General features: G+C 38.3%; 1 protein-coding gene across 2 annotated transcripts; it reads left to right on the forward strand.

The window, feature by feature from the left end:
* The first annotated feature begins 11,009 nt into the window (after positions 1 to 11,009).
* LPL (lipoprotein lipase) lies at positions 11,010 to 40,609 on the forward strand. 2 transcript variants are annotated; one of them, XM_077152686.1, is made up of 10 exons: positions 11,010 to 11,289; positions 18,971 to 19,140; positions 23,270 to 23,449; positions 24,922 to 25,033; positions 25,771 to 26,004; positions 27,197 to 27,439; positions 29,344 to 29,464; positions 30,717 to 30,899; positions 33,012 to 33,116; positions 34,785 to 34,950. In XM_077152686.1, exons 1-10 carry the CDS (start codon positions 11,202 to 11,204, stop codon positions 34,807 to 34,809), a joined length of 1,461 nt encoding a protein of 486 aa, XP_077008801.1. In that variant the 5' UTR covers positions 11,010 to 11,201; the 3' UTR covers positions 34,810 to 34,950. The 2 variants fall into 2 exon arrangements, with proteins under 2 accessions (XP_077008801.1, XP_077008802.1); XM_077152687.1 differs by lacking the exon at positions 34,785 to 34,950 and adding an exon at positions 35,248 to 40,609 and having other exon boundaries at positions 11,011 to 11,289.
* Positions 40,610 to 72,089: the final 31,480 nt, after the last annotated feature.

Consider the following 72,089-nt stretch of genomic DNA (forward strand, 5'->3'; position numbering starts at 1 on the left):
ACAAATTTTCCTCCACTTCCATGTATCTATTTACATTAAAAAGGATTCTCAGTGCCTACACATATTAAAACTGAAAATAAGAACAAACCTGATAATAAATTCTGCATCATCATAGCAACAATTAGCTTTCAACCATACGTATGTGAATTAATTTCAAGAGGCCCATCCAAGGCCAGCAGACAGACTTCTCGTCTGCCACGCGGGAGACCCGGGTTCGATTTCCGGTGCCTGCCCATATAAAACAAGACAAAACAAAAAACTGTCTTTATCAGGCCATGGTGGCTTAGTGACAGAGTTCTCACCTGCCATGCCAAAGACCTGGGTTCAATTCTTGGTATTGGCCCATGCAAAAATAAATAAATAAATAAATAAATAAAAAGAGGCCCATCCATGTCATTGAAGGTTTATTTTCCAACAAAATTTAATTAAACTCTTTCCCCAAAAGTACACTCTGAGTCCAGATGAATTCACTAGTGAATTCTATCAAACATTTAAGAAAGAAATAGCATGATTTTCACACAAACTTTTTAAAAACTATGGAGATGGAGAGACTCCTTCCCAAATCATTCTATGAGACATGAATTACCCTGATAGCAAAACCTGAAAAACACATGATGAGTAAACAAAATTACAGAGGAATATTTACTCACAAACATAAACTCAGAAATTCTTAACAAGTTACCTAATCAAACCTAGCAACGTATAAAAAGGAATTCATCATGACCGAGGTTTATCCCATGAATCCAAGGTTGGCTCAACATTTGAAATTCAATCAATATAATTCATCACAATAAAAGAATAAAAGAGAAGTTATTTGATCATTTTACTATAAGCAAAAAAAAAACAACAACAAGCATTTGAAAAAAATTTAGCATTCATTCATGATAAAATATCAACTCAGTAGGAATAGGAAGAAACTATCAATAGGACAAAAGGCATCTAAGATAAACCTATGATAAAATCATACTTAATGATGAATATTGAAAACTTTCCTCCTAAGATCAGAAACAACATACAGATGGCAATTTGCAATGCTTCTATTCAACATTTTCAGGAAGTTGTAGCCAGTGATATAAAGAACCAAACAGAAATAAAAGATACAAAGATTTGAAAGGGAAAAATATTATTGCCTTTAATGGGAGATGCTGTAATCATTTACAAAAAACATCTTGAGGAATTTCCAAAGGATTTAGCAAGAACACAGGATAAAGGGTCAATACATACAAAAAATCTATTTAATTTCTATATATCAGGGACAATTGGAAAATAAAATTTTGAGTATCACTTGTAGCGTAAAAAAACAAAATAGAAATATTTTCAATGTTTAAGACTTCTACATTGAAAATTAAAAACAAGTAGGGAGAACTTTCAAAAAAATAAATGAATGTAAAGATAAATCATTTTCATGGATTAGATGGCTCGATACTGTTAAGACATCAGTTCTCCCTAAATTGATGTTTAAACTCAATGCCATCCAAATCAAAATCTCAATAGGCTTTTTTTTTGGCGGTAATAGACAAGGCCATTCTAGTACTTATAAGGAAATGCAAAGGACCTGAAAAGCCAAAGCAATTTCATAAAAGAAAAAGAAGTTGGAGGATTTAAACAACCTTATGTCAAGACTTATTACAATGTTACAGTAAGGATAATATAGTAGTGGCTTAAGAAAAGACAAACTTTAATGAAGCAGGAAAAAGAGTCTAGTCATATCTGGTCAGCTGACTTTCAACAAGGATGCCAAGGTATTTCAATAAGAAAAAAAAAGAATAGTTTTTTTTAAAAAAAAATAAACTATGTAAAACAACTTAAGAAAGCTTGACCATTCTCTCACAAGAATTAGGGATTTTAGACTGAAATGGAAATCTAAAATGATAAAGCTTTTGGAATAACATATTATTCCAAATAATAATATGTTATTATTCCATAGCTTTTGGAATAATACATTGTAACCTTGAAGTAGACAAAGAATTCTTCAGGAAAAAGTAAAAGAAAAAAAAGCTGGACTTCATAAAAATTAAAACCCTTTGCTCTTCAGAAAGGATGATTGTGAAAATAAAAGGGCCAATCACAGACTGACAGAAATGACTTGCAGTACCTATACCTTACAAAAGACATATCCAGAATATGTGAACTTCTTCAACTTGAGAATAAAATGATAAACCACACAATGTAAAAATAGGCAAAAATATTTGAGCAGGTGTTTCACAAAAGAAGACATACCAATGAGCAATATGCATGTGAAAAATTGTTGACATTGATCACCAGAGAAATGCAGACTAAAACTATGAGCTCTCCCTGCATCCACTAGAGTGGCTAAAATGGAAAAGACAGGCAATACCAAGTGTTGCATAGGATGTGGAGCAACTGGAATTATCATTCCATGCTTGTGGGAATGCTGAATGGCACAACCATTTTGGAAAAGTATGGTTTCCATTCCAAAAGTATGGCAGTTTCTTATAAAGTTAAACAGACAACTCTCCTATAACCTAGGTATTCTACTCCTCCGTATTTACCCAAGAGAAATGAAAATACACGAATAGAAAAAGATTTCTACAAAAATGTTCAAGAAAGCTTTAAATATGATAGCCCAAAACTGAAAGCAACCCAAATGCCTATCAACAGGTGAATAAGCAAAATGTGTAATATTTGTGTAATTAAAGATTACTCAGTGATAACAAGGAGGGAACCACTAAGATACAAAACCTTTCAAAAGCTGGAGGTCTGGGCCTCTTCCTTGCTGCTATGAACCTGCCCCTAGGGATCAGTTTGACCCCAATTATCTCAGATATGCTGGGAAGGAATATCCTGTTCACCCAAGCACAGTAAATCCACAGTATATTGGAGCTGGCTCATATTGGATCTCTAAAGCCGATTGTTAAATCTTGCAGGAATTTTGCAAGCAAGTTGCTGGCATTTGCAGCTTGAAATAAGCCATTGAAGGAGTGTTTATACCATAGAAATCAGCAAACACCACAAAGGAGGCCTTCCCTGCCCCCCCTAAGGAGAGCTGGTTGTTAAACATTTGTCAGCACATTATTGGTTCTTATACTATAAAAATCTAGATTAAAAGCCAGTGGTATAGGTTTTCAAAATAAAGACATTTTAGAAAAAACAACGAACAAACAAAAAACCATGGTTCCTAACTAGAAGTGATTTTAACCTGCAGGTGACATTTGGCAATGTCCAGAGATATTTTTGGTGTGTCTGTGAGGGTGGGGGGCGTTGAACTTGTCAGGGATGGGAGTGCTGAGTCACTACTGGCGTTTAGTAAGTAGAGGCCAGGGATGCGCTGAACATCCTATGCAAATTCACACAACAAAGAAGTGTCCAGCCCCAAACTTGAACAGGGCCAAGGTTGAGAAACACTAGTGTAAAAGTTGGAAAAACAAAGCTTTCTAATAGGCCATCCCCATTAAGAGGAAAATAGATTTCCAGGGTGCGCAGCATCCCAGGCTATCCTGATAATTACTCTCTCCTTCCCCATAAAAAGCTCATGTGAGCACTTGATGCCATTGCTAAAGCTCTTATTAGACATTCACTTTGCAGGTGTCTCAGACCTGAACAGTCACTCTTACATTGCTGTGCTCTGTCTTCTTCTCTACAAAGTTCTAATGAGAAGTGCTTTCCCTGGAACTTTTCACTGACGCTGCCTCGGCTGAAGTATGAGGTGGAAAAGCCTCCCTCACTCAGGCAGGACTGAGCTAAGGAGACTGCCTAGTTACTCCTGGCCAGATGAACAGATAAATTGGGTTTGAGTTCTTTAGAGAAAGTCCTTAATAATTTAGGCTCAAGGTCCTGGCAGATTTCTGCCCCTCTTACACTGCTGTTAGGTAACAAGTCAACTGGGTTGAAATTCTGTAATGTGAAATGGTCCAGCGAGCACGTCCAGGGTGGATGGAGTTTGTGCATTAAGTCTGGAAAAGTGTCAGTCAAGTCCCCAGGTCCTGAAAGGAAATGTGGTGATTAAGGCGTGAAGTCAGAGAGTCGAGCTTTTAGTCATAATCCTAAAGATCAGTTTGCAGTTGGGTGGTTCTTTGAAAGTCAAGGCCAGACCCAGGCAAATTTTCAATTCCTAGTGAAACCTGTTCATATGTGACGCAGTGTATTATCACGAGTATATTTTCAATGATCTTGTATCATTGAAATGATTCTTGAATGAAAGGTATTAGAGTTGATACTAGACAACATACAAAATAATTTTTTATAAAACCGAACTCTAACATTCCCAGTGGTGGAAAATAATTCACAAAAATTCATAAAAATGGCAACTAGTTTTGCATTAAATTATCAATTCAGGTGGGAGAAAATACTCATCCATGTAGTTGTATCAGTCTCTATAATGTATCTGTCATACAATAAAAGTAAACAATACTACTACCATAAAGTCACAAATATTAATGACAATGTACGCTTAGCTCTGGATGCTCTTGATTTGGTTCTGACTTCTTATATTTGCATTAGTTCACTTATGAATAATATCATAGTACCACGCTCACTTATATATAAATTTCTTTAAGACTTCAAAAGTTTCAATTTATCCTTTTAATTCTGGCTCTTATATTTAACTACTTTACCAAGGAAAATAGAAAATGAGAAGCTTTTGGAATAAATGTAACTACTTTATAGTATATACTGTTCCACTTTTCAAACTTTTCCGTCCTCCCTCCCTCCCTTTCTTCCTCCCTCCCTCTGTCTTTCCCTCCCTTCCTTCTTTCTTTCCTTCCTTTATGGGGTCACAATCTCATGCAATAGAAAGATGGTAAATAATACAATTGCAGCACAAGGAGTAGTGACAAACTCTCAAAGGGAAGTCTGGAAAACGCCATGGAGGAGACAGTACCCCAGATCCTCAAAGAAGAAAACAAAGATTTAATGAATTGCTATGGCTCAGCAATTCCACTCCTAAGTATGTTCACAAGAGAACTGGAAACATTTCCACACAAAAACTTGTACATACGAATGTTTAAAGCAACATTATTCATAATAGCCAAAAGGTGGGACAAACTGATAAGTGGATAAATAAAACGTGGCATATATCCATACAATGGAATATTTGGCAATAAAAGGGAATAATGTTTTGCCATGTCCTTCAGCACAGATGAACCTTGGAAATGCGCTAAGTGAAAGAAGCTAGTTACAAAAAAGCTCATATGGTATGATTCCATTCACAGAAATGTTCAGAGTAGGCAAATCCACTGAGATAGAAAGACACCTATGCCTGGGGTAGAGAGGAAAGGGGAGTGACAGCTAATGGATTGGGGAGTTTCTTTGGTGTTGATGAAAATGTTCTAAATCCAGGGATGGTTGCACAACTCTGTGAACGCACTACAACCATTGAATTGTAAACTTTAAGTGGGTAAATTGTATGGAAAGAGATTCATATCTTAGTAAAATTATGCCTCTGCACTGAGATTTAATATAAACATTAATGGATTAATATACGTAAATTCTTAGAATAATGCCAGATACATAATAAGTGCTATATGAGGTTAGCTGTTTTTATTACTAGATAAAATGCAAAATAAATTATGAAAGACCATATTCACTTGCTAGATTGGTAAAGATTTTTTTAAAAAGGTCAGTAAATATGTGGTAATGATCAAGATGTTTAGAATCACTCGCTCTTAAACACTGTAGGTGGGAATGCAAATTAGCACAGTTTTTTTTTGTAGTGTAAGTTGGGTTTGCTTATAGAAATGATAAATATTCATACCTTTTGATTCAATAATTTCAAAGACTTGACCTTTGTTCACTACTGCATGGCTTGTTTTGTCAAAAGACCTAAATGGGACCATGGTGGCTGAGCGGCAAGAACGCTTGCCTGCCATGCCAGAGGACCCAGGTTTGATTCCCAGTGCCTGCCCATGTAAAAAAAAAAAAAAAAGACCTAAATGACTATTAATAGGGGTCTGGTTTAATAAATGACAGTGTACCATACAATGGAATATTACATGGAAATTAAAAGAAAAAACAAAAGGGACTCTTCTGGTATGAGCTCATCTCTAAGACATATTGATAGGAAAAACTTGCAGAACAGTGCTTATGGCAACCTACTGTAAAAAATATGTATGTGTGCATGAATATCCACACATTTACAAATACAGCTATGCTTTATATGCATTGACTTTTCTGGAAGCATACACACAAAGGGAAAAGTAGCTGCTTCTGGAAATGGGATTAGAGGTCAGAGAAAGACTTTAATTTAGTTTTGCACTGCTTGGACATTTGGGGCGTGGGGAGGTAGATCAAAAGTCTATTCATTTTTTAACTAAAGAGTTAAATGGAAGACAAAAAAAGATATATGAGGCCAGCAAAATGTTCCCATCAAATAATATGGCCCTCCATTTCCCTACACCCAGATTTGGCTTAACTAGAATAGACCGCAAGGAAGATGTTTGGGAGGAAATGTGTAGGTGTGTGCGTATTTTTGTAGGTCTTTAGCTGAAGTTTTATAATTAATAAACCTAGTGGAATTTTAAAAGAAAAACTTTACAGAATCCTGCTTTCTCCCCATTTCTCACTGGGTCATCTTTCACTCAGTGCTATTAACTTATCCAACAATATTGACAAAGAATTGTCTAGCTCCCCAGCACTGTGAGATGCTGTGGGGAGTACCACTGGGGTATCTTCCTTCAAGTTACTTATATCTTAATGAATGAAATGAGAAATGATCAAATAACTATATATAAAGTCAATTCTGTTTCAAGCCTTTTAAGCCAGTATTTTTGAGATGCTGCAGTATCACCAGAAGATCAGCAGGGGGCACCTCAAACACATCCTCTGCGAATGTGAGCCCATCCACACACACACACACACACACACACAAATCGGTTTCTCGACTATTCAATTCATTAAATAGGTCACACAAAAAGTCTTTTTTTTAAATCTCCTACACGAACTTAAGTTTTTTTGTTCTGTGTTTTGGTATCTATTTATGAACAAATGTGGGTTATAAATCCATTGGGCTATGGGACATTCTTTTAGATTTTGTAGACTGTTTTCTAGTAAAGGCCTGCTTCCCTCTTCCCCTTGGCCTTGCTGCAGTTCCACTGTGTCTGTCTGTCTGGTATGTTTTGTCTTTCCCATTTACCATATAGCCCTGTGCCATGCAAATGCATTGACTTTTATTTTCTTTCCTCTTTTTGAAAATTATTTTTTATTGTTCATAACTTTATTCAAAAAAATTTTAGTGCTGATATCGAAATGCGATTTCTCTGTTTATTTTTCTTTGTTTTTTTTGTGGAAGGGGATCAAGGAAGAGGATTAATATTCTCAACTCAAGAAGACGAAAATTCTTAAAATGTGTCTGAATTATTTCAGGCCATACCTTGAAAATTTGAAGCAGTTATCCCCACATTCCATATACCCCCCAAAAGTCAAAAGGTGCTCTTGAAACTCAAGCCTAATGGGGAGAGGGGTTAGTAGGAAATTGGCTAAATGCAATAACTATTTGTGCTTTCCTTGTTCTGGGACACCCAACTTTGCCAAGGGAGAGCTGTATTGTCTGAATTTCTTCTTCCCTGAACTAATCTACTTGGAATTACTGCAAAAAAAAAAAAAAGCTTTGTTGGGTAATGGATAAAAGAAGGGCTCTGCAGACCAGCACCTCCACTCATCTGGGTCAGCTCCAGCTTCAGATACTAGATGGTTCTGCCTTCAACCCAGAGCTGCCAGCCTCAGCCCTGCCGTCAGAGCACCGGCTGTTTACAGATCTGCCTTCTGCTCCTCCCTGTGCAGAATTTAATGTTGGGCTGTGGGTAGGTTGTAGTGGAAAAGCCCTTTATGACAGTTTTAGTAAATATCTTGTTTGTTGTTGTCGTTTTAGAAAACATTTTTCTCTTACCCTTCTGGTTTTTTTTTTTCATAGATTTTACATACTATTTAAATTTATGGTTTCATATTCTTCAATTTTCTTTATATTAGCTGTGCTTTTTATTCTACATCAAATATAATTCTTTGTGATGAAGACCAGATTCACTTCAGTACTGACACTTTTGGGGCCCACTTGTCATAGAGTTTAGCAAAAAAAAAAAAAGCCACAAAATTAAAAATCAGTACTAAAATATGCTTGTACAAAAACCATCTGCCTCCCAGCCTTTTTTGATTTGCAATTACAGTAACATTAAAATATAGCACAGCAACTATATTTTCCTTCTCTCCTGGGATTGCCAAAGAAAAAAACACTTTGAGATTTGTGGTTATTGTTGTTTAATCTTTTCTGAGCTTCATCTCCCTTTATCTATACAATGGGGGGTATTATTCACTTCAGAGTGGTTTTTGTAATGATTAAATGCAGAATGAAATGAAAAGGGCCCATAATCGTGCGTGAAAAATAGCAGGTCCTCAATCAAAATGAATATTTAGAGGACTGAGAGATGACAGATAAATATATCAATAGATAGACTGACGGAAAGAATTAGATGATAGATAGATAGTACCTCCCACATGCGGAGTTTCCAGTGTGTACACACGTTTAATTTTTCACTTACATCATTTCTAACTTACACCGCAGCGAGGTCCTGCTTTAAGGATACTTGCTTAGTTAGACATTTATAAAAAAGCTTAGCTTTTAAAAGTTTTTGAAGCGTCAAGTTTTGTAAGCCTGCTACAAAGGAAATGTCCTAATGGAAAAGTTAAGCCCCAAGTTACCCGTGACCAAATAACCTTGCTGAAGCTTGGAAGAGGCCCTTCTCTAAAGCACTTGCCGTCCTTCTGACAGATCATGTGAACTTCTGGGGGAGCACGCGGGCGTCTGCTCGCCCCCCCCCCCCAGTAGCCAATCAAGAGAGGGCCTTGCCGTCACACCCACCTGCCCATCGCTTGCTTCCAGGAGCGCACCCAGCCTGGTTGCTTCTCTGCAAGGCTGAGCGGCTCTGGGTTAATTCTTCCTGGAAATCTCTGCAGCTCTAACGGGTATGCACAGTTAGAGCACAGGTCACTCTAAAACTATCTCCATTTTTTTTTTTTAAAGCTCCGCCGACTCTGAGTTGGTTTAATTTTGTTAACTGTTAACTTGGGAAATCATTCTTAAAATACATTATAAGCACCAGACTTCCCTTTATTGATTACATAAAATCCCCCCTTGAAGTTTCTGAAAAGCACAGGAGTGCAGATTCGTTTGGTTGTCCTAGCAAATGATATGTGTGCATGAAAGTGTTTGCATTTTCTATTCCATATGAAATGGTATGCATTTGTGCATTTGGATTTATACGTCCTTTGTACCACGAGCACATTCAGTGCAACCGTACTTATCGTACGTCCTTTTTAAAATTAGAATTTACTATGCAAATTTTTTCGAGGACTGTCATAGTTATTTGTGCCCTGCATGGTTTGTTCTGCCGCTTGAAAGTTCTTCTGAGGTCTTTCATTCTTGGCAGGTTCCAAGATTCTTCTACATGCCTCATAGGATGAAATGAGTGTGCACGACATATTGTTTAAGAGCTGCAATGCCAGATGATACACTGTGCTGCAGCACTGAACATGTCAGTTTAAAGACAGAACACTATTCTACAGAATAATAATTCTTCATTTATTTGGGTGTATCAGGTTTTATTTTTTGAGAGAAACTCAAAATATGAGACTAATTAAAATTGTATGGTCTTTCTGTCTTCTCACCTACAAATACACATTGTGTGTGTGTGTGTGTGTGTGTGTGTGTGTGTAGGGATGTGTAGAAAGAAGCATTAAAGATATTTAAATCCAGTATGACAGATTGGGGATTCTAATTTTTCAGCTATAAACTGGGGAGTGGGGGGTAGAGTTCATTGTCCTTCCTGACTAATGTCAGTCCTTTACATTTAAAAGTATATTTGAGGTGGTGCAAGGGTGGTTCAGTGGCAGAATTTCCGCCTGCCATGTGGGACACGCAGGTTTGGTTCCCGAACCCTGCACTTCCCCCTCCCCCCACAAAAAAGTATATTTGGAAGTATTTTGAGCATTTCAGCAGAAAATCACATTATCCAATCTGATTTTATTTTTCTTATTTTACTTGGATATCTTAGTATACTTTCTTAAAAAGCTTTATTGATATAATTTATACACCATAAATTTCACCCAATTAACATGCACAATTCAATGGTTTTCAATTTTTTGCAGAGTTTATCACCATAAACCAATTTCAGAATACTTCATCACTTCCCCCAAAAGCCTTATGCCTATTAGCAGGCACTCTATATGCCCCCCCCTCACTCATCCCTCATGCCCTGACAACCACTGATGTACTTTATGTCTATATATTTGCCTATTTCAGACATTTCACATCCATATAATTCTACAATCTTTGTCTATTGTGAACAGTTTCTTTCACTCAGCATAGCTCAATACACTTTTAAATTATTGGAACCAGGCACTTTGCATCTGAGGATCAGATGATGCATCCTTGCATTCCTTGATGAGTTTGAGGATTGGTTATAATTTACAAGAGGCAAAAAACAAAAACTAGTTAAATAGGCTTTTCTCAACCACGTTAAACAGATAACTTGGCAGTGTTAAAAAAATATTAGATTGTGCAAGCACAGCTGCATAGCAATGTGTGTCCATAGGTCCCTAAAGTAACATTGTGACCGAGAGGATTCTGGAAAAAAAAGAAAAAGAAAACAAATTGTGCAAGTTAACAAACAGGATCCACTAAATGAATGGATTGAAGTATTGACCAAATGTAGTTTAACAGCCTAACTTCCTCTCCTTCGAAAACTGGTGAACAGGCAGAAGTATAATATTTAACATAAATCGATAAAAACCTGTGCTGGATGCTTCTGTACAGGGCTCTGGAGCGCCAGACTCCTAAGGGAAAGCTAACAGGAACCCAAAGGAAAGCAAACTTTCCCTGCTGCCCTTTCCCCCTCTTCTCGCTGGCAAAGACGATCCTCATTACAGTTTGCTCAAATATCTGGAAGTGGATTTAGGGCCCACCCCACCCCCCAACTTATGCTTTTATAGCCAATAGGTGATGAGGTTTATTTGCATATTTCCAGTCACATAAACAGCCCTGTAATGGGAACAGTGTCAGACTCGATTCCTCCTCCTCCTCCTCCTCCCCAGAGGAAACCTGCCACTTCTAGCTGCCCAGCCTTTCCCTTTAAAGGGAGACTTGCCCCGCGCGAAACCGCCGCTCCAGCCCTCTCCCTCCTGCGGCTCAGCCCGCCAGTCGGTCGGTCCGCGCCAGCCCGCGCGGCGCAGCTCCTACAGAGGACGCCGCGGAGATGGAGAGCAAAGCCCTGCTCCTGGTGGCCCTGGGCGTGTGGCTCCAGAGTCTGATCGCCTCCCGCGGCGGGGTGGCCGCCGCCGACAGTAAGTTTTGCAGGCACTCTCCCCTCCACCTGCAGATGCGTCTCCGTGACCACTTCCACGCCCTCTGAAGATGGGAAAGAAGATGTTAAAAGGAGCTGGGGATGCGCACCGGGGACTCCCTCTGCGGGAGGGAACCCAAGAAGGGCCACGGACGTGGGGTCGGGAAAAACAGGGAAGGAATTCTCCCTCGGATCTCTACGGGGTCGGCTCCGAGTTCCCGCTTTCTCTTTCTGGCGGGTTCCCGCGCGGTGCGCTCCGCTGGCTCGGCGTTCAGGGACTGGCGGGCAGAGGCGGGGGAGGGCCCGGGGGTGTGACGGGTGGGACCCGGGAGGGGAAAGGCCAGGATGGCGTGACCCGCAGCACTCCCCGTGCCGGGGGCGGGGGGAGAGGGCTGGGATAAAAGGCACGCAGCCCAAGGTGACCCCGGCTTGGCGGAGGCGGCAGCTCAGACACCGCCAGTGGCAGGCGAACGGAAAGTGCCACCCTCTCTTGGAGGAGCCGGCCTGGGGAGGGTGGAAGGAGCTGTCGCTAGTTTGGAAGCACAGGGTACCAGTGATCTCTAGCAACCTTTGCGCTCCCGAGGGGTAGTGGGGACGCGGGGCGCGGTGTTCTGGTCATGCCGCGTCGGGTATGCGTTAGGACGCCGGGGAAAGTCTCCAGATCCACTCTTGCACGCTCTGCTTTTCTTAGAGGAGAGTTGACCCTCCTGAAAACGTGGCAGTGACCAGCAGCGTTGGGGGATGTCAGCAGCGACTTGGGGGCTGCACAGGTTATTCCCGTCTGCATAAGTTTTTCTAGCCGAGGCCAGCGCCACGCGCCCAGTGCGGCGGTGCAACCGCGCACACGTCGGGCCTCCGGGCGCCGCAGGGAGGCACTGGGCGATCTGGAGCTGGAGTGCCGCCAGCTAGCGAGTGAGGGCATTTGAGGCGAGGTGCAATTTCCTTTATTGCAGGAAAAAGAAGCGCCCAGCCCGCCATAGAGTCAGTCTGCATAACTTGAACCTTGGTTCCCGTAAAATACAACAGCAACTAAAGAGGCAATTGAAGCAAATTTTCTTTTTCCTTTGATGCGATTCCACTTAGGGTGGTGTAGATGGATGTGCTTTCAGGCGGCACGTCCAAAGCGGCTCAAGTTATAGTCGAGTTTGTCCATGACTTTGCAAGCTGAAAGCTTATTTTACTTTGGCATTGAGCTGTGAAAGAGATTTTTTGTTAGATTAAAAAAAAATGTAATCCCATTAATTGCTGAATGGGATGGAAAGATTTACAATGATCTTTTCTGTCAGATCAGTTTAAGAACACTAGGTCAGTTAGAAAGTCTTAAGTATCTTGATATTGAATTCCCCTCGATAGTGTTTAACACTGGCCAAGATGATGGTAGAATGAACTCCAAATTCTTATTTCCTAAAGTTTACCATAGTACAATGTTATTTTTACCAGAAGCTTCACATGAGCATGTGTCATCCACATTTTAGGATTTGTTATCCTCTCTTCTAGGTTCACAATCCTAAATTCTTGGGCAAGTGAGTGTCACCTCTCTGGGTTTAGCCTCCTTAACTCAAAAATGAGGCATTCGAACTATACTGAACATTCTCTAAGGCCCCCCTAATTCTTAACTTTTTATTAAAATGGACACGTTAATTAAAGTGATTTTAACCAACATGTGCTTTCCCTGGCTGATAATGCATGAAGGAAGAAATCATTGCTAACTTGAAATTTCTTCCTCTCATCCCCCACCCCCAACTCAACCTCCACCCCACAACCATTTATGCCTCTCCCACCAGAGAAGGCAGTTTTCCTCCCCTTTTCCAACAAATGAAATCATTCAGGAAGTTGAGAATTTCAGGATGGGAAAGGCACAGGTGTGGAGAAATGGTAGGTAGCATCTCCATTGGACCCTTACTTGATTCATTCATTCTCTATTTCTTTCCCAGAAGAAGATGAGGATATGAGGCCCTTCCCTCGAGCTCTCTGCTCTGGGAGCCACCACAATCTCTCTGCATCCCCAGATGGAAACTTGAATTGCTGGGAGAGGGACACCTGGGTACATGCTCAGTCGCTGTGGTCCTATTTGGCCACAGTGAATTTCTCAGGCCAACATCTGAGTTAAACATGATGGGTGATGAGAACATAATAGCAGATGTCACTTTTCTCATAAAGTTGAGCTCAGCAAGCAGGGGCGTGACTAATTAATAGCTGTACTGAAAAGTGGGAGTCAGGCACGGGGGAAGAGTTGCAAGGGAAATTTTTCACTTTTAAGCAGTGTTATTTTTAGCCCAGACTTCTATTTTTTTTGCTTCATGTATGAGAAAAAAAATGGGCTATATAGTTTACTGCCTCTATTATGTCGATTGTTCCAGAAAATGCCTTGAAACATACAATATGTTACCACTGGTTTCCTTTCTCACGAACACCTGTTCCCACCTCATATTCCCCTGCATTCAATGTGAAGCTGTTCTAGCAATCAAAATGATTACTGGGTGGGCCACGGTGGCTCAGCAGGCAAGAATGCTTGCCTGCCATGCCAGAGGACCCGGGTTCGATTCCTGATGCCTGCCCATGTTAAAAAAAAAAAAATGATTACTGATGCTGACTTTAGATCACACAGTGTAAGAAAATTATTCAAGCCATAAGTATCAAGCTTTTAGGTCTGAATGAAAATACTGTTGCAGAATTTACTCAATGCATTTCCCAACTTTTATGGCAACAAATATTCAGGTGTAAAACTTTTGTAAATTTCAGGCTAGTTGTATTCACTTTCTATAGTTTGTCACCTGAGTGAACTAAACAATTTTTATCAACAGAGACTTTTTAAGTCTCTGGGAATGAATCTTTGTCAAAAGTAGCTTTAATCACACTCTCTCTTTGCAAAACTTGGAGGCTCTGTTAGTTTCTGAAGGGGAAATATGATAGAACACCCAAGCTCACTCAGAGACTAGGTTTGAGATTTGTTGTTGAAGAGTCTTTGTTCACCTAATTATAAATTTGTACATTGCTGGCTGTGGCCATTTAAAACATGTCTGTGTGCTTGACACCATTTGGGTTTTCAATAAATGTCAGATATGATTAGAGAGGGAAATAAACATTTACTAGGAAAGAAAAAATGGATTCACCTTAGTTTAAGAGAGAGAGAGAGAGATGGGGGCAGAGTTGGGGATACATATTTAAATATGTGCCACTTATTTCTTTGCTCTTCACAATCTATTCTCTCAGAAAGTTCAAAATTTATATCAGATAATTTTGTAATTTAGACTCTTTAAATGAATAAAAGAAAATGGCCCCACTACTATTTGGCAGTGAAATAGAACAAAGAAGCCCAAACTGGTATGGCTACACTCTAATTTAGAAATATTATTCTGGCTCGGGTTAATTTTGAGTTTAATATATACGTTTGCAGAAGCTTTAAAATAGTATGAAAACTTGGACTTTTTGGATGGGTGGTGGTGAATACAGGTGAATGGATTTGAATCGAGAGCTTCTCAACAGCCCTCCACTCAAGCATATAACTGTCTTGAAATCAGTGATGTACTTTTGAAAAAAATGTTGGTTTTCAGAGTCAATTTAGATGAAAAATAGCATGATGCTTAGCGTCTACATTTCAATGAACAGAATATACTCCATATCTTTTACCCAGATTCCCGCAAGTAAAACAACTATTACACACATATCATCGGCTCTGATTGTGTTTAGTTTGAGGCAGTTGGATGCTTCCGTTTGCCCTCTTTATCAATGAGAAGAAAGTCATTTCAGATTAACAGTTTGAGAATTTTGTATTTCAATTTTTTAATTCTTGATTTAAATATGCCTACGTATCACTCAATCAAAATATTTATTAACCAATTCACAGTACCCTTTTGAGCAGTGATAGCTTCCACTTGTTTTTTCACACTCAGTGGTCTAAATTAACTGGGCAATTGTAACACACATATCCAAGCCTGTTTTTTTTAAACCTTTCTTTTCAGTAGGGTGGAAGTTTATTCCGAATATTAGAGAAAATTTGGCATCAAATGAATTCATATGTGAAATATAGAATTTATTTTTACTCCTCATTTAGTGGAACAAATACTTTTCTCTGTAAAAATGAAAAGTAAATAAGCTTGTTAGATACTTCAAGAGCATTAATTCACTGTCTATATTGGAATATCTGTAAAGACCAGCAATTCATTCAGAAAATTTATTGATTTTTTTTCCCTCGTCAAACAAGTCAATTCAGCAGTTCAGCTTGTTGTGCTTTTTGGCATCCTGCAGACCCTGCCTGAGTCGATAACTAGGACCGCTGGTCTCAGAAAGCAAATGACGTACTGACGAAGTCTTTGATCCATGTGTCTGTGTGTGTGTGTGTGTGTGTGAATCTGAGGGGGAAAGTGGAAATTTCAAAGAGGATTACATTGTAGTGGAGCTCTTGTACCTACTAACTTCATATGAATGAATATCTTAATCATCTGATCACTCAGAACTGCTTTTAGAACATTCGCTGTTTCTTTCCTGGAATCTCACTGCTTCTCCTTTTCTAGCAGCAATGATGTCCCCTCCATAAATTTACCTGTCTCTTAGGCTTCTTAGCCTAATTCATCTCTGTGATTATCCACGTTAATATAAATTCCTTATCTTTGTTTACACACTCAGCTCTTTAGCTATCTAGTTAAGGACTATTTAAAAATTGCATAGCCAGGAAATGCATGAACTTGTAACTTGCCTGGGAACAAAAAATCTCCCCTTTGTGCTACGGACACATCTCATGGGACCTGGTTGGCATGGTGAGTGCTGATGTGCCAAGTCACGTTCAGGGTGGAGACCCTTAAGGAGGCACCTTTCTTTTCCTTCTCCAGTCTAGAATTTTTCCAGGCTTGAATTTCTAAGGGGAACTGGTAAAAGATAATCTAGTTGGGTAAGTGGAGAGTCTCTAATGTTTTTCCATGTATGAAAAGCAATAGTTTCCTTAATAACAGTTCAAACCAGTTTATCTGCCAACCAGGAGCAATCCCTGCTGTGTACTGGGACGACCAAGCACGCTGACTAACCAACAGCCAGGGTCTGTCTTTTCCCCTATTTTTACATGGCCTAAGCCAGATGCTCAAGGGCTGTCGGTAGAGGTTCTGGGAAGCATATTAATCTTTAGGGTGCTGAGACATCCTTGAGGTGTTGCAATACCGGTAGTGCAAAAATTCCAATCAGTACACCAAAGGGAAAGAAAGATTGACTAAGAGCCAATAAAATCTATGATTTTGTAGATAAGACTGACATAGAATTGATTCAATTCCATAGCTCATAGAGTGCCATTCTTTTCCTTTAAAAGGGCTTCATTATGTTTTCTGTGACTGAAAATGAGAAACAATTTCCTTGAAAAGTGAAATTAAACACTCCAAATACAAATTTACTTGAGAATTTATAGAGTTCTCTTTATAAGCCATAGACTTAACATAAAATGTCAGTTATGGGAAATTGGAGCCCTCAGTGAGCCATACCTATAATCTGATACAGGATTCATGAGTCAAATTGATTTTATTTTTTTTCGTGGAACCGTACGCACCAAGCCAACCTTAGTGTTTTCAAACAATATACGTGGTCATTTCAAAACCAACAGCAGTGTCAGGGCCATGACATTGCATAGCCCTAGGGGAAAAGTGAGCACAAGTGAGTGGAGTTCACTAGGTGTGCAGTGCAGTTGTCCGCTGTATTGGTTCGGCACATATGTGGTGGGTGAAACTGTTTGCCAGGTTGTTCAGATTGCCTCTGATTTCAAAAGATTGATAATCGAACATGTTAAAATAAGGTTGTTAGAAAGTGTGAGTTATTTGTGGTGATGAGATATGGGAGAGAGTGAAACTAATCTAGTTTTCAACTTTCTAAAGTACTTTCTGGCAGTAGAAGAACTTCTTGGGCACAGAAAGCAAAATCAAATTTAAAATCTGCAATATGCATTTCCATTATAAGATATGCAACAAGGTCACTGGAATATTTTCCAACTGGGAGGGAAAAGGAGACCTACAATCAAATAAGAGAACATGCACATTCTGAGGGATATAGTCCAAGGGCAGTTTTACTATTGGAAATGAAAAGAGCTTTAAAGATCAATATTTTAACCCATCTCTTCTTTGAAGAAATGATCTTAGAGTGTTGAGTTACTGTAACAAAACTCATTTCTTTCTAAATCAAATCACAAAAATATTATCTCCTCCATTTCAGGGACTGGAGGGTTTTTATTTTGTTTTGTTTTGTGTTTTGCTTTGTTTTTGGGTTATCAGCTTGTTGCATATAACAAACCAGTTGAGAAGGAAACATCACAGTGTTCAAGGGACTTGGGAAAATAATTATTAAAAGGGAAAGTGTTGGCTGGCCCTGAGCTAACTGTATCAGAAGCATGATTGGAGTGCCCACACTTTCATTACCGCTCCTGTCATGCTATTCTTATTCTCAGTTTGCCTTTTGCAACGCTATTCTAAAATTACAAATTTTTGAAGTTTGAATTATGAGAAGAGAGAAAATTTTACATTAAAAAATTATAAGTATTCCCAAGCAACTTCAGTTACTTATCTCCTGAAATTTTTGAATTTTGAACAATAACAAAATCTAAAAATCTGTAAGTTATTGACTTCTTATAGTAAATAGGTAGGTTTGGTTGTGTTTGCTCTTTTTACTCAGCAAGGAATTAAATAATTTTCCTTAATACAACTTCCCTTTGACTATGCTTTGCTTTGTGAAGAGTCTGATTTTATTTGTAGTATAATTTACTTCAAGTGTTCCCTGTGATATTATATGTACCATTTACAAATACCCGGTGAAGATTTATCAATGCTTAGATTTATGCAAAAGACAGACTAAAAGTTTGCCTTTCTCTGTTTACCCAATTTGGGATTAACTATGAATAATCAAAATGGACTCTTTCTAAAGACAGCTTTGCTGTAGTGTTTTAAGTTTTGACTTTGTGCAGAAGGCTATAATTATAGAAGGGGGGGAGAAAACTTGAAGAAAGAATTAACCATAGCTCATACATTGTACAGTTATTTCTGAGTAACTCACTAAACAATTGTCTGAAACATTGTTTTGAACTGGTACATTTTGCCATGGCAATTTATACAAAAGCTTCCTCAGGCTTCCACATTCTTTTAACACTAATATATTTACGTATATATTTTAATTACAAGAGTGAAAGGAAATAATCTTTTTCCAAACAAGCCTAATGGTATAATATTATGGGAGAATGTTCCTTTGATGTAATCAAAGACCTCAAGAGTGTAAAATAATAAATAAGATGAAGGGGACCATGTCAACCAGAGTCGGGAGCCAGTGTTCTCTAGGAGAACAAGCTTTGAGCTGGAACCGGGAGACCTGGGTTCTGGTCCCCACTCTCTTTTCTACTACTAGCAACATAACTTCAGTCAGGTCACTTAGAGTCATGCCTTGAGAGAAGATTGAATTAACTTAGGGATGCCCAAAGAGTAGGTGAGTTACTAGAAATTAAACACACACACACACACTGAAGGCAAGAAAAGGCTTGAAGACAGTCTCTGCCAACTGTGGTCATGTCTGCAGCATCAGTTCTCTTGCAGTCCACTTCCATTTTTTTCGCACTTCAGAAACAAAAATCTCATCGGTGGTGATTGCTTGTGAACCTAAAATATAACCTTTGAGCAAAAAGAAACAATTCCCCGACTAACCTCTTATTCATTTTTCCTTTTCAGGAATTTTAGGAGGAAGAGATTTTAGTGACATTGAAAGTAAATTTGCCCTAAGGACCCCGGAAGAGACAGTTGAGGACACTTGCCACCTCATTCCTGGAGTGACAGAATCTGTGGCTAACTGCCACTTCAACCACAGCAGTAAAACCTTTGTGGTGATCCATGGCTGGACGGTAAGAGAAGCGCTTCAGGAAGGAGGGAATTGGGCTTTTCCCGGTGGTTGGGAATCCAATGGTGGATCTCGGCATCTTGTACTTCTGCTTGCTCTCCAGTGGCTTTGCTTTTGAGAATAAAAGCAGCTCAGGTTTGGGGTGGGGAACTAAAGGCACAGGTACTTCCTGTGAAGTACTTCCCCTAGACAGAGCCAGCCTTCTTTAGAACATGGGTCCTTTGAGCCAGCTCTTCTTGTGAGGTGGGGAAAGGAGGCTCAGCTTAACACAGAGCGGAACATGGCTTCACATTGTGGGAAACCACAGGAAACCCAGCACGAGCCTGATTCATTCAGTAAATTGCTAAGACACCTGAAACAATGAGAAGAGGGCTGGAGGGAGGTGAGGAGGCTTGGGTTCCAGCTCTGACTTTGCCACTTGCCAGTTCTGTGATATGGATCAAGTCACTTCCCATGTCTGGGTCTCAGTTTACTCCGGTAGAGGGAAGAGGTTGGACGAGACATCTTTAATGTTCTTCCATTTCTAACATTTTCAGATTGTAAACCTTAGGGAACACTTCTAAAGATGTGTGCTGGTCAGAAAAACACAATACAGAATGATTGTTAAAGGTGAAAACTGGCTTGTTTACTTTAAAAAATATTGATAAAGTAGTTCTCTCTAAATATGCCTAATAATCACTTTACATGATACAGTTCTTGTTTAATTATTTGTTTGTCTAAAAAATTTTTAACTTCTAGTGGGAGAATTTCATTGTTTATTTTAAAGGACCTATATAAAATTGATTGTTAAAGATAATTATTTTTCCATTATAACAGAACTCATGAATTTGGTAGATACTAAATTCTAATGCGATAAATTAGCTAATGAATGATATATATGTTGTTCTAATTCCTTTTTCTACACATAGCTTAAGTGCCTTTGTTATTGACAGCATAGGACAGTTGCTATAATTTTTATGGTGATGAAGGCAATTACTAACAGAATTCTGAAACATGTTTATTTTAATAAAACGCACCAACTTACCAGAGTTAACATAGTGAATTATTTATCTTGTGATAAAACACCTAATTCCTAAACATAAATATTTTTATATTTTAGGAGATTTTAAATAAGAAAAATAAACAGGTATTTTTAGGAGCAGTTTATATAGCAAGAAAACTTGGCTTTTAACTTTTCAAAAAAGTTTAAACTTAAATACATGTGTACTCCAGGGAATAAATTGAATATCCCAGGCATCTCAATCATGTTATCCCTGAGAGAATTATATACTTTAAGAATACTTTAGGAATTTTTAAAAAAAACATTTCCTTCCCTCATACCAGATGACCCAAAGAACCCAACGTCAGTAGATAGCACCAATTTCAATCACTGCCCTACTTAGCCCACTTGTATCCTTCATACCATGTGTTCTGATATTTGACTGCCTGCTAAGTCACTGGCCATGGGTCAAGGTTTTCATTGTACAGACTTGGTCAGTCTTGGCAATAACTGAGCCAGATATGCTGATCTCAGCCTCTTCCCTGGGGGGTCAAGACAGGCCACCTGGTGCAGGTGGCAGTGAGGGCTTCAGTTCAGCTGTGTGTCTGAGAATCAAAGATGTTTTTTAAAAATGGGTACTGCTTGAGGGACGTGCAGAAGAAAAACTTAGGAAATAGGGCCTTCTCTGAGTGGAGGAAAGTGGGTATTTGGGTGTCCCTCCACCCCCTTTAGTTTGGGTTTATGTATACCACTATTGCACTTGGATTAAAAAAAAGAAAGTTTTAAATTAGTGATTAGGCAGTTGATAAAAGTAGGAATCACTGTAGGAGTAAGTTGGGTAACTTGCCTTTGTAAATACGGCCTAATTTGGAAAACTCAATAGTACAGAAAATGTTATAACTGGGGCCTAGAGCAAACGAATGTTTCCTGTCTTATCTGAGGAAAGAAGGTTGGTAAATCTAGGATACAGACTAAGGAACTGAAGAGATTTTCCAACTCTGTTATGGGAGAAGGAAAAGAAGACCTAGCACGTGACATGCATATGGCATATCCCAGAAAGCAGTGTAGACACAGCTATACTGGAGCTTGGCCCTTTGGTGGATTTCACAGATTGGTGGTTTAAGAACAAGGTTCTCATTTTAAAGCAGAACATCCTCTGCCCTAGCTGACGTGAGTAGCCAATGGCACTGCATTCTGAAGAAATGACATTAGTCCTCTCCAGAGGCAGCTGCAAAGGGTGGTGAGCCTACCATGAGGGGTGGAGAAGGGAGGGCAGAAGCAGTTCCTCAAGCTTTTGCTCTAGGTGGACATGTCCTTTGGTTCTCTCCCAGACCCAGGCTGCACCTGGCCCTGAAACACCCTTGCTGAGACATGGCCAAAGGAGCTTGGAATAAGTTCTTAATGGACTGACATCGCCCTCTTACGTTTTTTTAACCTTTGTTTTCTCTCCGTGCTTGAAATCGCTGAAAAGCAGGCATTCATTCATTGCAAGTAGGTTGAGAATCAGAATGGTCATAAGCAGAAATTGATGAGATGGAAGGTAACTTCAAGATCATCTGAATCCAACCTTCTTTCCGTAGGTGGCCTGGAAAGGTGAAAGCAGTGCCTATATTCATAGAAATAATTAGTGGAAGAGCTAGGACTTGACTCAAGGGCCTCTGAGTTTCAGGTTTGCTTTTTTTCTACCTCAAGGCACAGCAACTTGTGCAGTTTGTTATGTCAGAAGTGAAGCTAGAGCTTGTGCTTTGATAGTTTTAGCCTAAAAAACAAAATACTAGAATAAAAGCAAAATTCTACAAGAACCCACCCACATAAGCTCACAGTTCCAAGTACAGTTCCTTGGTTTGGAAATCCAAGGCTCCCATGTTCCTATTGGAATAACACTAAGAAGTATCTAGTTTTTACAGGGCTCCCCTTAAAAGCTACTTTCAACATGAATTTTGGAATCTTTTTTGTCTATTTGGTATGTAGTTGAGTAGCATTTACTGTGGCTACAATATGACTTGTTCTCAGGTGTTAGTGTGGGTGAATTTGGGGTTTTATTTCAGGTTCTCACCATATGCAAGCTCATGGCTGGATGTCTGGGATTTTGAACCTGCATTTTTGGTTTTCTTTTTAACGTGTGTTGATCATTTAAAATGTGCATCTTTGTGGAGTTACCAGATAACCCTTCTCTGAAAGCATAGATTAAAATTCTACATGAATGGAGTTCATTTGAGAAGTCCATAGCCAAGGTCTTTTGACTTTGATTTTTGGAGCCCTTTTTAACAAGAAGTAAAGGATTGCAGTTGGCAATCTGCTTATCTCCTAACATGACCAACTGGTCATTTGGGAAATATGACTATTAAACCTTGCTTATTTGCACTCTGACAGTTAAGAATTTGAGAGAATTGTGGGAAAGCTTAAGCTGAAGCCTACCATTTTCTTATTTATTAGGAAAGAGTTGGTGAACCAAACTTATTTTCTATTATAATAGATTAGTATGTTTAAAACTTTTTTCAGGCGGGCCGCGGTGGCTCAGCGGGCAAAGTGCTTGCCTGCTATGCCGGAGGACCTCGGTTCGATTCCCGGCCCCAGCCCATGTAACAAAAACGGAGAAACAGAATACAATAAAAAAAAAAACAAGAAAATGTTTCCCTTTCTTCCTTCCTTCCTTCCTTCTAAAAAAAAAAAAAAACTTTTTTCATTCGCATATCAAATATTGTATATAAATGGCTCCTTATTAGGAAAACAAAATAAATGCACATCCTCTAAACAATCCTCTTGGGAAACATTTATTAGCCTAATTGAAAGTAATTAAACTAAAGTTCTTTTAAAATAGCCTGTAATGCTAGTACAAATTTTAAACTGAATCAGACCGACCTTGCCTCCTAACAGTATAAATTATTGAAATTTTGTCAACTTATAAACAAACTTTCAAAATCTAAAAAATAATAAGCTCCCATTTCTGAGCCCATCACATCTCTCTTTCTGGCATGCTCAGATCTGCCCCATAAGGGGCAGGCTCATCTCTAAACATTCTTTTGGGATTTCATTTTCTTCTGAGCCAGAGGGCTTCTTTGTGGGTTTCCACTGGACACAAGTGTAGTCAATTGCTGAATCTATTACGAGTCGTAGAGGGGCATTTTAAGCAAGCTTGTGCCCTCGTTTTCAGGTAACGGGGATGTATGAGAGTTGGGTACCAAAGCTTGTGGCAGCCCTATACAAGCGGGAACCAGATTCCAATGTCATTGTCGTGGACTGGCTGTTGCGGGCGCAGCAGCATTACCCGGTGTCTGCAGGCCACACCAAGCTGGTGGGAAAGGACGTGGCCAGATTTATCAACTGGATGGAGGTAAGACCACACGAAGGAGTCTTCTGTGTCCACAACACCTCTTGGCTAGAGTAGGCAAATGGCTGGTCTTTCTTCCTTTTCACTAAGACGTGGACATTTCCAGGGGACAATTCAAATCCTCAGAAGGTCAGTGGGGGCATTCTCTCTCTCTCTGTCTCTCTCTCTCTCTCTCTCTCTCTTTCTCTCTCTCTTTTTTAAGCAAAAAGCAGTATTATGTAAAGACTACAATTCCAAGGCTAGTGTTGCCCAGCCTTGTCCTTTAATAGTTTCCTAATGAATAGATCTGCTGAGACCAAGAACTAAGTGGGCAGGACAGACAAAAAGCTTGTTATTTCAGGGCAGAGGGAAGATGTAATGTGCAGCCAAATCTTTCCCTACCAGTTGGCTGGCACATGAGAATCTTATCCTGCTTTTGACCCCTATACTAGAATGCCAATCTCTGACAAAAGTATTGGCAGCATTTCTTCTTATTGTGAATTAAAGATCCGGATTTTTGTTAAGGATTGGGGAAGAAAATGGCAGCAAAGGCATGTAGGACATGAGGTAGTGGGTACCCAGCATTCTGACTTTAGCGGACAGTTTTATCCATCTTGACCCTCTGAGGTCATCTTCTGGACATTACCTTGCACTGGTACCTCGGGTTGAAAGGAAGCTAATCCTCTGACAGGGTCAAGCTATTTAAGCCAGATAATTGGTGGTAAAAAGTAAACTGTCCATAATACCTTAAAATTCTTTCGTGAACAGTAACTGGTATTCCACACCAATATTAGGCATCAGTAATAGGGGAAAATAAGGGACATGGGGCTTTTGGGTTTCCTTTTTGTGTGTCCATCTGATAATTCTCTTTTTGGAGTAATGAAAATGATCTATAAGTGAGTGTGATGATGATTGTTCAACTAAGTGATGATGCTTGGAGATATTGATTGTATAATTTGGATGGAATATATGATAAATGAATATATGTCAATAAAATATGGGGAAATTTTTTAAAAAAATAAAAATAAATTGTCCATCAGAGGACAAATATTCTTTTCTTGGCTCTGTGCTAACCTGGTGAGTGAACTCGGGCTAATTGGATCACCTCCCTGGGCTTCAGGTGTCCCATCTGTAATGTAAGGCAGCTGGACTGCATGTGTCTGTAGTTCCTTCCCACCGTTACATTTTCTGATTATAAATCATTGTTTGGGTAACCTTAAAGAATAAAGTGATGCAGGTTATTTAGTGTAGGGAATAATGGATTGCACAATTATGTAATTTATATAATTTCAGATACACAGGAAAACTTTCTAATTTCAATATGTTGTTAAAGAGAAAATCTCCGAGTCTGTGTTTATCTCTTTTATGTGCACCACAAGATTGAAATAAGTTGAATACATTTTTAGCTGTCCCTAATTTTGAAGACAATACTGATTTTATTTTCTTTAGTTTCTATCCTTTGCAAAAAACTTTTTCCCCCTTTTTCTCTTCCAAAGGAGGAATTTAACTATCCTCTGGAAAATGTCCATCTCTTGGGGTACAGCCTTGGTGCCCATGCAGCTGGCATTGCAGGAAGTCTGACCAAAAAGAAAGTCAACAGAATTACTGGTAAGAAAATAGCAGTTGCTCATCTATTGCAAACAAAGTTGAGATGGCCAGCGTTCCAGAAGAGATTTAGAACAGCACTTGTTAAATGTGCAGAAGTGCCCCACACACACACACACACACACACACACACACACACACACCCCGCCGATTATCTCATGGTAGGGCTGTTTTTCAGGAATAAGATAAAATACAGGCCCTTGCCCCTGTGGGCTTGCCATCTACTGGCATGAGTGCATAGGAAGATTTCTCTGAGAATCCTGAGTCTCTCCTCCTCCTGCTCTGTGCCTGTGCAGTAAATTGCACACATGTAGCCACTCAGATCAATAATGGGAACTGTTTAAAGGAGCAACACCAGAGGCAGGTTGGAAAAAGGAAGACAGTCATGTATTCCAGTCGTAACAGATGGTTTGGCGTGTCTAGAGAGAGAAAGAAGCCACCGCTATTTAAAGGTCTTCTCTCCAAATTTAGAATTCATGAAAGGAAATCAAGACATCCTAAATGAAAAATTGCTATACAACGGCTAGTTTAAGAGACTCAAATTCCATTTTAGAAGGATCCAAGTTGACTTTTATGGCTCTGTGAGTCATTTAAAGATCACATTACCATAGACTAGGAGCTAATCAGTATCTAAGCGGCTGCCACTTCAATTCAAATGAAGAGCAGTGGAATGTTAACTTGATATTTAATGGTGATTAAAAAGGATTTAAATTCCGTGTGGCCTGTTTTCTCCTGTGAAGGCCTAGATCCAGCTGGACCGAACTTCGAGTATGCTGAGGCTCCAAGCCGCCTCTCTCCCGACGACGCGGACTTCGTCGATGTGTTACACACCTTCACCAGAGGCTCACCTGACCGAAGTATTGGGATCCAGAAACCAGTAGGGCATGTTGACATTTATCCGAACGGAGGCACTTTTCAACCGGGCTGTAACATCGGGGAAGCGATTCGCGTGATTGCAGAGAGAGGCCTTGGAGGTAAACACGACTTAGAAATGAATCAAACATGAGCTTTGTTCTTGACCCTTAATCACTCAGTGTCCTGACCATTACCCACAAAGCCATCCGCACGCTTGGCCAAGGTACATTTCTGAAAAGTTCTATCACGTCGAAGCGATGACCTTAGAGTCAGTACTTTCTGTGGTCAGATTCCTTATATATCTCGGATTTATTTTATTGTAGCCTACATTGATTATTGCACTTAATGGCAGCAAGGCAAAGTAAAGATGGAATTTAGGTAAGAAAACACCACTGCCCTCAATAATAGCAAGAAAAATGTTATCTGGCCAAAAATTTGTATGCTTTGAATGGAGTTGCAAAGACAGTGAAGAGATTTTGAAATTTACTGAGAGTACAGAAGGTGTTAATAAATCCAAGTTTCTTTTGCTGGCCTTATTACGGGAGGTACAAATCAGATTTGAATCACTGCTCCCCTGCAATAGATCTTCCAAGATATTAAGAAGAAAAAATAATTTAATATTCACGTAATATTTATTTTAATAAGCATGTAAGCTTGTGTCAAATTTATGGTTTATTTAAGGGCTCTCTGCCCTTAGGACATAAGTACTTACCTAGGGTCAATATTCTCAGGGCTTTTGTGTACATGTTGGAGAACATACCACATAAAATTACTATTTTCAATTGTTATAAAAGCATGTGGTAGTAGTTCAACTTTTCTAACATTGCTAATTATTTCTATAATTTATTTAATGTAAAAATCATTAGTAGGGACCCAACCCTAATCTATGATAAAATGCTATTCATTTAACAATTATGCCCTTCATGATGTGGTTTCTAGAAGTACATTTCTAAAAGCATCTAGAAGCATTAGATGCTTTCTTTATAAAGAAGAAGATGAGACGAACTGGGGGAAATCAAATTCTACCTTGGCTATCTATTACTACAGCTTCATAAACAGATTCATAAATATGAGGTGAAACGTTTCTGTAAACTTGCAACTTTGGCACTCTTGAAGGTAGGGGAGCAGCTGATACCAAGACTTTCCTCCCTAAGAAGAACCTACTATCATCGATTCATAGGAATAGACCCTGAGGTCATTTTATTTTATAGTCAAGAACACCACGTCTTGACTATTTTAGATATGCAAAATGAAACTTCCTTTGTGTACTTTAGCAGAGTTGAAATTTTCTTTGTGTCCATTTTTCCCTAGATGTGGACCAACTAGTGAAGTGTTCGCATGAGCGATCCATTCATCTTTTCATTGACTCCCTGCTGAATGAAGAAAACCCAAGTAGGGCCTATCGGTGCAATTCAAAGGAAGCCTTTGATAAAGGGCTCTGCCTGAGTTGCAGAAAGAACCGATGCAACAACTTGGGCTACGAGATCAATAAAGTCAGAGCCAAAAGAAGCAGCAAAATGTACCTGAAGACTCGTTCTCAGATGCCCTTCAAAGGTAAGCTGGAGACTCTTGTCAATATGGCAAATGAGCATGATAATATTTTATCACACTCGCTGCATCACATGCATTAATTTTTTCTTTTTTTTTTTCAATCACACTCATGGCGTCATATCCTTTCGGGGGAAGATAAAGGAAGGATGTAACTAATCCCTGAGCCCTCTCTTGTGTTTCTGTTAATAGGGAGGGAGTTGCACTGATGGATTTTACTGTAGGTCGTAATTCCAGTTGTCTCCAAGACCCCAGTGCACCACCTGTTTGCCACCTACCTTTGTATTTGTGACCATTTGCATGGATCAACCCCAGACTCAGAGCTAATCTGAAACCTAACCCTTTCAGTCAGGGATTGGAAAACCATGGTCCACAGGCCTGCTTTTGCAGTGAAATTTCATTAAAACCACAGCACACACACTTCTTTATGTATTACCTGTGCCAGCTTTCATGCTCCTACAGCAGAATTGAGTGGCTGTGACTGAGACCATATGGCCCGCAAGGCCTAAAATATTTACTATCCGACCTTTCATAGAAAAACTTTGCCTACCCGGACTATTTACTTTTGATGACGGCAAGAACCATCTGCATCTTAAAACACAACTAAGCCTGGGAGGGGAGAATACACCAGACTTTCTAAGATATTTCCATCTTGTCATGAATTTGTTTCATAATTGAATTTCAAAGTTAGCATCTTGCTTGGAGCAAGTTCTAAAGGAACGGAGGGGAAATAATAGAAAAGGTGATCAGATAAATCTGGCTGAGAGGGACTAATTTCAGAAAAGACTGCCTGGTGTAGGGTCTAACTGGAAGCCAAAGGGAAGAGAGGATAATAAAGAATAGTTTTCCATGGTAGAATATAGTGATGAAGGCACCCATTTGTAAGGTGATCTGTTGTTATCTCTAGATATGCACTTAGTGGCAAGGGGCTTTGGAGCACCTAATTCAAGGAAATCTTTTAGGCAATTCGAGAACCCTCAGTTTCTCTGACTCTTAGGAACAAGGAGGCACCTGCAAAAGGACAGCAGTCTCTTAAAGACACTTACCTTCTGAGGGTACTCCTTGCTCAGCAACCTCATCCTGCCCAGTGCCCCTCAGAGCTGGTCAGTGTTAACTGGCCCCAAGCTAAGTGCTGGTACTTCATCAGTCCCAGCTTCTCATGCTTTGGCTTGTAGTGGTGACTGCAAGGGCTGTTTATCTCCAAGTCCTATTTCTCTTTGTACCTTAAGCCTGCTGCCCTATCTCTGTAATCTCCCCTCATCCCATTTTCTCAGGGGCTTTCGTAGGGATGGAGTAAAGAGCAGGGAGGAACGTGCTTCCCTGCAGAGTCCCTCTCCCATTTTAGGAGCTAACTTTGTGACATAGTCCTCCGAGTCTCACTGATGAGTCAATGAAATGATTTTTACTTTGAGCCTTTCACATCCTCTGACTTCCAGGAGCTTAGGATCTAGATAAGGATATACCCATTAAACATTTAAGAAGAAACATGGTCACATAGTGATACAGTGACAAATGCTACATATGCTTGGTGCAGGTACTAGGAGACAGATGGCCAAGTGACGGTGCAATGCTTGGGGAGAGCAGCATGGTCTCTTGAACTGATCTCCATAGAACCCCACCAAAGATGCCTGCTTTTTAGGGCAGCTCAGAATTCTGATACACTTGGATTTTTCTTATGTAATACAAAAATACTTTTCTGAAAAGTAGTAGAATTCACGATCTGAACTTTCTAAAAGTGATTACTATACAGACAGGAAGAAATCCTTCCAAACCACACAGCTAGGCGTGTGTGCACTTCCTGTGTGGTTACTGGTGGGATACACTCTGTGGTCTTAAATGGTCTGATTGTTAGGGTCTGGAGTGCTTCCTTAAGGACTGATCAGAACCTCTTCCATCCTCCTCCTCTGCAGTCTTCCATTACCAAGTGAAGATACATTTTTCTGGGACTGAAAATAATGTGCAGACCAACCAAGCCTTCGAGATCTCTCTGTATGGCACTGTGGCTGAGAGTGAGAACATCCCTTTCACCCTGTGAGTAGCCAGCAAGGTCACATCCGGTGTGGGGGTTTAACCAGGAACTGCTGCCTGCCGTAACCATTGTTCCGAGGAGCACAGGTGGAGTAGGACACCTAGAAAACAGGACCTAGTTTAAGAAATTAGAATTTCAGTATTGAGATCTTGGTCCTATTTCATATTAAGAAAAAAGAAATTCTTCAAATGGGCCGTTTTATTTTCAGTTACTGTCTTTGTGTTCTTTTTCCTGGTATCATTTTCTATCAGGTTATTTCTTGAATACAATTGATTTTAAAAAAAAAAAACAACAAATGAATTCTCTCCAAAGGTTTGATGTTAAAGTAATAGGAAATCGCTCTGTAGATGGAAATACAATGTATAGAGAAAGTATAAACAGTAAAAAGCCCATAAGTAAAAGATGAGGTTTTACTTCTTGCTATTGATGAAAGAAATACAAGATTCAGGCAACTTTAAGATATCATTTTATAATTGCTAAATGATCAAACCTTTAAAAATATGCACATCTCATGAGGCTGTGAGGTAGGTACACAAATACATCACTGGGGGCATTGTTAATTAGTAGAATCCTTCAGGTAAGGAAGGCACTTTCAATAACTATAAGGTAGTGTTACATTTAATGGAATAATCTCTTTTTAAGTAATTTATCCTAAAAAAATATTCAACCAAAACTCTCTTAAACATGGCATGGCAAAAGGAGTTCATTGCAATGGAACATATGACAACATAAATTAGAAACAACAATAGTTAAGTGAATTGTGGTTTCAATCAATACCATCAACCAGCTTTTAAAATTGTAATTATAGAAATCGAGGGTAAAATACCGCAAAATGTGGGCATTAAAACACTAATTAAACAGGGGAAGAATTGAGAAGTATTTGTACATTATGGTTGCAATCAAGTAAAACTATGTTCACATAACTATACAGATTGGAAAGGAATATGTGAAAAGGGAAATAATTTCTCCAACTGACTTGTGGATTTTTTTCTCTTTTAAGAATTGTATTTAGTAGTTCATATGGTTAGGATACAAGCTGCCGTAGATTATATGGCGGTGGATAACTTCTAAGGTACACCAAATGCCACTGACATTCTTCTTAAGTGTTTCTTTGGACATTTTTTGTATTTTTTAAATTTTCCCCCAAACAATAAAACTATTTACATCTCAAGAGGCGACAAAAAGGGGGAAAAAAAAAAACAACAAACAAAGATGATTCCCAGAACTAACCAAATATGTTGACTTTTTATTTAGGCCTGAAGTCTCCACGAATAAGACATATTCCTTCCTAATTTACACTGAGGTGGATATTGGGGAACTGCTAATGTTGAAACTTAAATGGAACAGCGATTCGTATTTCGGCTGGGCAGACTGGTGGAGCAGACCCAAATATGCTATTGAGAAGATCAGAATAAAAGCTGGAGAGACTCAAAAAAAGTAATTAGTTTTGTTTCCTTCATTCACTCAGACTCACTCTACCATCATTACCTAGGTAAATAGCATTTCAGGAGCCTGCAACATTCAAATGAAACTTTAGTAAGTCTTGTCCATATAACCTAGGTAATTGTACATAGGATTTTTTTTTAAGGATTATTCTTTTATTATCACACTGGGGAAGTAACAGTATTTGTGCATTTCATGTGAGGAAAGCCTAAACTCTGAATTGGTCACAGTTATTCAGAGGAAGAGCAGGCATTAGAAGTCAGAATCCCTGGTTTCTCATTTAGCACTGTTTCTCACCAGCACAGAAATTATGAAGCAAACCTCAGAGATGTTACTTTGAATAAAACCAACCTCTTCAAGAAGGATGAAATTCCCATTTTGTCTCGTCCTGTCTTGCCTGCCCTCATCCCACAAATATCTATAAAATGGATTGCCTAGAGAGCCCTGGAGGATTTGAAACTTGTGCACTGGTGCATGGGGCTTTTGCAAACTATAGTGTGGTATTTTATTGTTAATAAAAACAGCTCTTTAAGTTAGGATTGTCAGACTACTTCTCTTTAGTCCTTTGCTTTTTTTTTTCTCACTTGCAGAGTTGGGCTTAGAGAGTGAGGCCACATCTGATCAACAACAGAGGTCCTCTGGAAGTAACTCTTAGGCATACCTATAGATAGTTTAAGCTTCTCCGCTACCTACATAAGCTTCACAAGAGTAAGCTCAGGGTTGAGGGCATGACCTATTGATTTGGGTGTCCTTAAAGTTTGATGCAGTATCAGGAGATTCCCTGATGGTAAGGTTTAATATTCCATATTCTTTCTCCCATCCCTCAAGGGACTTTGCCAATACTTTTTAACTATCTGCTTAATGTACTCTAGGGTGTTTCCAGGCATTACAATAATCTATACAGGATTAAAGGACTCTTTCTTATTATGCCAAAGTCCTTTGCTTTTATAACCAAAAAAAAGGTGTCATGGATAGAAAGACTATGCAGAACATTTGTTCCTCTAGCAGGGTCTGTTGAAGACCGATCTCTACTTTTCTAAAGCAGATACTACCAGGTGGTCGATTTGATCTTGTGCCCACTCTCAGAGAAAGCCTTGTGATTCTGAGGCTGCCCCAGAATGTCTCTATTGATTAACTACATCTATTGCTGAACAGTGGGTTAGGCCCTCCAGTAGCCCTTTGGAATCACATATCACTGACCAGGACAGCCAGAGTGCTAGCAGTTAATTATTGAAAGGATCAAAATAACTAACCAGAACACTCATGTAGGATTTTAACAGACCTGACCAAACCATTCATTTTTGAATAGTCATTTTTTTTTATTAATTAAAAAAAAAATTAACTAACACAACATTTAGAAATCATTCCATTCTACATATGCAATCAGTAATTCTTAATATCATCACATAGATGTATGATCATCATTTCTTAGTACATTTGCATCAATTTAGAAAAAGAAATAGCAAGACAACAGAAAAAGAAATAAAATGATAATACAGAGAAAAAATAAAAATAAAAAATACAAAAAATATATATAAAAAAACAAAACAAACAAACAAAAAACTATAGCTCAGATGCAGCTTCATTCAGTGTTTTAACATAATTACATTACAATTAGGTAGTATTGTGCTGTCCATTTTTGAGTTTTTGTATCCAGTCTTGTTGCATAGTCTGTATCCCTTCAGCTCCAATTATCCATTATCTTACCCTGTTTCTAACTCCTGCTGGTCTCTGTTACCAATGACATATTCCAAGTTTATTCTCTAATGTCGGTTCACATCAGTGGGACCATACAGTATTTGTCCTTTAGTTTTTGGCTAGTCTCACTCAGAATAATGTTCTCTAGGTCCATCCATGTTATTACATGCTTCATAAGTTTATTCTGTCTTAAAGCTGCATAGTATTCCATCGTATGTATATACCACAATTTGTTTAGCCACTCGTCTGTTGATGGACATTTTGGCTGTTTCCATCTCTTTGTAATTGTAAATAATGCTGCTATAAACATTGGTGTGCAAATGTCCGTTTGTGTCTTTGCCCTTAAGTCCTCTGAGTAGTCATTTTTATTGTCCCACATGGCATATTCACATCCATTCTCTTCGACAGGGTGATCTTCTGTTCCAGGGAGAAGGTGTCTCATCTCCAGAAAGGAAAGTCAGCAGTGGTATTTGTGAAATGCCACGACAAGTCTCTGAATAAAAAGTCTGGCTGGTAAGCATCACGGGCTAAATCTCTTTGGGCATCCTGGGCTGGTACCCTGCAGGATCCAGCTTCCACCACCCTTCCTCACCCCATAACTAACCCCTGCCCTCACTTTTATGATCAGAATCTTCAGATGGTCTTTCTTAGCCCTTCTGCCTAGACATCAAACTAGCCCATTTGCTTTGTGCAGTGCTTCCTCTTTTTAATGTCTCCTTCTGCCCTTATCCCAGCCCCATTCCCTTTTATCCCAGGTCTACTTTTTTAGGTTTTACTTTTTAAGCCAACACAAAATCTTCACTTTCACTTTTTTTCTCCACTGCATCCCTGCTACTCTTATAGACCTTGACTACAGAGCATGTAACGCAAGTTCGGTAGTTGTCATCAGAGTCAGGGGTGCAGCTCTTGGAATTTATCCAGGGGAGTAAAATATCTCATGCCGTCCTTTGCAACAGCATAGTTCCTTCATCATCCTCCAAGTGCTAGTGGATCCCAGGTCAGGAAGTCAAAGGGGCAGCCACCAAACACCCATCTCAAAGCCCTAAAGATAAAGAGTGCATTGAGTTAGAAGATAGGAGACTGTTCTTCTCATCACAACACAACTCCCTGGCTTTTTCTTATTTGACCTTTAAGTCTAATCCACATGGCAGCTGTCAGCTGAATCTTTCCAGAACGTCAGTACTAAATGGAAACTAAGCATGTGACCTTCCCTCAACCCTGCTGAATTCCCTGGATATGCCATTTTCATTCCTCCACTCATTCCCTTGCCAGATGCCAAGTGCTAATGGCTTACAGTTATAGAGGGGAGAAGGTTTAGATCATGTAATACAAGCCAGTGACACAAGAAACAATGGGAAAGGCTGGTCACAACACTGCCTGGAAAGAGAGAAAAGTTATGCCTTTTGGCTTGTCCCCTCCTCCCAGTTATATTTACAGACAAAAGTACAGAATGAGAATTGCGTATTAAGAACAGTACATTAAAGACCCTATTTGGAACATCCCTATTATTTTAAATTTGTATTTTATAATGTAATATATCCATGTTCACTGTGGATAGTTTAGAAAAAACAGGCAAAGGAAGAATAAAATTACCTTGATCCCATCACTTAGAGACAACCACAATTAACACTTTGATTTATATGCTGCCAAATTTCATGTATGCATACATAATATTTATATATTTTTTTATTTTTTACAAAAGTGGAATCATGACCTGTATACTTGAATAACAACGTGAGGCCACCTGGATCAAAAACATCAATGTAAGATCACTCAAGATAAACTTGAAATGGAACATAGCAACTGGTATTGAGCCAGGCAGAATAACTCAATTCTTATCAAAGTGGAGACTTTTCTACGAAGAGATTCATTGCATTATTTTTCCTGGTCATGAAGCGGAGGCAATTTCACATTTGCTTCAATTACTAGAAAGGAACCCCTTATATGAGGTTCAATGTACATACATTTATATCGCACACAAACATACACAAAAACACACATATGTACACACATAAACTTTCTCCACAAAGCTTAACTCTATATGTGTTATGTAAAAAAAATTAAAAAAGAGAGAAAGGAAGAACTCCGGCTGTTTATAAGTATTTCTGGTTATCTTATTTGTATTAAGTTACAAGAATTTATCTGAGAAAGTCTAATGATATATTCCTCATCCGACTACAGGATTACTGAGACAACAGATATTTAGGCACGCTTTTCTTCAGGCATATGAAGAAAAATCTAGCTATTATGAATAGCTAAATCACCTTCTGCAACTCATCTCCACAGTGATGAAAATCAAGCAAATAAAAGTTTCTTTTTCTCTCCTGCTAACTCTTCAGGTTTTTATTTTGTTAAGTTTTAGAAGTAAGAAATCCTCCTAAATTTTGAAATCATTTGGCTCAGTCCTCTGAAAATGGTACTTCTTACTGGGACTTGGCTGAATGGATCTTAGAGTGTCTTTCATTTCTTTGAGCTTGCCATTTTCTCTTGTCATTTACCTGCTTCTTTCCTGAGTTTGTTCTCACAACCTTTGTTCTGAACTTCCAGTTGAAGACTTCTCATCATAAGAACGGTGGGGGGGGGACAGGATTATAAAATGCTAGGCAGTGAATAAATTACTTCTTCTCCCTCTGTTTTTTCTCAGAAACAGGGCAAACCTACGGACAGAACAGCACATGAATTCTGTGAAGAATGAAGTGAATGCAGTAACTTTTACAAAAGATGCACAGTGTTCAAAAGTGGAATGCCCTGAGTATTAATCCCAGCTCTATCCTTGTTAGTTATTTTAGGAGATGGCAGCAAATACAAAGAACAGGCTAATTGAATTTGAGGAGTATGGTGGCCAAATAGCACATCTTCCAGCATTAAAAGGCAACAGATATAGAAAGCAGTGCATTTTGACGTTTGAGAAAGAAATAAGAATTGTTTGGCCCATAGTAAACTAATAAGGGTCCTTTATATGGCATATTTAGCCATAGCCTAAAACTGATTGGAACTTTATATTTTAACTGGAATTCTGGGTTTTCTGAACCAGTGCCTTCTCAAATTTTTCTCTGAGTCTGAATACACAAAATGATTTTTCATGGCATAAGTCAGGCCTATTCACTTACTAATGAAAATTCCCATATATATATATATATATATATATATTTTTTTTTTTTTTTTGAATGGCTCTCCTCCTGCCGCTGGGATGTGGCCCAGGAGTTAACCAAGATGGAAGGATTTAGAGAGAAGGGCTGAGAATGTGATTGATAAAGCACTGAACCTTCAAACACTCCCTGCCACTGGCTGGCTTGCATTGTAACTAGTAAGAAATTGACATGGAAAATTTAGATCAATTAATTCTTAATAGACTTTGCAGTTTATTACCCAAACTCCCCCCACCTCACCTTTTTTTCTCAAAAGATTATATTTTAACAGTGTTCCCTGGATAGGTATTTAAAATGAGCCTGTAGCCCTCAGCTGACACATAATTTGAACTCTAGAGAAAAGGAAGTACTCCCATAATTTTATTATCAGATGTTTAAAATTATATTCATCTATAAGTTATTGACCGTCTAATAGTTATTCTTCAATTTTAGGCTAACTTCAGTCGGGATTCAACCATACTTTGAGTGTGTATCTTTCTTTTCTGATTTTAATGGGAAAATATATGTTCAAGTTAGAATTTTGCATCATCTGAACTCCTACAAATTCTAGACAATGACTACATTTTTACTACCTAGAGGTAGTAAAGTAAGTGGTCATATTCATGAGCAGTGCTTAGAAACCATTGTGCACAATGAAAAGAATCTTTGATTGTCATAGCCACATGACAGTGCCATGAGGATTGTTATAGTTTTTAAAAACTAATCGAGTGAGTGAACAAGTATTTATAAACTAGATCTCATCTTTTCAGAATGCTTTTCTACATATTAATTTTAAATGATACAGAAGTCAAATATCCCAGAGGCTATTGCTGGGAACCCAAACTGTGAAAGTGTGTGGGTCTATGAACACGTACTCACATATAAAGCCCTGACTATATGCGTGTTACTCAGCATTGTTTGGGAGGTAAAACTATCAAAGGATGTATTGTAGCATGATGGAGTAGAAATAGTTCCAGAGGCACCAGAAGTTCAGCCATTTATCTGAAAAATGTGGTTGTTCCTATATAATGTAGGAGAGTGTTGTGATTGATACCAGCAGGCTTGGAGTGAATTCTTCCTACAAATAAAATGATGTGCGATTTGTTGTTGGCACCTCCTTCATTGCTGATTTATTGATTTTCTGGATTTGGGTTTTGACCAAGGTTGCATTAACTTAAGAATCATCAAATCAGCATATGGCTCTGGGAACTCTGGCTTCTAAAGACTTCGCTATATATATAAAAGATGCTTTGGCTTTAAATGTTATTTATTAGCTGTAAATACATGTGTGTATGTGTAAAGGGAGTTGTTTGTACATATTGAAAAGGTCATTGTAGCTGTGTGCATTTATAGAAGTGTGGTGCTAATTTTGTACATCTTTATCAGTGACAGCTCACTGAGCCAACATACTCTCATGAAATAACACAATGAAATGGGCTTTAAAAAAACAGAAAAGAAACTTCTTAACTATGTGAAGAAATGAAATCTGCTTTTAATAAAACTGACAGAATTTGATATAATACTAAGTCATTATTTTGTATTATTCTCCGGGCAGATTCATGCATCAAATATTTACTGAGTTACCTCTCTAGTCAGTAAATAATACAGCTTCTAAAAATTACGGTGCCCATTATGTTACAAAGCCTTAGGTGAAGTTTAATGTTTATGTAAAGCCTAGAATCATCTTGGATTCTTTAGACTAATTATAGTGGAAAATGGTGCAGAATTGTCCCTGAATAAAATGCACAGGACCTTCCTTGCTTGTAATATGCTTTCGCACAAGTAAAAGATTAATTTGATCATTTTCTGGAGTATATTGTCTCTATTTTGAGGTCTAGTAATCAGCTATTGAGTGAGTGGCATCTGTGTAATTAAATGAGTTATTGGGGGGACATTTTTTTAGAACATTGAGTTGTCTTGACAATTAAAAAGAAGAGTGTACAGCCCATCTAGGCAATTAAGTAGGAATCGCATGTTAGTACTTTCAGGAAGAATTGAGTCTAGGAAACTATTGTTTCAGTAACCAGTGACCCAGACCTTCCTTGTTGGTTAGGCATAGGGCCTTCTGGAGCTGGACTCCCCTTGACAGGAGGGGACCCCTCAGTTTCACTTTGCCTACTGCCCATCAGTGCTAGTTGTATAATCAAAAAGATAGACAATCACAGATGTTGGTGAGGAGTGGAGAAGCATGAAACCGCATGCATTGCTGATGGGATTTATGAAATGCTACAGCCGCTCTGGAAAACAAGTTGGCAGTTTCTTAAAAAGTGAAACTTAGAATTACCCTATGACCCAGTAATTCTACTACAAGGTATATACCCAAAAGAAATGAAAACATGTGCCCACAAAGATTTGTGTATAAATATTCATGGTGGCATTATTTATTAAAATGGAATGGAATATAATAAAGTGGAAACAACTCAAATATCCATCAACTGATGAACAGATAAACAAAATATAGACTATTCATACAATGGAATATTATTCAGAAATGAAAAGAGCAAAGTACCTATGCATGCTATAACATGAATGTATCTCAAAAACTTTATACTATGTGAAAGAATCCAGATGCAAAAGACCACATATTTTATGATTCCATATATACGAAATTTTTTACAAAAGGGAAAATCTATAGAGACAGAGAGCTAACTGGTGGTACCTGAGTCTGGGAGCTAGTAGGGGCGTTGATTATTGATTACAAAGGAACATACGGGATCTTTCTAGGTGGTGGAGATTCAATTGTGGCAATGATGACTCAGTTCTGTAAATTGCTAATTTGTAACTATAATTGTATAGTTAATATAGGTGAATTTCATGGTATTTAAATTGTACCTCACTAAAGCTTTGTATAATGTACACACGCAGACCTATGGAGAGACACTATAAGCTTCAGGTATGATCTATGAAAATTACACTTCAAGATCTATGCAAACAATATTTCATGACCTGTAAAACTTTACTTTGATGGCAAACCCCTCTTATACCCAAAGAAGGAACCTCTGCAGTGTCTGTCCATCATCCTTTAACAGAAGACTTGTCAATGCCAGGGGCCCAGCATATGGTAGTTTGTCATAAGTGAACATTGTCATAACCTTGTTCTATTTAAAATATCTCATCCTAGCCCTTATTCAGTTAGACTGCAGGCCTATTTGTGACCTATTTCTCTTACTATAGAAAGGGTGGAATTCTAGACATCGGGTTGCTAGGTTGAGCCTCCTCCAGTTAGTAGAAGTGACAAACCAGTGCATCGAAGCTAACTTTCCAGAAATGAGGGCAAATCCAAGGGGTTAGGTGAAAAGCAGATGCCAACGTCTGAAGACAAAATAGAAGGATATACTGGATTTAGGGCATTGAAAAAGATCCAGCTGTCCTCTGAAATGAATCTTATTAGGAATTTTCTATTACAATTAGAATATCATATCAAACAACCATTCTTAGAAGTAGCAGCGTTACTAGAGATCACCTAATACAGCACCTTCACTTTTTAGTCAAGATAGTAAACACAGAGAGGTGAAGTGACTTCCTTGACTCTGCACAGCTAGTCACGAAAACAGAACTGACCCCTACAGGTTTAGAACTCAGTGTGTACTCCTTTACATTGTTCTGCCTCCCAAACACGATAAACCATGTGCAGAATTATGAGTCTGCTTCATATGCAAACATAACACAGTAAATATACCAACAGGAGGTGTGTGCCTTAGTCTTCTACCAGGATGAAATGGATTTGCATTAATTCCATACAACCCCCGTGACAAGTGACATCGAATGTGCATGGTGGTGAGGCTTCCTAGTAAGAACACTGTATTTTTGTATGGATACCAAGTAGCTGACAATACCTCAAGTCGTTATTTTACTATTCGAGTGTCCTTGGCTAATGAGCTCCCTGTGAGCAGACCAAACCTGTATGCAGAGCAGCTGGGAGAGTAGAGTGACCAACCGCACGTGGACCCCATGATTCCTGCCTCCTGGTATACACACCATACACACTTGTGTGTAGACCCCTCCTGCAATGATTTGTGAGACCACAGGACAAGGACAAGGGGATGTTATGTCATTTCACAAGTTAAGTAATAAAAGAATTGCAGCTTCCATTTGGTAGCTCTCTCCTACTGTCTCTCTCTGTCAGGTCACTCACCCTGGGGGGATCCTTGTTGGGGGATCCCCATTGCAAGCAGTCCTATGGAGACCCCCATATGGTAAGGCACTAAGGCCTGCCATAGCCACATGAGTGAGCCTGGAAGTGGCTCCTCCAGACTCAGTAAAGCTTCAGAAACGGCAGCCATAGCATGCAACCTCGTTGTCAATGTTTGAGACCCTGAGCCAGCTAAATCTCTCCCAGATGCTTGACCAACAGAAGCTGGGATACTAAATGTTTGCTGTTTTAAATGGCAAAATTTGGGGGTGATTTGTTATGCTATAGCATAGATAGCTAATACACGAAGTTTGCTTCACCTGTTAGATGGATCTTCAGTGGTTTCTTTTAAATCAAACATTTAGAAAATCATATTTTAAAGGAACCAGGGAAGCTATAAAAATATATAGCTATATTTTATGTAAAAATATAAAGCTATATGTTGAAGGACCCGCCTCCACTATCATTTCCCCACCCTGTCTTTGGCAAGGTAAAAGATAATGGGTAATCGTTCCAAGGCCTTTGTTTTTACTGTTGTTTTATTTTTATGTATAATGCATTTTTTCCTGAAAAAAAAATAGGATTATTTATGAAAAGTCATATTTAAGCTAATGAGATTTGAGACTAAGAATAAACAACTAACTTACAACTAAATTCCTTCTTTCCTTTCCACAGTATTGCCATCCAGGAAACTCATTTTGCACACAAAAATCTCATGAGATTCTTGTGGTTTAGAAATTTTTTATGTTTGAGTGGCCAGTGGCATGATTGCAAGTCTCTAGATGTTCCCTCTTCTTTTATTCCAGGCATGGAGTCAATTGTATTGTTACACACTTCAATTCAGGAACTGACGCTTTCTGAAAAGGCGTGTGCTCAGTCTCCTGCAGCAGGTTAAAGTAAAGGGACAAAAAAGGAGCTCACATTTTCCTCCTAAGTGCAGACCATACTTACTGGACAGCTTCCTGTGTTCCAAGCATAGTCCTCAATTGGCAGATCTTCTGTCTCATTTGGAACCTGTTTGTCCCCAATATAGGGGACAACTTAGAAAAATGCTGAGCTGGGTCTCAGGCTCTCAGTTGTCCATAAATCTGAAAAATAAGAGATGTGAAGAGAAGGAATGTGAATAAAATAACTTTAAAAATTGTTGCTCTGGCAGGGTGGACTTTTCCCCTGTCACATGGCTGTCTCCACATATCTGGCCTCCAAACCGTACCTTGTGCCCCTTGGAAAGAATGGGAGAGGATGATGATTTCACAAATTTCTAGGCAAGTGATTTCCCCTTTTGGACTTAGAATTACTCAGATTTCCTAACCCATGTTCTTCCCTTGAAGTGAAACAGATCATGTGGAACTGTAACCCATACCAAACTCTGAAATCCGTTCTACAACTAATTGTTGTCATGTACTTTGAAATTATTGCTTTTTTGTATATATGTTATTTATCACATAAAAGAAAAAAAAGAGAAAGAAGATTATAACAGAGAAGATAGGATTCAACAAATGAGTATGACTGCTGAATCATTATATTGATATTTCTTTTGGTCTCTAGTGTCTTGGAGCAGCTAGAAGAAACAATGAAAAATTGTGGAACTGTAACCCATACCAAATTTTAAAATCTGTTCAATAACTGCTTGTTAAAATGTACTTGGAAATTTATTGTTTTTTGTATAAATGTTATATTTCACGATTTAATAAAAATGATAAGAAAAGTGGAATGGATCACATATTTTGTTCTCCTAGTTAACTTTAAAATCAATGCAGTTTTATAAAATCTGTAATGATTTCTCAAGATATTTAGAGACAGATAATTACAAATATTATAGATAAAGCTTTCATTTTGTTTATTATGGAAAGACTTTCGGAAAACAGAATGATTATAACTGAAGGAAACTATCCAATAATTTATTCTTAATAGCATTTCTGGGATACCCCAAGCCTCTACCCTGCCTTATCAGTATTCAAACTGTACCCACTGAATTTAAGACATGCAATATTTGTACCAACTATTCTCAGGCTATGCCTCACACCACTTATGACTGTTCTGGAACCCTAATGAGTAATAGTCTGGTGAACTGGAATTTGGTCAATACTTGAATACATCCCCAAACCAGGTTTTCAACAACAGAAAAATTGTCTTCTGACTTATTCTCTCCCTTGAGTAGAAAGGCACTCTCCACTGATTTTCTTAGGGATAAAAGCCATATTTGGAAAGAGCCATCCTTGGAAAGGCTTTAGACACAAGAAGACCAGGGTTTGAAGCATAATTCAAATGCTTCTCAGCTATTTTTCCTGAGGCAGGTTAACAAGTTTCTCTGGATCTCGGTAGAGACCAATGCTATGACTCAGATCTAGGTCTTCAGATTCCAAATTCGATCTGCTCTCCCTCATTGCATATGCAGAAGTACCAATGCTGGAGGCGGCGTCAGGTGATGTGTGTGTGCACACATGCAGAGGGCAGAGATTCCAGGCATTGACCTGCGGTGCCTGGAGCCAGCCAGGGTTGCTAGAAGTGGCACACCACGTGCATCAAAGTCACCTTTCCAAAAGCTAGGAAAATCCAAGAGGTTAGGAAAAAGCAGAAGTTAAGATATGAAGATAAAATAGAAGGATAAAAAGACAGTGTTTTTTCCCTGCTATGCTGCCTCTCCTTCATGAACGTGCACTGAAGAAATAAAATAGATGAACTTTTATTTCTTTCCCTTTCTGTTTTCATTTCCGTTCCAGTAGAGACCAACATTTGAAATTCCAAATATCTGATTAGCCACATGCTTAATGACGTGAGGTTTGTTTATACTTTCTTAGCATTCTTTGGGCCTTTTCCAAGTTGAGTGAGCTTGAACTCCAGAACGTCTAGTGATCAGAGGGCACATATGCAGTCGCTCAATTCTTAAGCTGCACTCATTGAGAAAATAAAGTTGCTCAAAAACGCTGTACAATAGGCAAGAATAATCTATAAAGAAAATATCCTGAGGTCTGTTTACCAAGAGTGATTTTCAAGCTACCATATTACCAGTGTGTCAAAGCTCAGTTCCATTTGTTTCTTACTTGGCCTTGGCTGGCAGTACCACTTCATCACTTTTCTGACTGGAAAGAGGGTTTTGATCTCAATCACCTGTCAGATGATGAATCTGATGAAGCAAATGAAAGTACATGAATAGAAAAAATAAAGAATCAGAGGGTGGAAGGAAAGAAGGAAGGAAGGAAGGAAGGAAGGAAGGAAGGAAGGAAGGAAGGAAGGAAGGAAGGAAGGAAGGTTGCAGATTATCAATTCTACTCCCAGTTGAAAAAACCTCCTTGCCTTTAGGTCTTTGAAATTCACAATATTGAAGCTTTTTTAAGACTGCTGTCATTTATTTAGTCTTAAATGCCAACTTTGGCCTGAGTAATTCACTTTATATATAAGAAATAAGGAGTAATGAAAAGAATCTGAGCTTTGCAAAAAGCACATCAGGTTTGAATTAAGTCCTTGCTACTTCCTACTTGTATAATCTTAGGCAACCCCTCTGTTTCAATTTCTTCTCCGTAAAATCAGGATTCGGAAAAAATGACCCCGAAAAATCATTGTGGTCTTTGTGAGAAGTGCGGAACATTTTATTCAAGGAGACTGAAATTTTATTCCCTGAGAGCCATTAATAAATTTCAAAGCATGGACTTTGTTATAAAAAGAAGCTCTAGGGACGTCTCTTTCCACCCAAGATTAAGTAACAGGGACACAATTTACCCTCTTGTGATGGCTTGAAGCTGTAACATATCCCAGAAAATATCATGTGCTTTTAACCCATTCCCATGGGTGTAGACCTAGTATGGATGGGACCCTTTGATCCGGTTATTTCTATTGAGATGTGACCTACTTCATTTAAGGGGGATCTTAATCCTTTCACTGGAGTCCTTTTCAAGAGAATAAAAGAGAGGAAAAGCCCAGAGAAACTAAGAGAGAAGCTAAGAAAGAGAAACATACAGAGAAGCTGAAGGCAATAAAACACACTAGAGAAGGACCAGCAGACACCACCATGTGCCTTTCCACATGACAGAAGAATTCCAGATTGCCAGCAGTCTTTCACCAAGAAGAAAGTATTGTCCTGTTGCTGCCTTGATTTTGACATTGTCACAGTCTGAGAACTGTAAATTATAAACTAATAAATCCCCACTGTGAAAGCCAAAGCATTTCTGGTATATTGCATTCTGTCACATTTTCCAAACAAAAACACTCCCCAACTGAGGAAGATAAAAACTAAAAAACTGGAGAAAATATGTGAAATAATAGTTCTCAAGACAATGGACATCAGGCAACAAATGACAGTGGTGCCTGAGAGAAGAGAAACACACGTGTAATTCCTACTATCTCCAGGTGTCTAGAGAGTTTCAAGGTTTCTGAGCAGGATAAGGCACCCAGGTGGAGCCCAGCAGTGTTCTTGAATTGAGGAGACAGAGCTAAGGATCAAGGGGAGGCCAAGGCAGCTAGAACTTGCCCTGCAGGGTATTGGGGAGGAAAGAGATACCTAGAAAGAGAACTCCAGAGCTCTGACCAGTGCTCATGCATGTGTGTTTGAAAACTACCCAAGGCCGGGGAAAGAACCACACAGAAGGAACAGAAGGAATGATACCCACAGCCCACAGAGACCTGAAGTCATGTTTGTCCTCAGCTCACAGACTAGAAAGCCTCATAATTAATGGGGAATCTGTTAGAACACACAAAGTTTTTACCTCAGTGGTAGGGCAAAATTAAAACTAAAGTGAATGCCTCAAGGCAAAACATAAATTACCAAAATAGGAATGAGAGAGTGACATTGCCAAGATTGTATATACATTAAAATGATAATTATGGAACATTATGAACAACTTGATGGCAATCAATCTGGTAACAGATGAATGGGCCAATTCCATTAGTGATAAAACCCACCAAACTCACAAGAAAAAACAGATAACCAGAATAGCCCTGATTTAGTATTAACCCATTAAATAAATTGAATTTGTGATTAAAACCTTTCTCACCAAAAAATAAATAAATAACAACAACAATGAAAACTTCCAGATGATTTCACTGATGAATTGTAGCTAACATTGAAAGAAGAAATAATAGCAATTATACATAAACCTTTCTAGAAAATCAAGAGAAGAGAAGGGTGATTTAGCATTCAAAAATCAGTCAGTGTAATTCACTATATTAACAAACCAATAAAGAAAAAAACATATTATCAGCTTAATAGATGCAGAAAAATCATTCGATACAGTCTAACCCTGTTTCCTGATAAAACTCTCAACAATCTAGGAACAGAAGAACTCTTTCTCAATCCAATAAATGCCATCTACAATAATCCTGCTTCTAACATCAGATTAATGGTGAAAGACTGAATGCTTTACCCCTAAGATAAAAAATAAGACAACATCTCCTCTCACCACTTCTACTTGACATTTTATTGAAGTTTCTACCTGGTGAAATAAGGCAAGGAAAAAAAAGAGAAAAGGCTTGGAGATTCAAAGAAGCCAATAGTTTTTATTTATGAGCAATAAGAATTATATATTTCTATGTCAAAAATTTGATAGCATCAAGAGAAAAACTAGAAATAATATGAGCTAGGCAAGATTTCAGGATAAACATTCACATACAAAAATCAATTGTATTCTATATACTAGCAACAAACAATCAGAAATTGAATTTCTAAGAACATAATACCATCTAAAATCACCAAAAGTATGAAAGGGTACAGAGTCTCTGTTAGGGGTGATGAAAAAGTTTTAGTAATGGATGGTGGTGATGGTAGCACACTATTTTGTAAACCTAAAAATGGTTAAAGTGATAAATTTTGTGTAACATATATTTTACCAAAATAAGATTTTTTAAAATAATATGTAATACTTAGGGATGAATCTAACAAAAAGTGTTGCAAGACCTGTACACTGAAAACTACAAATGTTTGAAGAAGTTCAAAATGAAGGGGGCGATATACTATGCTCATCTATAGGAAAATTTAATTTTGTTAGGTATTGCCTCTCAAATCATCTGTAGATTTAACACAACTCCAAACAAAATCTCAACAGTTGTTTTGTAGAATATGAAGAGATTATTGGAAAATTTGTATGGAAATATGAAGAACCTTAAGTACCCAAAACGATATTGAAAAAGAAGAACAAAGTTGAAGGATGAAAATGACTTTACTTCAAGAATTATCATTAAGGTATAATAATTGAGGTCATGTAATCAGACAAATAGATCAATGGAGCAAAATAGAGGAATGAGAAATAGACCAACATGTAAGATATCCAAAAAGATATAAATACAATTCAGTGGAGAAATGATAGTCTTTTCAACAAATGGTGCTGGAAGAGTTAAATGTCAATAAGCTGAACAAAAAACTTTTCTTCATACCTTATACAATATGCAAAAATTAACTCAATATAGGTCATAGAACTAAATGTAAAAACTATGGCTATAAACACAGGGAAAAAGTCTTTACCATGAAGGAAAGAAAGGAAGGAAGGAAGGAAGGGAAAGAAAGAAAGAACGATTGTTGGCCAGGATATGGAGAGATTGGAACTTTTAAGAAGGGCTGCTGGGAATGTAGACTGGTGTTGCTGCTATGGAAAACAGTTTGATCACTCTTCAAAAAATTAAACAGAACTATCCTGTAGCCCAACAGCTACTTTTCTAGATATATACCCCAAATAATTGAAAGCAGGAACTTGAGCAAATACTTGTACACTGATATTCATAGCAGTATTATTCATATTAGCCAACAGATGGAAGCAACCCAAGTGTCCATCAATGAGTGAATGGATAAACAAAATGTGGTGGGTACATACAATAGAATATTACTCAGTCATGAAAAGGAATGAAGTGCTGGTACATGCTCCCACATGGATGAAGCATGGATGAAGATACCATGCTGAGTGAAATAATCCAGACACAAAAGAACAAAAATTGTAAGATTCCACATATATGAAATATCTGGAATAATCAAATTCATGGAGATATAAAGTGGATTCAGGCTATGGGGGGAGAGGGAGGGCTGGTTAGGGAAGAAGGATGGGAACTTACTCCTAATGAGTAAAGAGTTTCTGTTTTGGGTGATGAAAATATTTTGGTAATGGATGGTGATGATAATAACACAGCATTGTAAAGGCAATGAATGCCACTGAATTGTACATTTAAAAGACAGTTAAAATAAAATTTATGGCATATCTATGTAATCACCACAAGAGAAATAAATATAAAAAGCATATACAGCTTATTGTATGTCAATTATAACTCACCAGGCTGTTAAAAACAAAACAAACAAAAGAAAAGAGGAAAAAAGCAATTAATATTTAGCTGCAGATATATTACAGATCAGTTAGCCCCAAATTCCTGGTGCTGAAGGAGTCATGAGTGAAGAGGGGTTTCACGAAACTCCATTCGCTCCAGCAAGAACACACTCTTCTTCCCCAATACTCGCGACTTTACAATAACACTCTGTTAGATTGTTCTCATTGATGAAAAGAAGCTCCAGAAGTTCCAAGACCCAGGTCACTCATCTCCTGAGGTTTAGCCCCTTCTGACTCTATATATTCCCTCATCTGATTCCGTCTCCCATTCTCCTCCAACCCCACAGGCCCTTCCACAGTGCGCTCTGAAATTTGTCATCAGCAAAATCTATTGTCTACTCAGCCTTGTCTGAATGTAACCTTCACTCCCTTGCTCTGAGTCTTGGCTTTCCCCTGAGAATGCTGCTTTCCTGCAGCCCTTCTCGAATAATAGACCTTTTCTTTCCTCTGGTATCATGTGGTCTGAAGGTGGAGTAGATGTCCTCCTTGTTCCTTCCTGTCACTTTTTAGACCACGGACCCTCCTCTGCCTTCAAACCCCTAGCTTGCTGACACTAATTTCAACAAACTCATTCCCTTCTACCTCTCCTTATTGCAGATACCTACACACCTTCAAGTTGCTCTCCCTAGTCTGTCATCATTTGCAGCACCTGGTTCACCATCTCTCCTTCCAACACTAGTCTTACCAGTCATTCTTGTTGAGTTCAATATCTATGTTGCAGCAAATTTTATTTTTCAAAAATGGTCACAATATCTCCCATCCCACACGTTCTTCTGCAAGGGTACCTCACCAACCCCCACGAAGAGTTGGAGTCTATCCACCACCACCACCACCCCTCTTTCCCTCCCCCCTTTGCATCTGGGTGGGCCCTATGACTACTTAGACTAACAGCACATGTCAGAAATGACACTGTGCCAGTTTTGAGTACAGCCTCTACTTTCTATATCTTGGAATACTCTCTCGGGGCACTACCCTTTGGAACCCAGCAGCCATGGTGTGAGAAGCCCAAGCTACATGGAGAGACCATATGTTTGCACTCTGGTTGACAAAGCCCTAGCTGAGCTCCCAGCCAGTGTCAACAGCCAGCATCATTTTTCAGCCCTGTGAGTGAGCCACTTTGGACATCAGTCAGTTGAGTGTTCAGAAGACTTTATGCCCAGCTGGCCTCTGGATACAGCCACATCAGAAATCCTAAGGAAGTACTGCCCAGCTAAGCTGCGTCAATCCATGGTGCTGTGAGAACAGTAATAAATCTTTGTTTGAACTAACATTTGGGGAGATTTGTTATGCAACAATAGGAAGCTAGAACATATGCAAATGATGCTTCCACTGTTTTAACTCACAATCCCTTTAACTCCTCTCTTTCCATGATCATGTATTCTAATCAACTTTTACATTGACTGCCTCAGTCATGCCCTAAACCACGTCATTACCAATAATTCCTAAACTCAAGTTCAAGCTCTCTCTTCTTCATCACCACTTCTCTTCTTTCCACTTCAATCAATCTACTATTACCATGCCAAAATATGGTTTAACTGTCCTGGAACCTCCAATCTATTGGTCTATCCATCTCTCACTTCCTTTCACATCCTCATTTTGATCTTTACTCTGACTTAAAGGCCCAAAGTCATTATTACTCCATTGCCAAAACTCCCAAGAGTCTTGCCTTTCTCCTCCTAAATTGAACTTTTGAGGGAAAACCATAAACCCTGAATAAAATTAAATCACCACTTTCTCTGTGACAGCCCATGAACAGAAGATTGTTAACTGGAAACACAGACACAAACACACATGAGCATACATACAAAAACTGACTCGTGTATATCCAATTGCCTACTAGATATCTCTACGTGGCTTTTGAATTGGTATTTAGAGCCTAACATGTTCAAAACATAACTATCAATCTCAAAACCTACTCTTCCTCCTGTTTTATCATCTAATTAATGGCAATTTCATTCTTCCTGTTGCTCAGAAAGGAAGCCTTGGAATCCATCCTTGAACCCATTTTTTCCCCCACAATACATGTTCAATCTATCAAGAAATTCTAGCCGCTCGGCTTCAAAATATATCCAGAATCCAATCATTTTTACTCTCTGCAATGCTACCACCATCAGGTTGTATCTGGATTACTGTGATAATCTCCCTTGGTTTCCCTGCTGCTACCCTTGCTACCTGTTAGACTGTTAATAAATAATAGTCAGGTGAGCTTTTTCAAATACATCATAACTTCCCACTCCTCTACACAAATGTTAATTTCTCTGTATCTGCCATTCTGGGTAACAGCGAAAAGCTGTAAATACTTTTGCATATGTGAACATGTGCACCAGTGTGTAAGTATGCTGTTGTTGTTCACAGCTGGTTTCTGGCCCTCACACATCAGTTACCTATAATGTCCTCATTGATTTTTCAACAAATTTAGGCTCAGAAAGCTTGCACTAAAGTGCCAGCATGGGGATTCCCTTGCTTTACCTTGCCTTAGATCCTTCATCTCGGCCTTCTTGACCTAAAATGGAAATCTACCTAAGGGGTGAAATTTAAGGGAAGGTGCTTGAACCTAAGGCACTTCTCTGCCCTTTCCCATTCCTCGGACAGGCCCCAACATCTCTAGAGTTTTTTTCAAGCTTAGAAATCTCTTGATTGTTAAGGTTAGGCAATTCCTCTTTAGCCAAAGGTGAAACACAAAGATTGCAAAAGCTGAATGAAATGCATATTCTTAGGACACAACAGAGGAATTTATAAAGGGAATAAGATATGCAAAATGTGGCCACAAAAGCCAAAGGTGATGACATTTGCCTTATACTCCTTGTGCTCTCAGATAAGGCCTGTGTGGTGGCAGAAATCAAGTCGTGGATGAGACCCTGGGTATTGGCACATGACCTGCACCTGAGAACCAGAGGCCTACGGGTCCAGGCACCCTCATGCATCTTCTTTTCTAATCCCTGTAATAGTTCTATAAAGTTGGCCTCATTGCCCCATTCGAGATGAGAAAACAAGGCTTAGAATGGTTACTTGCTAAGGCCAGGCTTATAACACTAGAATGTGGCAGCTTGGGAAATGTATTCCCAAGACCATCTGCTGAGTCAGGCCAAACTGAGTCAAAATTAGGGGCTCTTTAAACCCCTAGATATGGTGGTCAAACAGTCAAAGTTGCAAGTCAAGAGCAGTGTTAGGTCAATTCAACTCAGCAAATATCTATTAGACACTTACTAGATGCAGGCATTTTGGAACATGCTAAGGTTATGATGTACATGACAAATTTGAATAGGGATATGGGAGTAAATAGGAAAGCTAAGCATGGCATGGGCCTTCGTATACTTCATGTGCTCAGGAGAGAAAGCTTTTCTAAAATATTCTTCTGCCCAGAGTGGGCATTTTTTAGTATTTCACACAAAGGTATTGTACATGCTAATACTGACTTTACTTCTTACTGCTCTTTTCCTCACCAAAATTGGTTAGGAAGTATTTAAAGACATTGAACTTACCTAGATATGAAGAAGTCGGCTGGAGAGCCTTTATAATCCTGCTGTACTATTATTCTGGCCTTGTTTGGGCTCTACAATTCTGTTTTTCCAGAAATATTGTTTGTATCACCATGTCTGTCTTGCTTTTCAAATAGACTCCAAGTTCCTGTGGTGATGTTTATATTATTCATCTACATCTTTAAAAAGTTCAGAGTATAAAAATATGTGTACTTAGTCTTATTTTAATGGCCCTTTGTTAAATAAATGCATAAATAAATGAATGGTGACTATCATGAATAATACTTTTTAAAACACTGAACAGTAGCATAAATGAAAGAAGTCTTCATTTGACTCTCATTTCTCTACCTCTGCAGGTTTCTACGAGCAGTGGGTATAATCAAAACTGAACAGTATACTCATTCTTCCTGGGAACAGGACATGTAGTTTGTTCTAATAAATATACTCCTTCATTCATAAAAATGAATTGCTAAAGAACGTAACAAACATTAGCTCTAGAAAGAGATTTTCCTATATGCCCTAGGAAGAAGGAAATTAAAAGGAACTGAGATGCCAACCAAAGAAAGCTGAGGAAAGAGCTGGTATGTTGAGTTAGGGTTAAAATAAAAAATAGAAGTAAAAGAAAACAGAAGTTAAAAGAAGGAAGGAAGATATTCACATCATGATGTTGTTTCTTTTTAAAGCTTGACACTGATTTGAAAAAAAAAAAAACAACTTTCTTTTTCCACTCTATGTGCCAGTATCATGTGAGATAGTGTCATACATCGAGAATAATGAGAGTCCTAGCTAAATAAAGAGATGGTTGAAGTGCTTGAATGACATCACTGTGACCTCAGCAGTTTGAGATCTAAGTGAGGGCTAGAAAATTAGGCTCTCAGAAGTTGGAGGTGAGTCTGGGTTACAAGAAGAGGCCCTAGCACTCTTCTGCTCCCACATATGATTCTGGCCAAGATGCCAATGATGATATGTGGACCATTCTGTTTGGAACCAGGCCATAAATATATCAAACTGACCATGAGTGTGAAGGCACATTTTAGCTCTATATGCATCAAATAGCATCACTCTGTTCCTTGACCCCTGGTGCTTCCCTAATCCTAAAGGGTAGAATGTGAGAGAGTGAAAATGGTACTTTTCATCTACTTCAGTGAAAAAAGAAATACTCAAGATATATTGCATGCTTTTTTGCAAAAGAACTTAGCAGGAATTTTTATCAGATTCACCACCTGTGGATACCTTTCCAAGTAAAATCTCACCTCAAAAGGTGATTTCTCAAAGAAATTAATAAAACTAGAGTGTTTTCCACATTTCCTTATAAGTCAATTCTTAAAAGCTCATCAAAAAAACTAATGGAAAAAATGTGACTCATTTAGATAGGCTAAAATATGGCTTTCACTTACACATGCACCAAAAGGAAACTCAAAAGACAATAAATTGATGAAAAGCAAAATACCACTCATATCACAATGGACAAATTTCCATGATATGTAAAAAAGAAGTCTCTAAAAATCAATAAGATAATGCACACACACAGGACGAAAGGGCAAATGATAGGAAGAGAAAAGGAAATATAAATGGCCTTTAAGCATATGAAAAGACAGTCATTGTCACTTATAATAAGAGATGAAATTTTAAAATGCACTGAAATGCCACTTTTTACCAATTTAAATTGGGGAAATCCCAAAGGTTAAAAATATGATTTGTTAGCTATTACAAGGGAAAACAACAGCTTTTCTATATTATTGCTGGGAATGTGCACTGGTAAAATCCAAATGGATGGCAATTGGAAATAATAACAAAATTATGAATTCATAGCTTTTGCCAGTATTCCTGCTCCTGAGAATTTAGTCTGAAGATAAAAATTTGTAAAAAGATGTTTATACTGAGTTATTCATTGCAATGTTGTTTGTAATAGCAAAAGACTGTGAGCAAAACATATATCCATTAATTAGAATTATTTCACAACTCTAAAATATTAAAGATAAAAATCATTTGCAAAATTTAATATCCGTTCATGATAAAAACTCTTAACAAATTAGGAATAGAAAGGTAGATGGTCCACCTGATGAAGAGCATCTAAAAAAGAACATACGGCTAATATCATATTTAATGGTGAAATATTGAGTTATATTGAATTACATCTCCCTGAAATAGTCACCTCACTATTCTATTCAAAATTATACTGGAGACCCAAGTCAGTGAAATTAGGCAAGAAAAAGAAAAGGAATCATATTGGAAGGAAAGAGGTAGAACTGTCTTTATTTGAAAATTAACATGATCATCTATATAGATATTCCCATGAAATCCACAAAATAGATTGACAGTTGCCATTGTGATTCAATGGAGAAACAAATGTTTTCAACAAATGCTGCCGAAACAATAGAACACCTATATGCAAAAAAAAACCCAATAGATAGCAATAGCAACACCAAAACACGTATGTCCATAGTGTGCATCATTCACAAAAAATTCACTAGAAATGGACCTAAATGTGATGTTGGGTTAGGCAAAGTTTTCTTAGATAAGACACAAAAGCCATATGAAAGTAAATGTTGACAAATAAGGCTTAACACAATGTAAAACTTTGCTGTTTCAAAGACTGAGGAAAACAAATATGCAAAACAAATATGCTTGAAGATATGTATTCAAAATGTATTTTAAAAGTCACAACTCAATATTAAGAAAACAAACAACCCAAAAATTACAAAGCAATTTTAAATCACATTTCAATTTTAATTTTAAAAGGAGCAATTGAAGACACAAATAAATTGAAAGTAAAAAAGATGGAAAAGGATATGTCATGCAATCTGCAGCAATAAGAAAGCTGGAGTGGCCATAACAATATCACACAAAATAGACTTTAAAACAAAAAAGTGTTACTAGAGATACAGAGGGAAACATTTTCTAACAATAGAAGTCAAACCATCAGGAAGGTAAAATAATTATAAGGAGAAATGCGACTAATAATAGAGTTATCAAAATACATGAAACAAAACCTGACAGAAATGAAGGGAGCAATGGACAATTCAACTATAATAGATGGAGACCTCAATATGCTAATTTCAATATTGGATAGAACAACTAAACATAAGATCAGCAAGGAAATAGAAACCTTGAACAATGCTACAAACAAACTAGAAATGACAGGCATTTATACAGCCCTCCACCCAACAACAGAATACATATTCTTAAGTGTACATGAAACATTTTCCAGGACAGACCACAAACTAGGCAATAAAGCAAACCTCAATGCATTCAAGAAGACAGAAATAATACAAAGTATGTCTTCCAAGCACAATGAAATGAAATTAGAAATCATTAGAAGAAAAACATTTGGAAATTCACAAGTATGTAGATATTAAATAACACATTCCTACACAAGCAATAGACCAATGAAGAAATCAAAAGGGAAACCAGAGAATACTTTGAGATGAACAAAAATTAAGACACAATATAACAAAACTTATGAGATGCAGCAGCTAAAGTAGTGCTTAGAGGGAAATTCATACAAAAAAAAAAGCTATATTGAAAAAGAAGAAAGATTTTGAATCAATAACCTTAAGACATTGGAAAAAGAAGAGAAAACTAATAGCAAGCAGAAGGAGGGATATAATACAGATTATAAAATAAATTACTGAAATAGAAAATTTAAAAAAACTATAGAGAAATTTCTGAAACTGATTCTTTGAAAAGATCAACAAAGTTGACAAATCTTTAGCAAGATTGACCAAGAAAAAGAGAGAGCACATAAAGTACTAGAATCAGAAATGAAAGAGGGGACTTTACTAGTTACCTAAGATAAATTAAAAGAATTATAAAGTATTACTATGAGCAATTGTATGCCAACAAATTAGATATCTTAGATGATATGGACAAATTCCTAGAGAGAAATCTACCAAAACTGACTAGAGAAGAAATGGGCAAACTGAATAGACCTTTAAAAAGTGAAGAGATTAATTAGTAGTCAAAAAGCTTCTTAAAATGAAAAGACAAGGCCCAGGTGGCTTCACCATTGTATTCTACCAAACATTTCAGAAGAACTAATATAAATTTGTTCCAAATGCTTCCAGAATATAGAAGAGGAAGGGATGCTTCTCGATTCATTCTGTGTAGCTAATATGACCCTGATACCAAAACCAGATGAAAATATCACAAGAAAAGAAAACCACAAACTGATATCTTTTATGAATGCACATGCAAAAATCCTCAAGCATTAGCAAACCAAACCCATCAACATATGAAAAGAATTATGCACCATGACTAAGTGGGATTTATTCAGGAATGCAAGGCTGTCTCAACATCTGAAAATTAATTAATGAAGTACACCATATGAATAAAATAGTAATCAAGCACCACATGATCATTTCAATATATGAAGTAAAAGAATTTGACAAAATCCAGCACAATTTCATGAAAAAGCTCTCAACAAATTATAAATAGAAGGGAACTCCCTCAACCTGATAAAGGGCATATATGAAAAAATCTACAGTTAGTATCATACCCAGTGGTAAAAGTCTGGATGCCTTCTTCCTTAGGAACAAGTCAAAGATATCTGCTTTCACTATTTCTATTCAACATTGTATTGGATGTTTCTAGCCAATTAGGCAAGAAAAAGAAAGGCATCCAGATTGGAAAGGAAGAAGTAAAATTATCTCTATTTGAGGATAACATGGTCTTATGTATGGAAAATCCTATGGAAAACACATACACTAATAAACAACTTCCATAAGGCTGCAGGATAGAAGATCAAAAATAAACTGCATTTCTACACACTTGCAATGAACAATCCAAATTGAAATTAAGAAAACAAATCCATTACAATAACATAAAACATAAAATATTTAGGAATAAATCTAACAAAAAAAGTGAAAATCTTAAACTTTGAAAAATACAAAACATTTTAAAAATAATTTTTAAAAGATCTAAGTAAGTGAAAAAATCATCCCATGTTCATGGGTCAGAAGACTTAACAGGGTTAAGATGGAAAACTCATGCTTCAAAGGACACCACCAAGAATGTTAAAGAGCAGCTCACAGAATGGGAAAAAATATTTGCAAATCATATATCTGACGAGGGTTTAATATTCAGAATATAAAAAGATAAACCATTTGTTGCTTGAATTCTTCATTTCAAAATAAACTAGTCTGTCTCCATGAAGTTAAGATAGGTAGAGTCTCAAAAGATACGTATGTTCTAATCTCATTTTCCTCAGTTAAGTAGGATATATCACGTTTAATAATTATCCATACCTGTGGATGAGAACAACTATAAAGTGTTATAGAAATACATGAATTCAAACAATTTTCAATTTTGAAGGGAATAAAGAGGAGATTTAAGCAATGCAAAAATAATTGATTTTATCAAAAAATGGTTTTGTCAGTTGTACAGCTGGACTAGAAGTGCTTGTATTGCATGCAAACCCCTCCTTTGGGGTTTGCACAAACACGTCCTCCACCCCTCCTCCCCCTCTTTCTCACCAGCAGCATTTCACATCTACTCATCTGCCAAGTACTGTGCTAAGTCATCTATGCACAGGAATTAGGTACCTCGTTTTTTTGTTTGTTTGTTTGTTTGTTTACATGGGCGGGCACCAGGAATCGAACCCGTGTCCTCTGGCATGGCAGGCAAGCATTCTTGCCTGCTGAGCCACCATGGTCTGCCCAGGTACCTTTTTTTATATAACTATTTGACCAATGAGGAAATCAAGACACAAAGAAATTAAGTAACCAGAATATCTGACAGCAATTGAAGGACTTAGAGAACCCTGGAGAAGAATAAGATCTGGTCATGGGGTAAGAAATAGCAACAATGAGGATAACGTTAGAAAATCTATGAAAACTTTAACTAACATTATCAAAGAGAGTAGGAAGAAGAAAAAGATTTGGGGTTAGAGAGAGAAGACGAGCAGAGGAGATAGAACACAAAATGAGAATATTGCCTTCCAGAAAGGATATAACCCCTTTAATCAGAAAAAATCAATTAATATAAAAATGCTGCTGCTGACTGTGCAACAGGACTAGATACAAAAACTCAAAAATGGACAGCACAATAATACCTAATTGTAATGTAATTATGTTAAAACACTGAATGAAGCTGCATCTGAGCTATAGTTTTTTTGTTGTTGTTTCTTTGTTTGTTTGTTTGTGTCTTTTGTTTTTTTCTTTTTCCTTTTTTTATATATATATTTTTTATTTTTTATTATTATTTTTTTTATTTTTTTCTCTATATTAACATTCTATATCTTTTTCTGTTGTTTTGCTAGTTCTTTTCCTAAATCGATGCAAATGTACTAAGAAATGATGATCATACATCTATGTGATGATATTAAGAATTACTGATTGCATATGTAGAATGGAATGATTTCTAAATGTTGTGTTAATTTCTTTTTGTTTAATTAATAATAAATAAATAAATAAATAAAAATGCTGCTGCTGCTGCTGCTGGGGAGTCAATGGTGAAGGAGATAATTTAGCTCAATAAGGACTATTGTAAAAGGATAAAAGGGGCTCTTTATTTGAATTTAAATGCAAATTACACGTGAAAGTCTCAATCTCTTACTAAATCTTTCTCTTTATTCTTTCAGGTCACTCTTCCTTAATAACAGTTGAAACAGACTGTTGGTTTGCTTCCCTGTGTAAAGCCCTTGACTTGTGACAAACATGAACAGGCTCTATATTCATTCTACAATTATTTTTATTGAGATATTTACTCTCCCCAGCCACCCACATACACATTTACAATTTTTTAAACCATATGATTTTAAAACCAACAGAAACCTCTGTATAATTCCCTCACTCTACAGACCAAAAGAAAACAAAACGTGGCTCCCAGATGCAAAATAACCTGCTCAGGTCACACAACATATTCACAGGTAAATATGAAATTGAATGTAAGATGAATGGGAAGTTACTCTGTTCCAAGACCTACCAAAAATCACCCTGGCACCCACATATCCCTTCCCTGCTTCCCTTTACGTTGGTAGGAATGCACATGGGTATTTGCACACGCACTCACACACTGACATACACTGTAACAGAGAAGTTAGGATTTAAGGGATGATTATGATCACTGAAACATTATATAGATATTCCTTATTTTCTTTTTGGTAATTAGAGTAGACAGAGGGAAATATGAGAAATCTTTGAACTGTAATCCAAACTGCCTTGATCTCTGACAATGATTGAATAGCCTTTATCTTACACCCCAGTGATTGTAAAAACCTTTTCACTGATACTCACTTGTACCTATTGTATATGTTGTGTGTGTGTTGTTTGTCTGTTTTTTTAGCTTTGAAGTCTTGTGAGCACTAAAGACAACCCCTAATGTTTATTAATGAAGGGCCTTGGGTCAGCCCAGAATGGACGCACTCCAATTTCAAAGTTATCTTGATAACCAAAACTGAATCTAACCAAAATGAGCCTGCTGGACATGAGCAATAGCTTAGACTTTAACCTCATTATAACACCAAAAATCATGCCCATCATCATATTCAGGCCACCATTTTCTTACATACCTTCTGTGACTAAGCATGTAATCAATCTGTGCGCGCTCAATCATTAAATCACCTCTGATTACATTATCTGGAGGCATTGTGCTCCTTATTCTAAAATCTGCCCATTTTTGATACTACAAAATGATTAGAATTATTGCAGTTTGGGGAGACAGATTTGGGGGCTGTGTTCTAGTTTGCTAGCTGCAGGAATGCAATATACCAGAAACAGAATGGCATTTAAAAAAAGGGAATTTAATAAGTTTACAGTTCTAAGGTTGTGAAAGTGTCCCAATTAAAGCAAGTCTAAAGAAATGTCCAATCAAAGGCATCCATCCAGGGAAAGATACCTTGGTTCAAGAAGGCCGATGAAGTTCAGGGTTTCTCTCTCAAGTGAGAAGGCACATGGCGAACAGAGTCAGGGCTTCTCTCTCAGCTAGAAGTGCACATGGTGAACACAGTGTCATCTGCTAGCTTTCTCTCCTGGCTTCGGTTTCATGAAGCTCCCCGGGAGGTGTTTTCCTTCTTCATTTCCAAAGGTCACTGGCTCATGGACTCTCTGCTTCATGATGCTGCAGCATTCTCTGCTCTCTCTGAATCTGCCATTCTCCAAAATGTTTCCTCTTTTATAGGACTTCAGAAACTGATCAAGACCTACCCAAATGGGTGGAGACACATCTCCCCTAATCCAGTTTAATAACCACTCTTGATTGGGTTACATCTCCAGGAAGATGATCTAATTACAGATTCAAACATACAGTATTGAATAGGGATTATTCTGCCATTACGAAATGGGATTTTGATTAAAACATGGCTTTTCTAGGGTCCATTCATCCTTTCAAATCAGCACATTCCATCCTCTGGACCCTAAAAAAGACATGTTTTCCCCATATACAAAATACATTCATTCCATAACAATATCAGAGAACTTTAAGCCATTTCTGTAACATTACAAATACAATACAAGGTTAAAACCAGTACAAAATCTCAAAGTTAGTTACAAGTATGGTCTGTTCTAAGGCAAAATTATCCTCTGGCTTTGGACCTTTGAAAAATTATAACAAGTTATTTGCTGCCAACATACAAAGGAGGAACAGTCACGGAATACATATATGCATTTCCAAAGGGAGTAAGGAACACAGGGGTCACTGGACCCATACAGTTTCAAAAACCCGCAGGGCAAAGTCTATTAGATTTCAAAGTCTGAGAGTCTTTTATCTTCAGAGCTTTTGAAAGCAGCAGTCCCACCCCTTCCAAATGCCTATGCAGACGACTGCCTCTCTCCAAATGCAATATTGGGGGACACTGGGGAGACCACTTTTTTCTCGGCTCCACCCTCTCCAAGCATTGGGGCTGCATCCGGGCTCCCTGCCATCTCTGGGGCACATGCTCAACCCCACCATGTCGTGGCAGCTAGGTTCTCAGGTTCTCCCCAAACCCCAAGGAATGTGCTTCATCCTCTCCAAGGCCTGAGACGGCATGACTCTTCCACTGCAAGGAGGTGGAAGGTCCATCCTCTGCCTTTGGGGCAAATTCACCCTCTCCACGGGCTTGGGTGGGTCCACTCTCCTGGCCCAAGGCTTCTTTACTTCAGACCTCAGCCTCCATGGTTTTGCCTCTGAACTTATTTTTCTTCCAATGATCCCCTTCTCTGAACCCCCGGTCCAGACTGGCAGAAGACCTGTTTGTACAGTTCCCACAGCACTCTTGTTGGCTTTCTATGCAGTAGCCTTGATTCATGCCCATCAGACATAAGGAGTCTCCACAAATCCCTCCTGGATAGCTCCATGTCCAATTCTGGCTTTCTCTGAAATGGCTGACTGGTTTCACATTTGGCCAAGACTTCATATGGGGGACTATTCTTTGAAGTCTCCCTTCCAGGAAGCCCAGAATTCTCCACAACACCAACTTCTGATTTCTTTGTACCGAAGAGTTCAGTTCTCAGCCTATCTCTTTCCTATTACATTTCACTATAAGCTGCGAGGAGAAACCAGGCTGAACTAAATGCCTAAGAGGTCAGTTTTTCTGCCTTAAAAACCAAATTTTAAAATGCTTTCTTAGATAACCTCTTATCACTTAATTTGAATTGTCTGACCTGCATGCTAGAAACCTTTTGATCAAAATGCCATCCTGAGAATGTTCTATGATAGACCTAGAGATTAATCTAACTCTGAATATTCAAAGAAATAGTGGACAGTAAAGTCCAAAGATAAACCTTCAAAGGCTCAAATTTATTGAAAAGGAAGATTTCAAAAGCAATACTATGTAAAATTATTTAATAAAATCACAGAATGTTAGTACTTCAGGGGACCACAATGACTCTGACCCCTAATTTTATAGATGAGGAAACTGAGGCTCAGAGAAATGAAGTGACTTGGCCAAGATCACACAGGAAAGAGAAGAACCTGGCACCAAGTCAGGGGATGCTTAATCCAGTGTTCTTTTCAATTTCTTATCTTTCCACTAATTGAAACACAGAAACAAATGTCAAGAAAATTATTTTGTAGGCTGCTTCTTCTCAGAGAAAATTAAGTCAAATTATTGCCACTTTTCCACCTAGACAAGAAACAAACAAACAAAGAAAGTTGAGTGAATCCTGTCTGTAACTCTTACTACACTTTAAACTTCTACAGATTTTGGCAAGGTTGCTAAGATTCATTTGAAAGTCAAAGTTCCATTGCTAATTTTTAAACTCTTCCTGCCCATTGCAGATATCCCTAAGGACAAGTCTTTCCAAGAGCCCATGACCTTGGTCAAGTCTTTGTCTAATTGGCATCCCTGTTTTAGTTTGCAAAGTCTCCTGATTTTGAGAGATACTTAAGGACTTACTTATATTAGTGAATATACAAGATTCCTTTAAATTCATATGTCAGTTCATTCGTAGAAAACTGATCTGAAGAAGTTATATTTATGGTACTTAAACTAGAGAACTACATAAAGGGTTTAAAAATTCTCAGAGCTATTAATTAAAATACTTAACAAATATTTTCTTTATACATTTAGATGAGATGCTTCAGCCATGTCCCTTTGACGCCTTGTGGGAAGTATCAACCTGTCAAACTAAGGAAGTTCAAATTAACTTATAGTCCAAAGTTATAACCCTTTCAATATGTGGTTTACATCATCCCTGGCATTTTTGATAATCAAAGTCTAATAAGCGAAGTACTGACCATGTTGTTGACATTTAATAAATGTTGAAGAGAGTAATATCATTTCTCACTAAAAGGATGATTTGGATTACAACTTTTTTGGGGGAGGGGTTGTTCCCTTTCTGAGATAGGCGTATAAAAATCCAAGATCACTTTGGAAGAGTTTTTCCTCAAAATTCTTAAGAAAACAAGAAACTCAAACTTTTAGCTTCATACAGTTTTTATATCTAAAAAGGCTAGATCAGAAAGAAATGCCATTATAAAAACATAGTCTAGACAACTGGTATGTCTTGAGCATTGACTATTTATCAAGAAATGCCTTAACGCATGGCAGAGGCAGAGGCTGAGGTAGATATGATGGAAAGTCTGTTGAATTGTTCTTGAGTAGGCTTCAGAAGCTGGCAACCCAGTAGAAGACAAAAGATACAAGAAATATCCTTAATGTAAAATAATTTGTGATGCGTCAAAGGGAGGATATGACCTTTCAGAAATAAGAATTGGGGATACAATGGTGAACAGAACAGAATCCCTGTCCTCAAGGAGATTACATTGTACTGGGACAGACTCTATACAAATGAACAGTAACTCCATAACTCTACCCATATGCATGTGCATATCTGTCTGCAAGTCTTCATCTAAGTGCATGTTCTTCTATGTGTGTATGTGATGTTAGGGGCAGAGTCAAGGGATTAAGAGAGGTGACACTAGAATACATAGGGTGGTTTGAGAAGGCTTCTCCAACATTGTGATGTTTGAGTGGAGACTTGCAAGAGGAATATCTGGGACATGAGTACTCCAGCCAAGTAGAAAACGATTCCAGGAATATTCCAATGTGGCTAGAGCTGAGCGTTCTAAATAGGAATGAGAAGGATGGGTAAGAGATGTGACCCCAGAGAGGTGACTGCAGCAGGACCAGGTGGGAACTCCCTAATGCCAAGGGCTTTGAAGGTCCTAGAAAGGACCTTGGCCATTCTGAGATGGGAGTGCCTAGAGGGATTTTAGCCAAAGGTGGCGGGTTCTGAGAAGGGTTCCGGGAGGATCATTCTGTCTGCTGTTGGGGACAAGTTCAAAGGAGGAAGTCCAGTTAGGGGGATGCCCTGGTAATTCAGATGAAGGAAAATGACAACTTGACACAGGCATTAAGGTGAGATGGGGGAAAAGAAGCTGGTTTCTAAGCCCTTCGGAGGTAGGGGTTTCTGTCTGTCTTTGTATCCCCAGCCCCTGGAGCAAGACCCAGTACACCCGAGACACTTGTTGAAATGATCTGCTTTATGTCCACCACTAGTCAAAAGACCACAGCATGGACAATAATCCAAAGTAGGTACACCCTTTGCTTCAAAGAAGTCTACCAGCCTAGTTCAGGGCACTTTCCAGGAAGCCCTCTGCGGCTTCTGCTGTCCCTCCTCTAACCTGCCTGCCTGTGGCACCAGGGTCACTTCAACTCACAATGACTTGTGGTGCTTGTTCAGTTGCTCTGCAGGAGCCCTTATCAGCTGCACGATGACAAGGAGCACGTCCTGTCTGCTTCTTCACGTTCCCCTAAACCCTTAGCTCGCTGTGCTCGCGATACCGCCACACTCGGATGGGCTGATGCTTGATTGGCTGAATGACCCACAGAAAAGACTAGCAAGCAAGAACTCTTTGACCTCTCTCTATGCCCCTATAGCAGGAAGAGGGGAGAGGGTGTCTGTGCTCGAAGCACTTTTAAATATCTGCACCTAATAATATGCTTATAATTGTCATCTGGGCTGAAAATTCTCTTCCTCTCATCTACAACTTCTCTCTGAACTGGGGAAAAGCCCATTCCAGCCCTTAATCCCATCAGAAGACCAACACTCTTCATGCGGTATCATCATTCATATATATTATATATAGCCTGATGCTTTGGGCTATATATCAGAATCATCTGGGAAAGCTTTTTCTGGCTTGGGCAGACACCAGGAAGTCTTTTTAAAATACTGGTGCCTGGGTCCTTACAGACTTTTATTTAATTTATTATGGGTGTGGCTGGGCCCTCACATTATTCAAAGTTCCCCAGGAGATTCTTAAGAGCCACGGTATTTGGAGACAAGGTTTGAACTGACATCAGTTATTGCTTTTGGTGGGGCCTTTAGTCTGTCTCTTTGCACTTTTTGTGTTAAAAAACAGTAAGCTGAATAATTTTACTGAGAATTTCCCAGTGCCAAACCCACATGCTACTTTAGGGCCAGCTATAGTCACAAGAAAATCAGGGATTATGAGAAGGAATTTGTCTGAGCAAAACATTCCTCTCCCCCTTGGAATTTTATTCTTTTAACACTATTCATGCGTGGCCCATAGTGAGTGACTTTATCAGAGCTTTCAGGGGAGGCAGTGAATGCAAGAGTTATGGTAGCATGACCATATTTTTCTCTTTGCAAAATTATATGAGGATAAGTAGTCTATTTTTAAAGAAATATTTTTATTGAGAAATAGCCACACAAGAACAATCCAGTCATATTATACAATCAATGACTCACGCTATCATCACATAGGTGTGGACTCTTCACCATGATCGGTTTTAGAACATTTGCATCACTCCAAGAAAAAGAAAGAAAAAGGAAAAAAAAAGGACTCATATGTCCCGTACCCCTTACCCCTCCATTTCATTGACCCACAGTATTTCAATCTACCCAATTTTTACCCATTATCTCCCCCATTATTCATTTTTAATGCTTTTCAATTTGTTTATTTTTACTCATCAAGACAGCCATGTTTAACTGATGTTTGGTTCTTACACCAGGGACTCGTTATCTTCTCCAATTATGATTCATTTCCACTTTTCCTCAAACACTTCCAGTAGGGCACTAGGAATTTTTGTTCTCTGAGTCAATTTGAGACTTCGTTTTGAAGTAGAAAGGAGTGAGGGCAGGGAGGGAGGGTGTGTCGACTCCAGCCTCCCAGGGGAATCCTGAGACCCAGAAGCAGGACCTGGGATGCTAATGTTAGGGTTTGGTGGCTTCAGGGTTCCCAGAGACTAAGAAATGGCCTTCATGTACAAAACAACCATAGCAGCTGCTGCTTTCTATCAGTAATGCCCCGAGATACAGTTACATGCAAATAAACCAACCAAGATCTACCTCATACATTTTGAAATTGAAATTGTTCTGGATATTTTTAATTGCTCAAAAAAAAATCATCCAGCACCAATCCCCAGCCTCGATCATGACCGCAGTGGCTCTCCCTGGCACGTTAAACACCTCACTGGTGTCTGCGTGGGAGACTTTGTACATTTCAAGGTTTTTTAGAGGAATCGTCTCAGAGGACGCCTGTGTTCCATACCAACTCGGGGGCATCTGTGATGTAGGAGAAGGTGGAAACTGCCCACAAGCATTCGCATGTGCTGTGAGAAAAAGTATAAATCCCTTTATGTTCCGTGGCTGTTCACTTGTTCTGAAGAAGAAAATATGTATTTGCCAGTTAGTGGCAACCCACTCCATGTACACTCCCTCTCAAAGCAGCTCTCTCCTGCAAAGTTTTCCCCACCCCCTTTCTTGTTTAAGGGCAAACAGGATCTTATTCATTCTCACAACAGTGAAGGAATAAGGGGGCCTGGCCTATGTGTGACCTCCCTCGATGGCTACCGCTGACTCCTCCTGGTTTCTGGGCATCAGCCTCTGTTCTGTCTGCTTTGGCTGCTGAAGAATTGTCCAAGGGTAGCAGGTATAACTTGTGATTTCTCCTAGTGTCCCCAGTGGTCCCGTCTGGGGATTTAGCCTCCCAGGTGCTCCTTGGCCACTGGGCCTTGACTGTATCTACCAGCCAGTTCCTGACCTAGACTGGCCCTAAGTCATCTCCCTGTATCCCTCTGTTAGTCTGTTCACTCTTGGCAATCTTCCATGTCATTGCTTGAGGCATACTGAATTCTGAGCAGCTTGCATACCACATTTGTGCTAAAGGAGATGTGGAAGTACCAGCTCTGGTTCTTTCTGATCAAGAAACCATACCATTATGCCTATTCTATGAAGGCCTGCTCTGTTGATACAGGGGCCCCCTACAAGGTAGCTTTCACTCAGAATTCTTAATCGGTAATAGGGCACAAGCTTCTCTTGTTCGATTTCTGTCTCAGCCTATCTGAGGAGTCATTCAAAACTTTTTGTGGCCCTCTCTGCTGCCAAGGTCCAGGAAGGAAGAATGCAGGGTGTTTTTTTCTCCCCCAAATGATGGAAGTGGGCTAATTTAGGAAAAAGCTGAGATAGAACTCTAAGGATATAAGAAATTAGACACTATAGTTCAAAGGTCAAATCTTGTCTGTGTGTGTCTGTGTGTGTATTCTTTTTTATTAGAAAAGTTGTAGGTTTTCAGAAAAATTCATATATAAAATAAAGAATTCTCGTATGTCACTGTATTATTAACATCTTGCATTAGTTTGATACCAAAAACCCACATTTTTAAATTGTACAATTGACTGTGGTCCATGGATTATGTTAGGGTTCACTGTGTTGTACAGTCATTTTTTTAAAAAAATTTTATTCTATTAACGTATATATAACCTAAAATCTCCTCTTTTGACCGTGTTGAAGTATATAATTTAACGGTGTTAATTACATTCACACTGCTGTGCCTCCATCACCACCATCCATTACCTCAACTTCTCTATCAGCCAAACAGAAAGTCTGTACAATTTAAGCATTAATGCCCCATTCCCTATCCCCAAATAGTCCCCTGTAAACTATATTCTAGCTTCTGACTTGAATTTCTTTATTCTAATTATTTCATATCAGTGAGATCATACAACATTTGTCCTTTTGTCTGGCTTATTTCATTTAACGTGATGTATTCAAGGTTCATCCCTGCTGTTGCAGGTATCAGAACTTCATTCCTTTTTACAGCTGAATAGTATTCCATTTTAATATAATCTTACAATGTTTTAATATAATATATTATATATTATATCTGATATAATAATTATATAATAATATAATATAAAATACTATATTTTTCTTATCCATTCATCAATTGATGGGCACTTGGGTTGCTTGCATCTTTTGGCAATTGTGAATAATGCTGTTATGACCATCAATATGCAAATGTATGATTGAGATCCTTTAGGGTATATACCTAGAAGTTTAATTGCTGAGACATATGGTAGTTCTATATTTAACTGTCTGAGGAACTCCTAAACTGTCCTCCACAGCGACTGCACCATTTTACATTCCTGTGAACAATGAATGAGTGTTCTTACTTCTCCACACGATCTCACACATTCCTGATTTTTAGTTTTTAAAATGGTAGCCATGGCGTGTATCTCATTGTGACTTTGATTTGCATCTCCCTAATAGCTAATGGTGTTGAGCCTTTTGTTTTGTACATGTTTTCACGTGAACATTTATCTTTGGAGAAATGACTAGTCAAGTCCCATTTTTAAATTGGGTTGCCTTTTTGTTGTTAAGTTGAAGAAATTCTTTATATATTCTGGATGTTGAACCTTTATCACATATGTGGTTTCCAAACATTTTTTTCCCATTTTACAGGTTGTCTTTTACTTTCATGATAACGTTCATTGATGCACAAAAGTTTTTACTTTTGATGTGATACTGTTTACTTTTTTCTTCTTTCATTGCTCATGCTTTGAGTTTAAAGTCTAGGAAACCATTGACTAACACAAATTCCCAAAGATGCTCCCTAATGTTTCCTTCTAGGAATTTCTGGTTCTTATATTAGGACTTTGATCCATTTTGAATTGATTTTTGTACATGATATGAGGTAGGGGTCTGCCTTGATTCTTTTGCTTATGGACATCCAGTTTTCCCAGCACCATTTGTTGAAGAGACTGTTCCTTCTCTACTGAAATTCAGCTCTAGGAATGGAAATGCCCCTCATTCTTGCCTTGCTGTGTTATACTGTGAGGCATGATTTATTCCTTCAAGGCTCTCTTCAGTGGTCATTTTTAAAGGTTTCTCCATTTAAGGAGAAGCACTTTGTTGTTATCTGCCCAAGGAATCTAATTTCCTAATAATGACCCCTATCCTATAGTCCTCAAAGGACAACTAATATGGTCGTACATTTCTCCTCCATTTTTCCACTCTTAGAACTTAATATTTCCCACCAGCCCCCGCTATCCCACGGCCTCTTTCTTCCTCCTTTGTGAGAGTAAGAAAAATCCTTCCTAAATTTTCAAGAGCAACAGCAATCTGTACAGGACCAGTGAAACACATGAGGACCATATACTTCTGGATCCCTCCTGGTGTCTTGGAAGAGGATGTGAATTTGAGAATTCACAAAGCAGTGCTTGGATATATGTTGCTATGGAAGAGAGTACATTGTGTTTCATAAGGAAGCACAATTGATGCATTCATTAATTAGAATCCTGTTTAACCTTCTGTCAAAGAATAATGATCATTTGTTTTATGCAAGATGTTGTGTTTTTATGAAAAGCATGGTAAAATAATGAAAATATGATAAAAGGATTGGATTTTTTAGTTTGATTTTATTTTTAGTTTGCTTTATGAATAGGTGATATGATAAAATAGTTTAAAAATCAAATGGCAGTAAAATGGTACACTAAGGCTGTACCCTTGTTTTCGTTTGCTAAAGCCATGAAATGCAATATGCCATAAATGAGTTGGCTATTGCAATGGGGAATTATTAACTTACAAGTTTACAATTCTGAGGCCATGAAAATACCCAAATCAAGGCATCAACAAGACAATATGAGAACTCTTAAGACAGGCTACCGGCATCCTCAGCCCCTCTGTCACATAGGATGGCACATGACACATCTGCTGGTATCTCCCTTCTCTCCTGGGTTTTGATGCTTCTGGCTTCTGACTCAGTGGCTTCCGGTCTGAGTTTCTCCGTGTCCTTTTTTCTCAGTTCCTCTGCCTCTCTTAGCTGCTCTGGGGCTTTTGTATGTGTGTTCCTTCTGTCTTTTATCCTCTTATAAAGGACTCCAGTAGCAGGGTTAAGACCCACCTTGAATGAGATGGGTCACATCTCAATTGAAATAATCTAAGCAAAGGTTGCACCTGCAGTAAGTTCATACCAACCAGTACTGGATAAAATTCAAGAACGTGATCTTTTCTGAGGCCCATACAGCTTCAAACCATCACAACCTTGTCCTGCATAATCCAGTGCTTTAATCCATCCCAGCATAGGTAGTCATTTTTGTTAGTTGATAGTTTGTTCTGTATCCTTCCAGGTGTTCTTTATGATTATGATTTTGTTTCTATTACAGCCTATATAAATTTCAAAGAGGAGGCAAAAACCCAATAAAGGCTTCATAAGCTAATTTCTATAATCAAAGTAAAAGGCTTAAATTAAAGCGAATTAAATTAAAGTGAATGAGCAATGTGTTCTATACTTTATTCATTTACCTCTCTAAATGGAGTTGTATTCAGTTTTTTAGTTAATAGACTTTATTTTTTAAAAACAGCTTTTCCTTTACAGAAAAATTGAAAAGATAGTACAGAGTACCCTTATACCACTTTCCCCTACTCACATCTTCACCTGCCAATAACATTTTATGCTATTATGGTACAGTTGTTACGGTTATTGGACTAATGTTGATATATTATTAACTAAAGTCCATAGTTTATTCAGAGTTTCTTAGTTTGTATCTAATGCCCTTTTTCATTTCTGAGATCCTATCTAGGATACCACAATACATTTATTCATGTCTCCTTAGGCTCCTCTTGGCAGTGACAGTTCTCAGACTTTCTTTGTTCTTGACGGTCTGGACAGTTTTAAGGACTACTGATTAGATACACATATAGTAGGATGCCCCTTCATTGGAATTAGTCTGATTTCTCTTCATGATTAGACTGAGATTATGGGTGTTTGGAAATATGATCACAGAGATAAAGTTCCATTTCATCACATCATATCAAGGGTGCATTCTATTAACATGACATCACGGTTGATGTTGACCTTGGTCACTGAGCTGAATTAGTGTTTTTCAGGTTTCTCTACTATCCATTAATCCCTTGCCCCCCACCCTTTCCATACAGTGCTCTTTGGAAGGAAGTAACTCAGTGCTCCCCATACTTAAGGAGTAGGGAAGTTATGCTTCTCCTCCGCTGGGGCAGAGAAACTACATAATTTACTTGGAATTTTCCTGCATAGAAGACATACAACTTCTCCTCAACTTATTTATCTATTAAATAATTCCCATCAGTATGGATTCATAGATATTTATTGTATACTTTGGGTTATAAATCAACACTTCTTTATTTGTTCTGTTGTTCTAGTTTTACCTTTGGGAGCTCTTTCAGCTGGCTCCTGTGTTTCTCTGACATACCCCCATCAATGTTTTCTTTTGTTTTGAGTACTTCCTTACTTTCTGGTACTACAAGATGCTCCGGGCTCACCTTATATATTTCCATTCCTAGAACCCAGTCATTTTTCCTATTAGCTCCTGTTCTAGTCTGCTAGCTGCTGGAATACAACACACCAGAGATGGATTGCCTTTTAATAAAAGGGGATTTACTTCATTAGTTCTTCAGAGGAAAAGCAGCTAACTTTCAACTGAGGTTCTTTCTTATGTGGAAAGGCACAGGGTGATCTCTTCTGGTCCTCTCTCCAGGCCTCTGGGGTCCAACAATTTTTGCCAGGGTGATTCCTTTCTGCATCTCCAAAGGTCTGGGCTGAGCTGCAAGGGCTGAGATGAGGTATGCTGAGCTGCTTGGTCTGTGCAACACTGAGCTCTCTCATTGAAGCACCAGCCAATTGAATCAAACATCATTCATTGCAGCAGGCATGCTTCCTAGCTGACTGCGTATGTAATGAGCAACAGATGAGGTTCACGTACCATTGGCTCATGTCCACAGCAACAGAACTAGGCACCTTTACTTGGCCAAGCTGACACCTGAACTTAACTGCCATATGTCCACCACTTGTCAACTTGGCAACTATATGCATCACCTTAAATGATATTAAAGTGGCAGAAATTCTTTTCTGGCTGTGGACCTATGAATCTCAAAATAAGTTATTTGGTGCCAATATGCAAAGGAGGGACAGTAGTTAGCTGCCAGAATGTAGTATACCAGAAACGGAATTGCTTTTAAAAAGCGGAATTTAATAAGTTGCTAGTTGACAGTTGTAAGGCTGAAAAAATGTCCCAATTACAAGTCTATAGAAATGTCCAGTCAAAGGCATCCAGGGGAAGATACCTTGGTTCAATAAGGCCAATGAAGTTCAGGGTTTCTCTCTCAAGTGAGAAGGCACATGGTGAACACAGTCACAGTTTCTCTCTCATCTGGAAAGGTACATGGTGAACATGGTCAGGGTTCCTCTCTCATCTGGAAGGGCACATGGTGGACATGCCATCATCTGCTACCTTCTCCTGCCTTCCTGTTTCATGAAGCTCCCCGGGAGACATTTTCCTTCTTCATCTCCAAAGATCACTGGCTAGTGGACTCTGCTTCTCATGGCTACGTCATTCTGCTCTGCTGTCTCTGAATCTCCTCCTTCTCCAAAATGTTTCCCGTTTTATAGGACTCCAAAAACTTATCAAGATTCACCCAAATGGATGGAGACATGCTGTCACCTAATCCAGCTTAACAACCACTTTGATTAAATCATATCTCCAGGAAGATGATCTGATTACAGTCTCAAACATACGGTATTGAGTAAGGATTATTCTGCCTTTACAAAATGGAAATTTGATTAAAACATGGCTTTTCTAGGGGACATACATCCTTTCAAATCAGCACAGCTCCATGTCCTTTTGTTGGAGAATGGTATAAGAAACCAAGATTTGCATATTAAGTTGCCATTGGTACTGCGATGTCATTTCTTTTAAGCCCTCTTAACTGTCAGAGTGAAGAAACATGTTTGTTTACTAACCCGTGTATATGCACCTAACTATAAATATTTCTAAATGTAAGATCTACATCTGTATAAAATGAAATGTGAGTTCTTACTGATATCTCCAACCCAATACAATACCACATGGATCCCTCTAGCCTCCCCTTGCTTTTCTGTAAATTCCCACTCCAACAGTGAGAAACCTGGATCCTACCACCTACCATCCATTTACTTAATTGTTCAATCCCAGTATACATGTATAGTGGTATCAGAATTATTAATGCGTAAGCCATGATAAACAACTTTATCAACTAAAGTACAGTGCTTATGTACCTTTAGTCACACAGACTCTACTCATTTCCAAAGTTACTTTGTTCAGTACCTTTTCCCCTATGTGCTTCAGTGAGATTGTTTCATATATTTGTAAAGTAGTTGATTGTCCTAGCATACTCTGCAGTCTTTTCTGGGATCCCCCAGCCTCTTAAATCATTTTTTTTTTTAATTTTGCATACATTGAGGTTCAGTCTTTGTGCTGTAAACCTCTATGGGTTTTTTCAAATTATAATGTCATGTATCCACCTTTACAGTATTAAATAGAATAGTTTCACCACCCTAAAAATCCCCTGTTCATCCCCCAATTCATCCCTCCTCCCCACCTTCAGAACCTCTGGCAACCACTTTGCTTTTTCACTATTTCTAGTTTTGCCTTTTCCAAAATGTCATATAATTGGGATAGTATAGTGTGTACTTTTTTAGACTGGCTTCTTTCATTTAGAAATATGTATTAAAGCAACTTCATGTGTATTTCTGTAGCTTCCTAGTCCACTTCATTTTAGAACTGATAATATTCCGTTGTGTAGATAAACTACAATTTGTTTATCCTTTCATGTACAGAAGGACATTTTGGTGGATTCCAAACTTTGGCAATTATGAACAAGGCTGTTTTGCTTGTAGTGAACTGATAGTGCTCCCCCAGAATTCATGTCCACCTGGAACCTTAGAATGTGACATTATTTGGAAATATGGTCTTTATAAGAAGAACTAAG

The sequence above is a fragment of the Tamandua tetradactyla genome, chromosome 3 (assembly GCF_023851605.1).
Source record: "Tamandua tetradactyla isolate mTamTet1 chromosome 3, mTamTet1.pri, whole genome shotgun sequence".
NCBI classification, from domain to species: Eukaryota; Metazoa; Chordata; class Mammalia; order Pilosa; family Myrmecophagidae; genus Tamandua; species Tamandua tetradactyla.

Bases quoted from the DNA above. Each gene is read 5' to 3' on its own strand.
- LPL (XM_077152686.1), top strand. From the start codon at position 11,202: ATGGAGAGCAAAGCCCTGCTCCTGGTGGCCCTGGGCGTGTGGCTCCAG. The intron at 11,290-18,970 runs GTAAGTTTTGCA...TTTCCTTTTCAG, and splicing joins CGGGGTGGCCGCCGCCGACA to GAATTTTAGGAGGAAGAGAT. The intron at 30,900-33,011 runs GTAATTAGTTTT...TCTCTTCGACAG, and splicing joins GCTGGAGAGACTCAAAAAAA to GGTGATCTTCTGTTCCAGGG.